The 72,089-nt window shown below is 37.7% G+C and overlaps 1 non-coding gene and 1 pseudogene across 1 annotated transcript; one reads left to right on the forward strand and one right to left on the reverse strand.

Annotated features, from left to right (window-relative positions):
• Positions 1–19,023: 19,023 nt before the first annotated feature.
• LOC148544660 (uncharacterized) lies at positions 19,024–20,972 on the reverse strand (annotated as a pseudogene).
• An 11,088-nt stretch (positions 20,973–32,060) lies between these two features.
• Positions 32,061–32,168, forward strand: LOC148544661 (small nucleolar RNA R71). The gene has a single exon (XR_015901026.1). It is a non-coding gene; the product is annotated as a small nucleolar RNA R71 (small nucleolar RNA).
• The last annotated feature ends 39,921 nt before the right edge of the window (positions 32,169–72,089 follow it).

Genomic DNA, 72,089 nt, shown 5'->3' on the forward strand with positions numbered 1-72,089 from the left:
TTTATATTTTCTATGGGTTATTAACCTACATTTATTTTATTTTTAAGTTTTGCATTGATCTATTTCATGATTGAGTTATTCATTCTTCATTTGGATTAGTAGTATTGAAAGGTTTGCTAATCTCTTTTGAATTCTTTTATTATAATTGAAAATTTTGATATTTGAATTAATGCTTGAAACTTTTTTGCATGACTCTTTGAATTCCACTAGGAATAGTGGTTCAATTAGTGTACGACACATGCATGATTTTCAATCACTCTAATTTTGAATAAGTGATATATAATTCAAATTAGAATAACATTTGAAAATTGTGTTTTTCTTATAAAGATTTAACTGGACATGAGTAGCTTGAGTATGTGACATGTAATTCCACGTAAGGACTACTTTTTACTACAAGAAATATTGTTAAAATTGACAAAAAATCGACTTACCGTAGCTTTTAAAAGTGTCGATTTTTTAAAAATATAATAAAATCAACGGCTTATTAAACCATCAATAAATTTTAAATAAAATTGATAACCTTTTCGTCGATAATATGAATTTGAGATTTATCCATATTCAACAAAAGTGACACCCTGACTGTTGATAATCTTATGTAAAATCGACGAGATGTCTGTCGATATTTGATTTATTAAAGTCGACAAATTAGTCATTGATTTAATTATTAAAGTATCAACAATATTGTCATTTATTTTTTATTTTCTTTTGTCTCTTCCAAAATAAAAAAGTGACAGCATTGTCGTCGATTTTAATAGCCATATTTTTAAATTATCTTTTTTATTTAAAAATAGTAGACAATTAATGCAAATAAAATTTTAAATATAAAAATAAAATTTATACTGAATATTAGATAATGAAACAAATAAATTTTTAATATAGAAATAAAATTTATACTAAATATTAGATAATTAACAATCCTTTAACATAAAGATTCAAGATAAGATAAATAACTAAATACAAAATATTTATCTAAATCCACTGATAATACAAAATATTCAAAACAAAATAAATAACTCTACTCGTACTCGTCTAAATAGTCCTCATCTAAGTCATCAAAATTATTAGAATCATCCTCCATTTGAGAAATCAATTCCTTCTTCACTAGGTAGGGGATACTCAGCCATCATCAACACTTAATACCTGAATTGTGGTTTCTATGCCAAAATTTGGCACTGCCATTCCCATGTTTCTCTCATTTGACATCAAACAGTCTTTGTCAGTACTTGAGCTATTATTATTTTGGCTATCAGGCCTATTTCGATTCTTTGAGGATCCTAGAAAACTCTAATAGACTTTTGAGGAGAATATGTTGTAAACAGACAAAAAGACTAATGATATTGATCAACATAAGATTGTAGATAAGAGTGTTTTAAAATCTCAGATGCCTGTGATACATATAAAATGAATTTATTGAGTTAACAATAATAATGAATCACATTAGTGTCAAAAATTTTCAAAAAAAAAAATAAAAGATAAAAAAATAACTCATGTTGGTGATGAGCGGATATTTTATACGCTTTTTGGGGATAATTTCATATAGTTTTAAGTATGTTTTAGTTAGTTTTTAGTCTATTTCTATTAGTTTTAGAAAAAATTCATATTTCTGGACTTTACTATGAGTTGTGTGTTTTTCTGTAATTTCAGGTATTTTTCTGGCTGAAATTGAAGGAGCTGAGCAAAAATCTGATTCAGGCTGAAAAAGGACTGCTGATGCTGTTGGATTCTGACCTCCCTGCACTCAAAGTGGATTTTCTGGAGCTACAGAACTCGAAATGGCGTGCTTCCAATTACGTTGGAAAGTAGACATCCAGGGCTTTCCAGAAATATATAATAGTCCATACTTTGCACAAGAATAGACGACGTAAACTGGCGTTCAACGCCAGTTCTCTGCCCAATTCTGGCGTCCAGTGCCAGAAAAGGATCAAAAGCTGGAGTTGAACGCCCAAACTGGCATAAAAACTGGCGTTCAACTCCACAAATGGCCTCTGCACGTGAATTGCTTAAGTCTCAGCTCCAGCACACACCAAGTGGGCCCCAGAAGTGGATCTCTGCATCATCCATCATAGTTTATCCAATTTTTGTAAACCTAGGCTACTAGTTTAGTATTTAAACAACTTTTAGAGACTTATTTTGCATCTCATGACATTTCAGATCTAAACTTTGTATTCTCTGACGGCATGAGTCTCTAAACCCCATTGTTGGGGGTGAGGAGCTCTGCTGTGTCTCGATGAATTAATGCAAGTATTTCTGTTTTCCATTCAAACACGCTTGTTCCTATCTAAGATGTTCATTCGCGCTTAACTGTGATGGAGGTGATGAGCTGTGACACTCATCACCTTCCTCAAATCATGAACGTGTGCCTGACAACCACCTCCGTTCTATATACGATTGAATGAGTATCTCTTAGATTCCTTAATCAGAATCTCCGTGGTATAAGCTAGAACTGATGGCAGCATTCATGAGAATCCGGAAAGTCTAAACCTTGTCTGTGGTATTCCGAGTAGGATTCAAGGATTGAATGACTGTGACGAGCTTCAAACTCTTGAAGGTTGGGCGTTAGTGACAGACGCAAAAGGATAGTAAATCCTATTCCAACCGGATCGAGAACCAACCGGTGATTAGCCGTGCTGTGACAGAGCGCGTGAGCGTAGTTTTCATTGGGAGGACGGAAGGTAGCCATTGACAACGGTGATCCACCAACACACAGCTTGCCATAGGAGGACGTGCGTGCGTGAATCAGAAGACAGAGGAAAGCAGAGATTCAGAAGATAAAGCATCTCCAAAACTCCAACATATTCTCCATTACTGCATAACAAGTAACCTTTAATTTATGCTCTCTCAGTTATTCACAATTCAACTGATAAACATAATTGACTTCCTGACTAAGATTTACAAGATAACCATAGATTGCTTCAAACCAACAATCTCCGTGGGATTCGACCCTTACTCACGTAAGGTATTATTTGGACGACCCAGTGCACTTGCTGGTTAGTGGTACGCGTTGTGAAAAGTGTGATTCACAATTTGTGCACCAAGTTTTTGGCGCCGTTGCCGGGGATTGTTCGTGTTTGGACAACTAACGGTTTATTTTGTTGCTTAGATTAGGAAAATTTTTTCTTTTTTTGGTTTAGAGTCTTTTATTATTTATCCCTTGTTAAAACACTTTAAATTTATAGCTCAGTTAATTAGAACGTGGTGTTTACGTTCATGATAATTGGCTATCATATTTTTTAAAACCTTTTTCAAAAATAATTTTTCTATTAAATCCTGTGCCAAACTTTAAGTTTGGTGTTTTCTTGTTGATTTCCCTTTGGTTTTCGAAAATTTTGGTTTGGTTTTCTTAAAATTTTAAGTTTGGTGTTCTTTCTTCATGTTCTTGTGTTCTTGTGAGTCTTCAAAGTGTTCTTGAGTTTTCCTTGTGTCTTGATCTTAAAATTTTTAAGTTTGGTGTTCCTTGGTGTTTTCCCTCCAAAATTTTCAAAAACAAGGAGCATTAGATCTAAAAATTTTAAATCTTGTACTATCTTATTGTTTTTCTCTCTCCTCACTAAATTCAAAAATATCTTTTCAAAATATCTCTTCTAACTTCCTAACTTCTTATCTTTTCAAAATTTGTTTCAACTAACCAACTAACTTTTTGTTTGTTTCTCAACTTTTTCAAAACTACCTAACTAACTCTCTCTCTCTCTAATTTTCGAAAATATCTTCCCTCTTTTTCAAAAATTTCTTTTTTAACTAATTAATTTTTATTTTTTTTTATAAAAAAAAAATTTAATTTCAAAATTCAAATTCTTTTTAGTTATTTTATTTTATTTAAGTATTTACTTCTTATAAAATAAAATAAATAAAAAGATAAATCAGTCCAAGTTATATCCATATATCCATCATGGACATAAGTGGAAATGAACAGTCCAGGAGGACTCTGGGGTCATATTCTAACCCCTCTACTGCTTCATATGGGAGTAGCATATGCATACCCTCCATTGGAGTTAGTAGCTTTGAGTTGAATCCTCAGCTCATTATCATGGTGCAGCAAAGTTGTCAGTATTCCGGTCTTCCACAGGAAGAACCTACAGAGTTTCTGGCACAATTTGTACAAATTGCTGACACAGTACATGATAAGGAAATAGATCAGGATGTCTACAGACTATTATTGTTTCCATTTGCTGTAAAAGATCAAGCTAAGAGGTGGTTAAATAACCAACCTAAGGCCAGCATAAGAACATGGAAACAGCTGACAGAAAAATTCCTGAATCAGTATTTTCCTCCAAAAAGGATGACACAGCTAAGGCTGGACATCCAAGACTTTAAACAAGGAGATAATGAATCTCTTTATGATGCCTGGGAGAGATACAGAGAGATGCTACGAAAATGCCCATCTGAAATGTTTTCAGAGTGGGTTCAGTTAGACATCTTCTACTATGGGCTTGCAGAAGGAGCTCAGATGTCTCTAGATTACTCAGCTGGTGGATCTATCCATATGAGAAAGACAATTGAAGAGGCTCAAGAGCTCATTGATACAGTTGCCAGGAATCAGCATCTGTATCTAAGCAGCAACCCTTCCATGAATGAAGAGGTTAAAACAGTAACTGCTGAATTCAGTACTGTAAAACAAGCTGCTGAATTCAATCAGTAATTGGATTTTCTAACAAAGCAGCTAGCTGAATTCAAGGACAGGCTACAGGAGACAAGGATAGCTAATATACATATAGACGAACAGTTTAAACAAACGAAGCAGCAGCTATCAAAGCAAATAGCAGAAGAATGCCAAGAAGTTCAATTAAGAAGTGGGAAAACATTAAATACCCCACCTCAAGGCATCAAAAATTCAAGAAATGAGCGACCCACCAAAGATTCACCTGAGGACAGTAAGAGCCCAGGGAAAAATAATTCTGGCACTAAAACGCCAGAAAATGGGTGGAAGGCTGGCGCTGAACGCCCAGACCATGCCCAAAACTGGCGTTCAGCGCCAGAAACAAGGCAGGATTGGCGTTCAACGCCAGAAATGGGCAAGAATCTGGCGTTGAACGCCCAAATGGGGCAGAATCCAGCGTTGAACGCCCAAAATTGGTACATTTCTGGCGTTCAGGCGCCAGGAACAGACAGTGAGCTGGCGTCTAACGTCACTCCAGCTTCTGACTCTGGCACTCAATTGCCAGTGAGGGATCAGACACACACAAGTGCTGATAACAACCCCTCTAAAAAGGCTTCTTTAACCACTAAGGTTGAGGAATATAAAGCCAAGATACCTTATCCTCAAAAACTCCGGAAAGAGGAGCAGGATAAGCAATTTGCTCGCTTTGCAGATTATCTAAGGACTCTTGAAATAAAGATTCCATTTGCAGAGGCACTTGAGCAAATACCTTCTTATGCCAAGTTCATGAAAGAGATCTTGAGTCATAAAAAGGAGTGGAGAGAAACAGAAAGAGTTCTCCTCACTGAAGAATGCAGTGCAGTCATTCTGAAAAGCTTTCCTGAAAAGCTTAAAGACCCTGGGAGTTTTCTGATACCATGCATATTAGAAGGTGATTGCACCAAGACAGCTTTATGCGATCTTGGGGCAAGCATCAACCTGATACCTGCATCTACTATCAGGAAGCTTGGCTTAACTGAAGAAGTTAAACCAACCCGGATATGTCTCCAACTTGCTGATGGTTCCACTAAATACCCATCAGGCGTGATTGAGGACATGATTGTCAGAGTTGGGCCATTCGCCTTTCCCACTGACTTTGTTGTGCTGGAAATGGAGGAGCACAAGAGTGCTACTCTCATCCTAGGAAGACCCTTCCTAGCAACTGGACGATCCCTCATTGACGTCCAACAGGGGGAAATAACCCTGAGAGTCAACGATGATGAGTTCAAGTTGAACGCTGTCAAAGCCATGCAGCATCCAGACACATCAACAGACTGCATGAAAGTTGATCTCATTGACTCTTTGGTAGAAGAGATCAACATGGCTGAGAGTCTCGAATCAGAGTTGGAAGACATCTTTAAAGATGTTCAGCCTGATTTGGAGGATTCAGGGGACATGAAAGAGCCTCTGAACTTTCTTTTGAAAGAGGAAAAACCCCCTAAACTCGAGCTCAAGCCACTACCACCATCATTGAAATATGCATTTCTGGGAGAAGGTGACACTTTTCCAGTGATCATAAGCTCTGCTTTAAATTCACAGGAAGAGGAAGCACTTATTCAAGTGCTAAGGACACACAAGACAGCTCTTGGGTGGTCCATAGGTGACCTTAAGGGCATAAGCCCAGCTAGATGCATGCACAAAATCCTATTGGAGGACAATGCCAAACTAGTGGTTCAACCACAGAGGCGGCTAAATCCAACCATGAAGGAAGTGGTGCAGAAAGAGGTCACCAAGTTACTAGAGGCTGAGATTATTTATCCTATTTCTGATAGCCCCTGGGTGAGCCCTGTTCAAGTCGTCCCAAAAAAGGGAGGCATGACAGTGATTCATAATGAAAAAAATGAACTGGTTCCCACAAGAACAGTTACAGGGTGGCGCATGTGTATTGACTACAGAAGGCTCAATACAGCCACCAGAAAGGATCATTTTCCTTTACCATTCATAGACCAGATGCTAGAGAGACTAGCAGGTCATGATTATTACTGTTTTTTGGATGGCTATTCAGGCTATAACCAGATTGCAGTGGATCCCCAGGATCAAGAGAAAACAGCATTCACATGCCCATCTGGAGTGTTTGCTTATAGAAGGATGCCATTTGGGCTATGTAATGCGCCTGCAACTTTCCAGAGATGCATGCTCTCTATTTTCTCTGACATGGTGGAAAATTTTCTGGAAGTCTTCATGGATGACTTCTCAGTATATGGAGACTCATTCAGCTCCTGTCTTGATCACCTGAAACTTGTTCTGAAAAGATGCCAAGAAACCAACCTAGTTTTAAACTGGGAAAAGTGTCACTTCATGGTGACTGAAGGAATCGTTCTTGGGCATAAAATCTCAAACAAGGGAATAGAGGTGAATCAAGCAAAAATAGAGATAATTGAAAAATTACCACCACCTGCCAATGTTAAGGCAATCAGAAGCTTTCTGGGGCATGCAGGATTCTATAGGAGGTTTATAAAGGATTTTTCAAAAATCGCAAAACCTCTAAGCAATCTGCTAGCTGCTGACATGCCATTTGTGTTTGACACAGCATGCCTGCAGGCGTTTGAAACGCTGAAAGCTAAGCTGGTCACAGCACCAGTTATTTCTACACCAGACTGGACATTGCCATTTGAGTTAATGTGTGATGCCAGTGATCATGCCATTGGTGCAGTATTGGGACAGAGGCATGACAAGCTTCTGCATGTCATTTATTATGCCAGTCGCGTTCTAAATGATGCCCAGAAAAATTACACAACCACAGAAAAAGAACTACTTGCAGTGGTTTACGCCATTGACAAGTTCAGATCATACTTAGTAGGATCAAAAGTGATTGTGTATACTGACCATGCTGCTCTTAAATATCTACTCACAAAGCAGGATTCAAAACCCAGGCTCATCAGATGGGTATTGCTTCTGCAAGAGTTTGATATAGAAATAAGAGACAGAAAAGGGACAGAGAACCAAGTGGCTGATCATCTGTCCCGGATAGAGCCAGTGGAAGGGACGTCCCTCCCCTTTCTTGAGATCTCTGAGACGTTCCCTGATGAGCATCTATTTGCCATCCAGGAAGCACCATGGTTTGCCGATATTGCAAACTATAAAGCTGCACGGTTCATACCCAAGGAGTACAATAGAATACAAAAGAAGAAATTAGTCACTGATGCAAAGTACTACTTGTGGGATGAACCCTATCTCTTTAAGAGATGTGCAGACGGAATTATCCGTAGGTGTGTCCCCAGAGAGGAAGCACAGAGGATCCTATGGCATTGCCACGGATCTCAATATGGAGGCCATTTTGGAGGTGAGCGAACAGCCACCAAGGTCCTCCAATGTGGCTTCTATTGGCCCACACTCTATAAAGATTCCCGAGAGTTTGTACGTAATTGTGACAGTTGCCAAAGAGCTGGTAATCTGCCTCATGGTTACGCCATGCCTCAACAAGGAATCTTGGAAATTGAGTTGTTTGACGTATGGGGAATTGACTTCATGGGACCTTTTCCACCATCATATTCAAACACTTATATTTTGGTGGCAGTTGACTATGTATCAAAATGGGTTGAGGCTATTGCCACACCCACCAATGATACTAAAACAGTGCTGAAGTTCCTCCAGAAACATATCTTTAGCAGGTTTGGTATCCCTAGAGTGTTAATCAGTGATGGGGGCACTCACTTCTGCAATAAACAGCTTTACTCTGCCATGGTTCGGTATGGAATTTGCCACAAAGTGGCCACACCATATCATCCACAAACCAATGGGCAAGCTGAAGTCTCTAACAGAGAATTAAAGAGAATCCTGGAACGGACAGTAAATACCCGTAGAAAGGATTGGGCAAGGAGCTTGGATGATGCTCTGTGGGCTTACAGAACAGCATTCAAGACCCCTATAGGGACCTCTCCATACCAACTCGTGTATGGTAAGGCATGCCACTTTCCCGTGGAACTGGAACATAAGGCCTACTGGGCAACCAGATTCCTAAACTTTGATGCCAAATTAGCAGGAGAAAAACGATTGCTCCAGCTAAATGAGCTAGAGGAATTCAGATCCACAGCTTTCGAAAATGCCAAGCTTTATAAAGAAAAATAAAAAAAATGGCATGACAGAAAGCTGTCATCTAGAATCTTTGAACCAGGACAGAAGGTCCTGTTGTTTAACTCTAGACTCAGGCTATTCCCCGGGAAACTGAAATCCCGGTGGAGGGGACCATACGTGATTACAAGTGTGTCACCATATGGTTATGTGGAGCTTCAAGATATTGATTCTGATAAGAAGTTCATTGTCAATGGACAGATAATCAAGCATTATCTTGAAGGAAACATTGAGCAAGAATGCTCAAGGCTGAAGCTAGATTAAAAGCTCAGCAAGGTCCAGCTAAAGACAATAAAGAAGCGCTTGCTGGGAGGCAACCCAGCCATGGGGCATCAATCCTCTAAGCATTTTTGCCCTATTTTTATTTTTATTTGTTTATATAAAGTTCACTGACACTAAGGTACAGAATCATTTGTATAAGTTTACAGGGTTACAGAAGGAATCGGCACACAAAACAGAGTAAAAGAGCTCAATGGCAAGAAAACACCAGTAAAGGGGCATTTTGGGCGTTCAGCGCCCAAAATGGGCATCCACTGGGCGCTGAACGCCAGTAATGGTAGCATCTGGGCGTTCAACGCCAGAAATGGCCACCCACTGGGCGTTGAACGCCAGTAATGGCAGCAACTGGGCGCTGAACGCCCAGGAGATCAGCATTTGGGCGCTGAACGCCCAAAACAAGCAGTGTTTGGGCGTTCAAACGCCAGGAAGACAGGGAGGAGCCAAATCCATTTGTCCCACACGTATTTCCATTTTAATTTCAAATTTTATGCTTCAATGCATGATTTTTACATGAACATGTCAAGAACCCTGGTTTCTAAAATCCCTAATTTCTAAAAATCCATCTTTCCAAATTCAATCCAACTCTTTTCAAAATCTTTTCTGAAAACAAATCTATCTTTTTCACTCAAAAATCTTTTCAACTAATCCATATCTTTTTCAAATATCCATATTATCTTTTTCAAAATTCAGAGTTATCTTTTTCAAAAATCTATCATATCTTTTCAAAATTAAACTCTATCTTCTATCTTATCTTTTTCAACTCAATCTTTTTATCTTATCTCATCCATTTTTTTCGAAAAGCCACCCCCCACCCCTTTAAAATTGGGTTCGGCCTCCCCCCTCCTCCATCAACAAGTGCACCTCGATCTCCTTCTATCCCTCTCCTTTCTTTTCTTTTGGCTTGAGGACAAGCAAACCTCTAAGTTTGGTGTGTTTTTCCGAGATCACTAAGATCATGGCTCCCAAAGGGAAACAATCCACTCCAAGAGGCAAGAAAGAGAGCGTTCCAAAACCACTTTGGAATCAAGGGAAGTTCTTATCTAAAGAACATTCAGACCATTATCTTAAAGTAATGGGTCTGAGATCAGTGATCCCGGAAGTTAGATTCGATCTGAAAGAAGACGAATATCCGGAGATCCAGGAGCAAATTCGAATCAGGAACTGGGAAGTCCTAGCTAATCCTGAAACGAAAATAGGAAGGAACATGGTCCAGGAGTTCTATGCTAATATGTGGCAGACTGACAAGCAAAGACTATCTGGAACTGCCTGCTACGAATTTCGGACCATGGTCAAGGGAAAGATTGTTCATACCACCCCTGACAAGATCAGAGAGATATTAAAGCTACCTCAGCTAAAGGATGATCCAGACTCCTTCAACAGGAGGATGATGAGAGCAGACATTGGCCTGGATAAGATTCTAGAGGACATATGTATCCCTGGAGCCAGGTGGGCCACCAACACAAAGGGCGTCCCAAATCAACTCAAGAGGGAGGATCTCAAACCAGTTGCCAGAGGATGGCTGGACTTCATTGGGCGTTCTCTGTTGCCCACTAGCAACCGTTCTGAAGTCACAGTTAAAAGAGCAGTGATGATTCATTGCATCATGATGGGAAAGGAAGTGGAGGTTCATCAGCTAATTTCAACTGAGCTCTATAAGATTGCTAACAAAAATTCAAAAGAGGCCAGGTTGGCTTATCCAAGCGTGATTTCTCTGCTCTGCAAGGACGCTGGAGTCAAGATGGGAATAACTGAATATATCCTAATTGAAAAGTCAATCACCAAAGCATCAATGGAGAGACAACAAGCACAGGATGATCTTATCAAGAAGAGAGCACAGGAATTCCTCCCAGAGATTCCTCAAGCGGAATATTGGGAATATCTTGAGACGTCTGTCACCAAGATACAGGAAGCTATGGAGCAAATAATAAAACAACAGAAGGAACACAGTCAAATGCTGACCCATATGTTTAAAGAACAAGAGGAGCAGGGACGTGACTTAAGGGAACTAAAGCGCCAAAAGTCTTCTGTAATACCAAGCATCCCAAGGATCAGAGGAACCCCCATACCCCCAGAATAAAGGTTGTTAATTTCCAATTTCTGCCTTAACTCTGTGACAGTGTCCTTATAAAAAAGTTTACCTTAGAAGTCATATAATAGTAATTAGTATCTATTTGATTTTATCTCCAATTAAGCTATAGTTTATTTTTCTCATCATCATTAAACATGAATAAAATAGTAGATATTTTGAATAAGAAGCAATAAAATTTCGAGTTTAATAAAAGAAATTCTAATTGGTTAAATGTGGTGGCAATGCTTTCTGTCTTCTAAATGAATGCTTGAACAGTGCATATGTCTTTTGAATTTGTTGTTTAAGACTGTTAAATATGTTGGCTCTTGAAAGAATGATGAACATGAGACATGTTATTGATAATCTGAAAATCATAAAAATGATTCTTGAAGCAAGAAAAAGCAGCAAAGAACAAAGCTTGCAGAAAAAAAAAAAAAAGCAAGCAGAAAAAGCCAAAAGCTCTTAAAACCAAAAGGCAAGGGCAAATAAAAAGGATCCCAAGGCTTTGAGCATCAGTGGATAGGGGGGCCTAAAGGACTAAAATCCTGGTCTAAGCGGCTAAACCAAGCTGTCCCTAACCATGTGCTTGTGGCGTGCAGGTGTCAAGTGAAAACTTGAGACTGAGCGGTTAAAGTCAAGGTCCAAAGCAAAAGGAAGAGTGTGCTTAAGAACTCTGGACACCGCTAATTGGGGACTTTAGCAAAGCTGAGTCACAATCTGAAAAGGTTCACCCAGTTATGTGTCTGTGGCATTTATGTATCCGGTAGTAATATTGGAAAACAAAGTGCTTAGGGCCACGGCCAAGACTCATAAAGAAGCTGTGTTCAAGAATCATCACACTGAACTAAGAGAATCAATAACACTATCTGAATTCTGAGTTCCTATAGATGCCAATCACTCTGAGCTTCAATGGATAAAGTGAGATGCCAAAACTGTTCAGAAGCAAAAAGCTACTAGTCCCGCTCATCTAATTAGGATCTGAGCTTCAATCAAAAACTCTGAGATATTATTGCTTCTCAACCTATTAGTCTTCTATTTTATTTGTCTAGTTGCTTGAGGACAAGCAACAGTTTAAGTTTGGTGTTGTGATGAGCGGATATTTTATACGCTTTTTGGGGATAATTTCATATAGTTTTAAGTATGTTTTAGTTAGTTTTTAGTCTATTTCTATTAGTTTTTAGGAAAAATTCATATTTCTGGACTTTACTATGAGTTGTGTGTTTTTCTGTAATTTCAGGTATTTTTCTGGCTGAAATTGAAGGAGCTGAGCAAAAATCTGATTCAGGCTGAAAAAGGACTGCTGATGCTGTTGGATTCTGACCTCCCTGCACTCAAAGTGGATTTTCTGGAGCTACAGAACTCGAAATGGCGTGCTTCCAATTGCGTTGGAAAGTAGACATCCAGGGCTTTCCAGAAATATATAATAGTCTATACTTTGCACAAGAATAGACGATGTAAACTGGCGTTCAACGCCAGTCCTCTGCCCAATTCTGGCGTCCAGCGCCAGAAAAGGATCAAAAGCTGGAGTTGAACGCCCAAACTGGCATAAAAACTGGCGTTCAACTCCACAAATGGCCTCTGCACGTGAATTGCTTAAGTCTCAGCTCCAGCACACACCAAGTGGGCCCCAGAAGTGGATCTCTGCATCATCCATCATAGTTTATCCAATTTTTGTAAACCTAGGCTACTAGTTTAGTATTTAAACAACTTTTAGAGACTTATTTTGCATCTCATGACATTTCAGATCTAAACTTTGTATTCTCTGACGGCATGAGTCTCTAAACCCCATTGTTGGGGGTGAGGAGCTCTGCTGTGTCTCGATGAATTAATGCAAGTATTTCTGTTTTCCATTCAAATACGCTTGTTCCTATCTAAGATGTTCATTCGCGCTTAACTGTGATGGAGGTGATGAGCTGTGACACTCATCACCTTCCTCAAATCATGAACGTGTGCCTGACAACCACCTCCGTTCTATATACGATTGAATGAGTATCTCTTAGATTCCTTAATCAGAATCTCCGTGGTATAAGCTAGAACTGATGGCAGCATTCATGAGAATCCGGAAAGTCTAAACCTTGTCTGTGGTATTCCGAGTAGGATTCAAGGATTGAATGACTGTGACGAGCTTCAAACTCTTGAAGGCTGGGCGTTAGTGACAGACGCAAAAGGATAGTAAATCCTATTCCAACCGGATCGAGAACCAACCGGTGATTAGCCGTGCTGTGACAGAGCGCGTGAGCGTAGTTTTCACTGGGAGGACGGAAGGTAGCCATTGACAACGGTGATCCACCAACACACAGCTTGCCATAGGAGGACGTGCGTGCGTGAATCAGAAGACAGAGGAAAGCAGAGATTCAGAAGATAAAGCATCTCCAAAACTCCAACATATTCTCCATTACTGCATAACAAGTAACCTTTAATTTATGCTCTCTCAGTTATTCACAATTCAACTGATAAACATAATTGACTTCCTGACTAAGATTTACAAGATAACCATAGATTGCTTCAAACCAACAATCTCTGTGGGATTCGACCCTTACTCACGTAAGGTATTATTTGGACGACCCAGTGCACTTGCTGGTTAGTGGTACGCGTTGTGAAAAGTGTGATTCACAATTCGTGCACCAGTTGGCTAACTAAAATTTGATTCCTTATATATATATATATACTCTCTTATCATATATTAGCATACATTTTAGCCAATTTTACAACGTTATAAAAGTCTATAACTTGTTTAAACTATTATTTGTGAAAATCATTTTAATTATATATTTTTCAAAACTAGTGAAAAATTCATTATTATTAGAAATGCCAACGTCTTATATTCTAGTCATATATTGACTTAATAAGTGGTTGATAATGGAATTTTAGGGAACGAAAAGCTACATATGTGTTTTATTACTTCTTAAAGCATCAAGCAAGTTCAAAATTTTTATTGTGTATTGTTATCGTAAGATTTTTTAACTTAAATCCTCTAATTATTGTAACAAATAAAATTGCTGAATCAGAGAATCCTAAAAGTAGAAGAATGATGAGAAATCGTAAATTATTTATGATGGAACCTTCAGAAGTTAATGAAAAGTTTACTCATATTTTTCCAACAAAGAATTCCAACATGATAGATGGCGGTAAAGGATATGGAGACATTGATGAGGCGACAACAACCTAATACCAACCTATCAATCATATACATATGTAACCAAATATATAATAATATCGATATGGGGTGTCTTACGACTTATTTATATATGAAGCTACTATCTGGTTATTATGCTATGCATTTCTTTCTTGTTATCTCTGATTTGGTCATTAACCTAAATCAATATTTGATGTTATGAAATAAGTATGATTTTAATATAAAATTATTTGCTTGTTCGATAATAATTTTAATTTAATCTTGAAATTTTAATTTTATTATCTCAGTCAAACATTAAAGCAATAACTGGATTTATAATGATGGAATTATCTAAAGAACAATTATATATATATATATATATGACAAATAAAATTATCATTTTATCCAATACTTAGTCAACACTAAATTTTAAATATTAATTTTTAAATCCTAAATCTTAATAATATAAAATAAAGTTTGGCAAGTTGGTCAGCTGAGCAAGAGAATCCCTAAAACCCCTCCTAACACTCTTTCAAGTAACACCGAACCTAAGAGATGAATGTAAGGCCATCACTGTAGAAGCTGAGGCCGAATCTGAAGGGGATACTCTGGCGTTGAATGTCAGTAAGAAAGTCTTTATTGGGCATTCAATGCCAGTAAGAAAGTCCTTACTGGGCATTCAACGCCCAAAAGAGAATCATTCATGGGGTTGAACTCCAGTAAAGAAGTTCTTACTGGGCGTTCAACGCCCAAAGAGGAACCAACACTGGCGTTGAACGCCAGTAAGAAAGACCTTACTGGGCATTTAACACCCAAAGAACCACCATCACTGACGTTGAACGCCAGTAAGGAGGTCCTTACTGGGCGTTCAACGCCCAAAGAGGCACAACAACTGGCATTGAACGCCAGTAAAGGGATACAAGCTGGGCGTTCAACGACCAAAGAGACATAAGTCCTGGTGTTGAACTCCACAATAAGAGTAGTTAGCGACCCTAAGCCCACTGAGAACTTCCCTATTGAAGAACTGATAGAACCCAAGGTTCATGAGGATCCCATTGAAGTTTCCTTGAATGCTCGGTTGAAGATCATAGAATCTGAAGAGTACTCTTCCTCTTATGAGGAAGAGGAAACTAGGGAGGAGCATGTTGCTCGGTACCTAGGAATTCTGATGAAACTTAATGCCAAGTTATTTGGAACAGGGACTTTGGAGGAAGAACCTCTAGTGCTAACCAAGGAACTCAATGCCTTGGTTCAGTAGAAGTTACCTCAGAAGACGCCGGATCCCGGACGCTTCTTAATTTCTTGCACCATAGGTACCATCACCTTTGATAAGGTTCTATGTGACCCAGATTTAATCATAAACCTCATGCCTATCTCTGTAATGGAGAGGCTGGGAATCTTTGAGGTATAAGCTGCAAGAATCTCGCTAGAGATGGCAGACAAGTCCATGAAAAAAAGCTTATGGACTGGTAGAGGATGTCTTGGTGAAGATGACGTGGCGGAAATTGGCGAGTCAAGAATTGTTATAAGATATGCGTTGCAAGTATAGTTCTCAACCAACCAGAATTACGCTTATCAATTTAGAAGGTTGTCACAAGAATTAAAATTAAAACACTGGGAGTATGAATTCCAGGTCGTCTCCCAACGAGTTGCAGAAAGGTGTGCTATTTTATTAATCAAATGTTTTCAAAATGGTTTGAGTTGAATAAATAGGAAATTAAATTAGAGAAATTAAACAATTTATATAAAAGCCTTGACTGGGAGTAGATTAGTTGGAAGCCCTATTCTTGTTGCAGTACTCTCAAGATTAATTGATAATTGAAGGTTGTTCTGTTTAGTTATCCCTTACTAGGTAAGGGAAAGTCAAACAAGTTGGAATGATATTTCTATTCACAAGTTCCAATCCGCTCGATTGAAAAGGATTAGTGTCAGTGACTAGAGAGCACTCCAACAATAAACCCAATTACAATTTTTCTTTTAAGCATCCCAACTCAATGGTTCCTTTCAATCAACTCCCCATCAAGTTAGGGAACTACTCGCTCATTGTGAATGTAGAACTCATAACATAGGAAAGGGAATTAAAGAAAGACATGATAAATAAAACTCAAAGGAATCAATTAAAAATAAAAGTAATTCTTGTATTAATAAATTCTAAAATAATCCAATAGTAAAATTGAGTAAATTAAAGGACATGGAAGAGTAAAGCCAGGTAAAGAAAATGAACTAGAATGACAAAGTCTTGATGAGGTAATAACTCTTCTCAATATCCCAATGCAAAGAGTAATAGAAAATAAAAATCCTAAGAACTATGAATGTGTAGAGAGAAAACCTAGAGGAGGAGTAAAACTAGATCTAAAAACTAAAATTTGTGTAGAATGAATGTTGTCGTTGGTTTCTGCATGTTCTCTGGCTCTAGTCTGCTTTTTCGGGCCGAAAACTGGGTCAAAACAGGGCCCAAAATCGCCCCCAGCGAATTCTGCAGATTATGCAGATCGCGCATGTCACGCGATCGCGTCATTCATGCGGACGCGTCATTCGGCGTTTCGCTTTGCCACGCGGGCGCGTCGTCCACGCCTCCGCGTCACTTGTGCTATTCCAATTCGCGCGATCGCGTGAGCCATGCGGCCGCGTCACTGCGATTTCCTCTCTTTCGCGCGGTCGCGTGAGCCATGCGGCCGCGTCACTTCTCGCTGGTCATCTCCTTAATTTCTTGTGTTCCTTCCATTTTTGCAAGCTCCCTTTCCAATCTCCAACTCATTCATGCCCTATAAAGCCTGAAACATTTAACACACAGATCACGGCATCGAATGGAATAAAGGAGAATTAAAATACATAATTAAAAGTCTCTTAGGAAGCAAGTTTTTAATCATGTAATAATTTTAGGAAGGAAATATAAATGCATGCTAATCATATGAATAAGTGGGTAAAGATCATGATAAAACCACACAATTAAACACATTATAAACCATAAAATAGTGGTTTATCAACCTCCCCACACTTAAACATTAGCATGTCCTCATGCTTAGTTGAAGGAGATAAAATAAATGAGTAGGAACATGTAAAACTCATGCAATGCAATGCAACTTATATATGTAAATGCAACTATATGATTCTCGTCCACTTGATCAATAGCTAATAAGTTCCTCAAAACAATTACAAATCAAATTCCACTAATTCAATTCTTATACAGTAAGAACAGATAAAAATGCAAGAAGGTAGCTCATGAAAGCAGGGAACATAGAATTTTAAGCATTGAACCCTCACTGATGATGTATGTACGCTCTAATCTCTCTAGTGTATAGGGCAATCACTCTATCCTTCTCTAATCATGCTCTCTAATTTTTGTTCTTCTCCTAATCAATCAACAACGTTTAATATACCAATGCAAATATCATGAGGTCTTTTCAAGGTTGTAATGGGGCCAAGGTAATGGTAAGGATACATATATGGCTAAGTGAGCTTATAAACCGAATCTTTAATTAACCCAAGCTTTAACATAACCTATATATATTCTATATAACGTTAGAATTCATACCTAGCTACCCAGAATTTCCCTTTCACATTCCATACTCATGTATCAACTTTTTATCTTAATTTTATCATACATGTATTGATCTTTGAATTCTTAACTTAACATTGGGGTAATTTTGTCCCCTTATTTATTTATTGAATTTTTTTAACATAAACATAAAAATAAACATAGCTTATCAATACACATAGATTTTTAATTCTTATAGTTTCATATGAGTAGGTATCCAAATTCCCATTATATTATCATGACACATTCCCTTATTATCTTTTCACTACAACAAATTCAGGCTGAGGCAACCCTTTAAAAACGTTGCCTATAATAAGAAAAAGTGTTGCCTTTGATCAAAGGCAACGCTTTCCGACAAAACGCAACGCTTTTTAGGGGGTTGGCTATACGGCCGTTACCTTTGGTCTAAGGCAACGTTTTTGTGTATCAAAGGGAACCCTTTTTATGGCAACTTTCAAAAAACGTTGCCTTTTCTACAAAAAAAGCAACTCTACGAAAGGGTTGCCTTAGAGCACCCAAACACAACGCTTTAGATAAAACTTTATAGCAACACTTATTACGAGTTGTATTTTCTAATACATAAAGCAACACTTGTCCAGATTTTTTTTTAGTTGCCTTTTCATATACCTAAAGCAACACTTGTATAAGTTTTTTCTGGTTGTTTTTTCATATACCTAAAGCAACACTTGTCCAAATTTTGTTAAGTTGCCATTTTCATAGACCTAAAACAACACTTATCTAAGTTTATTTGCAATTGTCTTTTTCTAATACCTAAAGCAACACCTCATTGAGTTTTTCTTAGGTTCTCTTTTTTTATATCAAAAACAATATATTTTTCATCTTTGTTATATTTATATGACATTTAAAGAATATATAGCACACACTAGAAAGGTCTTCCAAGTGTCAATAGGGAGAATAAGCTAATAATATATATTTCATATATATAAAAAGGTCTTCCAATTGTCAATTAACATACTTGTTAAGTTATCAAGTCAACTAAATAATAAACATAAGCAAACAAAATACATGTTTTTCTCATGATGAAATTGAACAAAAAAAGAAACTAGTTTTTCCATTTGAAACCAAAAAGACTTTGTGCTTCACCATTGTGCCAAGAGTCGTCTTTATCTCTTCAGAAAACTTCATCCAATCCTATATAGGAAGACAAAAAATAGGAAAAGAGAAGGTTAGATGACTGAAATTGAAACACAATCCTCCCATACATGTAAAACCCGAATGAGAATGTAGATAAGCAATTGAGTATTTACAAATGGAACAGAAGCTATTATGTGGAGTAACAAAATCAAAATGATCTCACACTATCCTGCTGATGCATATAAGCCTACTTTCTACAATATTAGAAATGGGACAAAAGCATGAATAAATCAATAAATATAATATGCGGCTAGCACAATGCATGAATTTCATTTATAAAAAAATTGAGAGAAAAAAGGGGCTGAACAAAGCACCTGCAACTGGAGTGCCTCTGATCTGGAACCAATGTGCTTCCTGGAAGGACGAGCACTACCAAAATCCATGAGTATGGCAAGAGGCAGTTGTCCTTTTCTATGTGTTATAAGAACATTACCAGGTTTGACATCATTATGAGCATATGGAGTATCTAAACCATGCATATGCTTGAGTCCTGAACAAAGCTGTTGAGTTGATTTGTCAGGGCTAAAAGGATTTCAGAAGAAATCAAACTTTTGTAAGGTTAGAGTACTAAAGAACTCTAGAATATAAAGTGTATATTGAATCAAACTAATATTTTTATTTTTTATATTTTAAAAAAGAAAGGTTGCTTCTTAGATTCTAAACGTAAAAGTAGCATAAAAGTAGTATAGGCCAGAGATGTCCATATTTATCTTTCAATTTGATTCTTAACAGAGAAAATAACCTATTCCAAAGAATTACTAGGTAAATACATATACAAAATTCATGATAATCAGAAAAGGATACAATAGATGCCAAACAAGTAACATATGTTTTTATCCAAAAAAAATAAAAAGTATCATGTGCTGAAAATCTTGAATTGCAATTATGATGCTTGAGATACCTGATCTCTGGTTATAATAAGCCAATTACATGACAGAAGAAAGTTCTTTTAGTTGTTGAAAGATTTGAAGAACATCGGAGGTAGGAAAGGATTCCTTCCTGGCTTGCATTGTCTTGGTATTATCTAGCAGTGTTCCATCCAAATGAAGTGGAAATAACAAGTATGTCTCGTGGTTCCAAGATTTTTGTGGAGTAGGCTGCCAACAAAAGGGCCATGTTCAACATAAATATAAAAGCACAACAACTGTAACAAAGGAAGGAACAATTAAGTTGCAATTCACACATCATTTTCATTCCCATGTAGTGAGATATCAGTTATCAACTTAGAACAATTAAGAAACTACACTAGCAATGCCACATCATACCACACAATTTATACATAATTCCAACCAAGTTTGGAAAACAGATCTTGTAGCAGCAATAGATAGAGGTCCTTGTAAAATAGCACCATTAGTAGTGATATTATGTTTTCAAAGACATAATACCATAAGCAAGAAGCAATTCTTATCGAAATAATCCAATTTTAAAAGGTTGAATAATAGACTAGAATCAACTTTGCCATGATATACAGGATCTCACTTGGTACATATCACTATCCCATTACATTGACAAGCTTTGAGAGTCTCATTTTAATCCCTTCGCAATCACATATCTCAAAAAAAATTTTGTTGAGCATCCACAAGAAAAATCAGATACCCATCCTTTTTCCATTCAAACTGCACATAGGAAAGATGAATTACTTTCAGTTTAAACCGGTTAAAATAAAACACCAAATTCTGACTGTTGAATGCTTTTTTTGTCAAGGCATAGTTCAGGTGCCCGTAGAAGGCATTGGATTCTACAGCCTTCATACATAGTATCTGAAAACTGCTGAATTCCAAACCCAGCAGATAGCATGTTTAAAACTTCAGGACATAAATCCAATTACATAACCAAAGCTAAAGAACAAATATGGAGGTTGAATAAACAGACCATTTTCTTGTTTTGATAAATTTATGTTTTTGATATGATTCAGAGAGGAGCGGGTGTTGATTGGTGCTGTAACTACTTACCTTGACAGAAATAATTGCATGATCAAGAAGCGGGAGCAGATTTCGGTGGTTGAACAGTGATTAAACACGGATCTCCTCCCTGACCAACTCCAGCTGCTCATTGCTCTTGATGAGGACCTATTTTTCATAGCATATGTTCCATCCTCTACATAAAAACACATCAGCAATGTATCAATTTCACTCCGCTGAATCAAATTATGTGTGCCACCTATTCAGAATCTTCTAAAAAGACAAGTATTACAACAATGAAAGCAAAAACCTTAGAAATGATGGTTTTATATTCAGAGGCATTAAGCAATGAAAGAAATCATGTCGAACGTATGCTTATCAAAAATGACGCAAAATCATAATCAAAATGCAAAATAAAAAAGAAAACCCTAAGAAGCAACAATCAGAACCATAAAAAATTCAAAAAAATTGAAATAAAACCCCCAAAATCAGAACTATCAAAGAACCCCAAAAATTCAGATTCAATGCATTCAGAAATTCCATTCCCATAGTAAAATTTAGAATCAATGCATTCAGAAATTCTATTTTCATACTAAAATTCAGAACATTCTCATTCTTCATTCAGAATCAATGCATTCAGAAATTTCATTCCATAGTAAAATTCAGAAGCTTCTTACCAATATGCAGAGGTGGAGGAGGGGGGTTACAGCTGCATGTAGTGTTGTCAGAGCTTTGCGAAGAGGAGGAGGCAAGACAGGGAAAGAAGAGGAAGAAGGAGAATAAGAGGGGTTTCTTGAAGATGACCACGTACGTGGAGCCGAGACAGGAGGAGGAGGAGCCTGGAGCAGCGTGCGTGGAGAAGATGACCGCGCCGATGCCCATGGAGGAGAGCACCGCCGACGCCCGTGGAGGAGAGCAACGCGCCGACGCCCGTGGAAGGGAGCACCGCACCGTCGCCGTTTGGGGTGGACGGCACCGCGATCGGGACCTGCTGTCGTACGTGGAGGAGAGCCGCGATCGTGGAAGGTGTGTCGCCGTTGGGGTTGGTTTCAAATGTTAGGGATTAGGGTAGTGATGAACTGAAGCAAGTGATGAACTGAAGCAAACATATCTTTTCTTTTTTTTTTTTAAGTTATTTAATTGAAAAATAATTGGTGGGAATATGATAGAAAATTTTTCTCTAAAATTTTTAACTATAAATTATTTTAGGCAACTTTTTATAAATGTTATTTATTTAATTTTTTTTTGATAACCCTTATAAAAGGTTATATTTTTATTTAAAAATGTTGTCTTAAATAAATTATATTGTAACATTTTTTAAGTGTTGTTTTAGATGTCAAAGATAATATTTTTTATGGGTTGCCAAAAATTTTGTTATCTTTGCCTTACTCAAAGGCAACTCATAAAAAATGTTGTCTTTTTCTATCTAAGGCAACTTTTGTTAAATGTTACTTCGAATAAGGGTTACCTTAGGCCAAAAATGTTGTAGTGTTTGTTCCCACAATTTTCCATACTTAATTAGCACACACAATTCTATCTTAAGCTAACCAAAGATTCAGTTTGGGATATATAATTGTTTTTCCGCTTAAGGCTAGTAATGTGGTAAAATATGGAACATATGGGATTTAAAGGCTCAAAGTGGCTAACAAAGGTAATTGAAAGGGTAGGCTTAAATTGGATAAGTGAGTTTAAATAAATAATGGCCTCAATCATATGCAAGCGTACAAATATAATAAACATTGGACATATAGGATGAAACAAAATATAGATTACAATCATAGAGAAATAAACACACGAGAATAAAATAATTATGGTTAAATAATGTAACCATGCATAAAGGCTCAAATCTCACAGGTTGTGTGTTCTTTAGCTTAAAAATCATGTTCCAAATACAACTTCAAGCAAATTTAACATAAAAATTTTAATTAAAATTAGTGAAATTTTGTTCCAAAGATAGAGTCTTAGAAGAAACTTATTGTCTTTTCAATCAAGTAGAACATGCATACAACTAACCTATTACTATACAATTTATCCTATTCTACAAAAGAAAAACTAACTAAATATCCTAATTTATTGGTGTTTAGGGAAGAGAAATTATCTCCGGAAGTTAGGTACTGACCGACCTCCCCACACTTAAGGCTTTGCACCGTCCTCGGTGCCATCTGTCAGAAACAAAGGTGGGTTGGTAGTAGTATCTCCACAGTCTGGGCCATCATGGCTTCCTGTGCTGGTAAAGGAATTGGAATCCGGGGTGTCTGAGTCCTTGAATTTTCCCATAATCAGCTCCTTGAGGTATGTGAATCGTCGCTTGTTACGACGTTCTCTCATCTTAGCTTTGTGTTCCTGCCGATCCAACCTTTCGAGTATCTGATGGAGCAGTTGGTTTGTTGTAGGTGCTTGTGGTGTTGAAGAAGGAATATCTTCAACCGGTTCAGTAGGATGGCTTGTGGCGGCTGGTGGAGGTCTGATGTATTTCCCGTTAGGGATATACTGATCATCCCGTGGGAGCATGGCTTTGGTGTCCCCAGCTCTGTAGGAGACTCCGGCTGCTGAGACAAGATCTGAGACCAAGGCGGGAAAAGGTAAGTTGCCCGTAATTTGTACGTGTCCCATGGCATTCCGGATGTGTCTCGGTAGATTCAGAGGTTGGTCTATAAGGATGCACCATAGTAGGACGGCCATGTCCGCAGTGAAGGAAGACTCGTGAGTGCTCGAAAAGACATAATGGGACATGAACTGTGCCCATACGCGAGCCTCCAAGGTAAGTGTTGAAGCCGATATTCCCTTAGGGCGGGTACGATGGTATCCGTAGATCCAACGGCTGCCAGGTAGTGCGATAACTCTGAGAACAGCGTTCCAGCCAAATTGGTACATCTGGCGCTTGAGTGCGGCTTCTTGAAAGGCTTCCAATCCTTCTAGAATAGGGGGAAGACCTAGAGCTTTTTGAATGGCCTCTTCTGTAATGGGGACTTGCTTTTGACGGACAAAGACAGACTACAGGGTTGGTAGGTGGAAGTTGGAGTAGAACTCGATTACCCAAGAAAGATTGACCTGCCTCGGCTGTCTCTGTAGGAAACCCCATTGTCTTTGTGCAATTTGTGGCTCAACAAAGGTAGCAATATGGTTTGGGAGGAGAAGAAGGTATTCGTTGTTGTAAATCCTTTTTGCCAGGATGGGGAACATCTGCTCACAGTAGCGATTGAGAAATCGCGTAGTGTCCTTTGCTGGGAAGGCTTTTTCTTTATCATCAACCTTTATAATCCTCTTAGTTCTTTTTGTTGAGGGTTTAACCGCAGTTGAAGAGGGCTCTGCCACTAATGCTCTTTTTGTTCCTCTTCTTGCTGGTGGTTTGGGAGTAGCTTTCTCTTTTCCTTTCTTGGTGGCCATCCTGAAAGGGAGAAAGAGGAAGTATGTCAAAATGTCAAGGGGTAAAGCAAGGAATATGATGGTATGAGTGGCAATCAATGCACATTAAAGATGAATGAAGTGAACACATGGTCATGACTACATGTGAAAAGTTCATCAAAAGGGAAAAAGCAAGTGCATGTTTGGGTAATTAGATGCAAGATGTTTATTGGCATGCTGGTAAAGGCATGAGTAGCATAGATCAAGCATCACTCGTAACAAACCATCACGTTTGTATTGACAATTATATTCAACGAATAAAATATGAAAGGGGTTTTGTGAAAAACAAGCATTTAATAGTAGAACAGAATAATGTAGAAAAATGCATAAGGCCATTTTGGCTTTTTCACAAACACATAGCATGCATGGTAAAGAAGGTATAGAAAGTATTAAAGTGAACATGCAAGAAACCCTTTAGAAAGGTAGATAATTGCCAAACAATTTTACAACAATTCACAAGCATATAATGAGAAATAATGACTCAAATAAAATTCCAACACCAAGTAAAAAGGAAAAAAGAAAGAAAAAGGAAATATGGATAATGAAAGTAAAAAGAAAAGAAAAGAAGATAACATATAAAAATAAGAAGAATAATAGAAAAGTAAGGGGGGAAGAAGAAAATAAAACCTTGTTAATGGGAGTGAGAGAGAGAGAGAGAGAGAGTAGAAAGTGAGAAAGAAGGAAGAAAGAAGGGATAAAGAAGAAATAAGGAGGGAAAAGAGAAAATAGGATTTAGGGAAAAGAAAGATAAGATAATTGGCAAACCAGGGAAGCTGTGCGGCGCAAGCGACACGGCCATGTGAGGCACGCGATCGCACGACTTGCGCTTATACTAATTGATGCGGTCGCGTCGGTCACGCGGTCGCGTAACCCGTTTCATGCTACTGGCGCGAGGGTAGCCTCGCACTTGCACAACTCTCTGTTCGAAATGTTATTTTTGCCAAATCTGGGGTGACGCGATCGCGTGGGGCAGGCGATCGCGTGAGTGGCCATTAGAAGGAAATGACGCGGTCGCGTCGGTCACGCAGCCGCGTGGGAAGATTTGTGCCATCAGCACCAATCTAGCACCACTCTAGCACAACTTTTGGTCGTACACCCTTTTTACGTCGAGTTCCAGGGCATGCGGCCGCGTGAGTGACGCGGTCGCGTGGGAGGCCAATGTTCCCATTTGACGCGGACGCGTCGGCGACTGGTGCACGAAATTGTGATCTTAGGCAATGGCGCCAAAAACTCTGTACGCACGTCTTAATAAATCGTTTTTCATTCACAACTTCGATACAACTAACCAGCAAGTGCACTGGGTCGTCCAAGTAATAAACCTTACGTGAGTAAGAGTCGATCCCACGAAGATTGTTGGTATGAAGCAAGCTATGGTCATCTTGTAGATCTCAGTCAGGCGGATATCAAATGGTTATGGAGTTTTCGAAAATAATAATAAATAAACAGAGAATAAAGATAGAAATACTTATGTATATCATTGGTGAGAATTTCAGATATGCTTTCGTCCCTCTGAACTTCTGCTTTCCTGCTGTCTTCATCCAATCAATCCTACTCTTTTCCATGGCTGGCTTTATGTAAGGACATCACCATTGTCAATGGCTACTTTTCATCCTCTCTGTGAAAATGGTCTGATGCGCTGTCACTGCATGGCTAATCATCTGGAGGCATCACCGTGGTCAATGGTTGCATCCTATCCTCTTGTGAAAATGGTCCAAATGCTCTGTCACGGCATGGCTAATCATCTGAGGTTCTCGATCATACTGGAATAGGATTCACCCTCCTTTTGCGTCTGTCACTACGCCCAGCACTCGCGAGTTTGAAGTTCGTCACAGTCATTCAATCCCAGAATCCTACTCGGAATACCACAGACAAGGTTTAGACTTTCCGGATTCTCATGAATGCCGCCATCAATCTAGCTTACACCACGAAGATTCTGATTAAGAGATCCAAGAGATAATCATCCAATCTAAGGTGGAACGGAAGTGGTTGTCAGGCACGCGTTCGTGGGGGAATGATGATGATTGTCACGTTCATCACATTCATGTTGAAGTGCGAATGAATATCTTAGAAGCGGAATAAGTTGAATTGAATAGAAAAACAGTAGTACTTTGCATTCATTCATGAGGAACAGCAGAGCTCCACACCTTAATCTATGGAGTGTAGAAACTCTACCGTTAAAAATACATAAGTGAAAGGTTCAGGCATGGCCGAATGGCCAGCCACCATGATCTAAGAACCAGACGTCCCAAGATGAACTAAAAATCATAAGATGTCTAATATAATAGTAAAAAGTCCTATTTATACTAAACTAGTTACTAGGGTTTACAGAGATAAGTAATTGATGCATAAATCCACTTCCGGGGCCCACTTGGTGTGTGCTTGGGCTGAGCTTGAATGTTACACGTGCAGAGGCTCTTTCTGGAGTTGAACGCCAGGTTGTAACGTGTTTCTGGCGTTCAACTCTGGTTCGTGACGTGTTTCTGGCGTTTAACTCCAGACTACAGCGTAGAACTGGCGTTCAACGCCCTTTGGCATCGTCTAAACTCGGCCAAAGTATGGACTATTATATATTTCTGAAAAGCCCTGGATGTTCTCTTTCCAACGCAATTGGAAGCGCGCCATTTTGAGTTCTGTAGCTCCAGAAAATCTACTTTGAGTGCAGGGATGTCAGAATCCAACAGCATCAGCAGTCCTTCTTCAACCTCTGAATCTGATTTTTGCTCAAGTCCCTCAATTTCAGCCAGAAAATACCTGAAATCACAAAAAAACACACAAACTCATAGTAAAGTCCAGAAATGTGAATTTAACATAAAATCTAATAAAAACATCCCTAAAAGTAACTAGATTCTACTAAAAACATACTAAAAATAATGCCAAAAAGCGTATAAATTATCCGCTCATCACAACACCAAACTTAAATTGTTGCTTGTCCCCAAGCAACTGAAAATCAAATAGGATAAAAAGAAGAGAATATACTATAAATTTCAAACTATCAATGAAACATAGCTCCAATCAGATGAGCGGGACTTGTAGCTTTTTGCCTCTTGAATAGTTTTGGCATCTCACTTTATCCATTGAGGTTCAGAATGATTGGCATCTATAGGAACTCAGTGTTCAGATAGTGTTATTGATTCTCCTAGTTCAGTATGTTGATTCTTGAACACAGCTACTTTATGAGTCTTGGCCGTGGCCCTAAGCACTTTGTTTTCCAGTATTACCACTGGATACATAAATGCCACAGACACATAACTGGGTGAACCTTTTTAGATTGTGACTCAGCTTTGCTAAAGTCCCCAATTAGAGGTGTCCAGGGTTCTTAAGCACACTCTTCTTTTGCTTTGGACCTTGACTTTAATCGCTCAGTCTCAAGTTTTCACTTGACACCTTCATGCCACAAGCACATGGTTAGGGACAGCTTGGTTTAGCCGCTTAGGCAAGGATTTTATTCCTTTAGGCCCTCCTATCCACTGATGCTCAAAGCCTTGGGATCCTTTTTATTTACCCTTGCCTTTTGGTTTTAAGGGTTATTGACTTTTTGCTCTTGCCTTTTGGTTTTAAGAGCTTTTGGCTTTTTCTGCTTGCTTTTTCTTTTTCTTTCTATTTTTTTCGCCATTTTTTTTTCTATTTTTTTCTGCAAGCTTTTGTATTCACTACTTTTTCTTGCTTCAAGAATCATTTTTATGATTTTTCAGATTATCAAATAACATGTCTCCTTGTCATCATTCTTTCAAGAGCCAACATATTTAACATTCTTAAACAACTTCAAAAGACATATGCACTGTTCAAGCATTCATTCAGAAAACAAGAAGCATTGTCACCACATCAATATAATTAAACTAAGTTCAAGGATAAATTCGAAACTCATGTACTTCTTGTTCTTTTAAATTAAAACATTTTTCATTTCAGAGAGGTGATGGATTCATAGGACATTCATAACTTTAAGACAAATTTACTAAATACTAATGATCATGTAATAAGACACAAACATGGATAAGCACTTAACATAAAGAAAATGAAAAACAGAGAATGTAAGAACAAGGAATGAATCTACCTTAGTGATGGTGGCGTTTTCTCCTTGAGGAACCAATGATGTCCTTGAGCTCTTCTATGTCTCTTCCTTGTCTTTGTTGCTCCTCCCTCATTGCTTTTTGATCTTCTCTAATTTCATGAAGGATGATGGAGTGCTCTTGATGTTCCACCCTTAATTGTCCCATGTTGGAACTTAATTCTCCTAGGGAGGTGTTGATTTGATCCCAATAGTTTTGTAGAGGAAAATGCATTTGAGGCATCTTTGGGATCTCATGGTGATGAGCTTCATGCATCTCTTGAGCTCCATGAATGGGCTCTCTTGTTTGCTCCATCCTTTTCTTAGTGATAGGCTTCTCTTCCTCAATGGGAATGTCTCCTTCTATGTCAATCCCAGCCGAATTGCATAGATGGCAAATGAGGTGAGGAAAAGCAAACCTTGCCATAGTGGAGGACTTGTCAGCCACCTTGTAGAGTTCTTGAGGTATAATCTCATGAACCTCCACCTCTTCTCCAATCATGATGCTATGGATGATGATGGCCCGGTCTATAGTAACTTCAGACCGGTTGCTAGTGGGAATGATTGAGCGTTGAATGAACTCCAACCATCCTCTAGCTACAGGCTTAAGGTCCAGTCTTCTCAGTTGAACCAGTTTGCCTTTTGAGTCAATCTTCCATTGAGCTCCTTCCACACATATGTCCATGAGGACTTGGTCCAACCTTTGATCAAAGTTGGCTCTCCTTGTGTAGGGGCGTGCGTTCTCTTCCATCATTGGCAAGTTGAACGCCAACCTTACATTTTCTGGACTAAAATCTAAGTAATTCCCCCGAACCATGGTGAGATAATTCTTTGAGTTTGGGTTCTTAATTTGATCATGATTCCTTGTGATCCATGCATTAGCATAGAACTCTTGAACCATTAGAGTTCCGACTTGTTGGATGGGGTTTGTTAGAACTTCCCAACCTCTTCTATGGATCTCATGTCGGATCTCCGAATACTCATTTCTCTTGAGTTTGAAAGGGACCTCGGGGATCACTTTCTTCTTGGCCACAACATCATAGAAGTGGTCTTGATGAGCTTTGGAGATGAATCTTTCCATCTCCCATGACTCGGAGGTGGAAGCTTTTATCTTCCCTTTCCCTTTTCTAGAGAATTCTCCGGTCTTGGGTGCCATCAATGGTAATGGAAAAACAAAAAGCTTATGCTTTTACCACACCAAAGTTAGAATTTTGCTCGCCCTCGAGCAAGAAAAGAAAGAATAGATGAAGAAGAAGAAGAAAATATAGAGGAGAGGAGGGAGAGGTGTATTCGGCCAAGAAGAGAAGAGAGGGTTGTGTGGTGTGAAAATGAGGAAGAATGGAGGGCTATATATAGGGAAGGGAGGGGGTAAGGTTCGGCTATAAAGGTGGGTTTTGGGTGGGAAATTGATTTTGAATTTTGAAGTTAGGTGGAGTTTATGAGGTAGGTTTATGGGGAAGAGTGGATGATGTGAGTGGTGAAGTGGTGATAGGGAAGAGAGATTGAGGTGATTGGTGAAGAGTTTTGGGGAAGAGTGTTTATTGGGAAGAGAGGATGAACATTGAGAAGAGGGAAGAGAGTGAGTGGAGGTAGGTGGGGATCCTGTGGGGTCCACAGATGCTGAGTTGATCCTGTGGGGTCCACAAATCCTGAGGTGTCAAGGATTTGCATCCCTGCACCCATTAGGCCTGTAAAATGCCTTTGCATGCAATTCTGGCGTTTAAACGCCGAATTGATGCTTGTTCTGGGCGTTCAACGCCCAGATGCAGCATATTTCTGGCGTTGAACGCCAGCTAGATGCTTGTTTTTGGCGTTCAGCGCCAGCTCTTCTTCACTGCGCATTTCTGGCGGCTGGACGCCAGGATGCTGCTTGTTTCTGGCGTTCAACGCCAGATCCATGCTCTGTTCTGGCGTTGAACGCCAGCCAGATGCTCCTTACTGGCGTTTAAACGCCAGTAAGATCCTCCTCCAGGGTGTGATTTTTCTTCTGCTATTTTTGATTCCGTTTTCAATTTTATATTTATTTTGTGACTCCACATGATCATGAACCTAATAAAACATGAAATAACAATAAAAATAAAATTAGATAAATAAAAATTGGGTTGCCTCCCAACAAGCGCTTCTTTAATGTCAATAGCTTGACAGTCGGCTCTCATGGAGCCTCACAGATGTTCAGAGCATTGTTGAGGCTTCCCAACACCAAACTTAGAGTTTGGATATGGGAGTTTAACACCAAACTTAGAGTTTGGTTGTGGCCTCCTAACACCAAACTTAGAGTTTGACTGTGGGGGCTCTGGTTGACTCTGTTTTGAGAGAAGCTTATTGTGCCTCTTTTCCATGTTTATAGAAGGATGACCTTGAGTTTTAAACACAAGGGAGTCCTCATTCAATTGAAGGACTAGTTCGCCTCTGTCAACATCAATCACAGCTCTTGCTGTGGCTAGAAAGGGTCTTCCAAGGATGATGGATTCATCCTCATCCTTCCTAGTATCTAGGACTATGAAATCAGCAGGGATGTAAAGGCCTTCAACCTTTACTAACACGTCCTCTACTTGTCCATAAGCCTGTTTTCTTGAATTGTCTGCCATCTCTAATGAGATTTTAGCAGCTTCCACCCAAAGATTCCCAATTTCTCTATTACAGAGAGGGGCATGAGGTTTATCCCTGAACCAAGGTCACACAGAGCCTTTTCAAAGATCATGGTGCCTATGGTACAAGGTATTAGGAACTTTCCAGGATCCTGTTTCTTCTGAGGCAATGTCAGTTGATCCAGATCACTTAGTTCATTGGTGAACAAGGGAGGTTCATCTTCCCAAGTCTCAATACCAAATAATTTGGCATTCAGCTTCATGATTGCACGAAGGTACTTGGTAACTTGCTCCTTAGTAACATCCTCATTCTCTTCAGAAGAGGAATACTCATCAGAGCTCATGAATGGCATAAGGAGGTTTAATGGAATCTCTATGGTCTCTAATTGAGCCTCAGATTCCTTTGGTTCCTCAAAGGGAAACTCCTTATTGATCACTGGACGTCCCAGGAGGTCTTCCTCCTTGGGATTCACGTCCTCCCCTTCTTCCTTGGATTCGGCCAAGATGGTTATATCAATGGCCTTGCACTCTCCTTTTGGATTTTCTTCTGTATTACTTGGGAGAGTACTAGGAGGGATTTCAGTGATCTTTTTACTCAGCTGGCCCACTTGTGCTTCCAAATTTCTAATGGAGGACCTTGTTTCATTCATGAAACTCACAGTAGCCTTAGATAGATCAGAGACTAAGTTTGCTAAATTAGAGGTATTTTGTTCAGAGTTCTCTGTCTGTTGCTGAGTGGATGATGGAAAAGGTTTACTATTGTTAAACCTATTTCTTCCACCATTATTAAAGCCTTGTTGAGGCTTTTGATCCTTCCATTAGAGATTTGGATGATTTCTCCATGAGGGGTTATAGGTGTTTCCATAAGGTTCACCCATATAATTCACCTCTGCTATTGCAGGGTTTTCAGGATCATAAGCTTCTTCTTCAGAAGATGCCTCTTGAGTACTGTTGGATGCAGCTTGCATTCCATTCAGACTCTGAGAAATCATATTGACTTGCTGAGTCAATATTTTATTCTGAGCCAATATGGCATTCAGAGTATCAATTTCAAGAACTCCCTTCTTCTGAGGCGTCCCATTACTCACAGGATTCCTCTCAGAAGTGTACATGAACTGGTTGTTAGCAACCATGTCAATGAGTTCTTGAGATTCTGCAGGCGTTTTCTTTAGGTGAATGGATCCACCTGCAGAAGTATCCAATGACATCTTAGCTAATTCAGACAGACCATCATAGAATATATCCAGGATGGTCCATTCTGAAAGCATGTCAGAAGGACACTTTTTGGTCAGTTGCTTGTATCTCTCCCAAGCTTCATAGAGGGATTCACCTTCTTTTTGTCTGAAGGTTTGAACATCCACTCTAAGCTTACTAAGCTTTTGAGGAGGAAAGAACTTGGCTAAGAAAGCTGTGACCAGCTTATCCCAAGAGTTCAGGCTATCTTTGGGTTGAGAGTCCAACCACACTCTAGCTCTATCTCTTACAGTAAAAGGGAAAAGCATGAGCCTGTAGACTTCAGGATCTACTCCATTAGTCTTAACAGTATCACAGATCTGCAAAAATTCAGTTAAGAACTGAAAAGGATCTTCAGATGGAAGTCCATGAAACTTGCAGTTCTGCTGCATCAGAGAAACTAATTGAGGTTTCAGCTCAAAGTTGTTTGCTCCAATGGTAGGGATGGAGATGCTTCTTCCATGCAAATTGGAATTAGGTGTAGTAAAGTCACCAAGCATTCTCCTTGTATTATTATTATTTTCGGTTGCCATCTCCTCTTCCTGATCGAAAATTTCTGAAAGGTGCTTGCTGGATTGTTGTAATTTAGCTTCTCTTAGTTTCCTCTTCAGAGTCCTTTCAGGTTCTGGATCTGCTTCAACAAGAATGTTCTTGTCCTTGCTCCTGCTCATATGAAAAAGAGGGAACAGAAAAATAATAATAATAGGGATCTTTTTTACCCAGGTATAAAGGTTCCCTTGTGTGAGTAGAAGAAGAAAAGAATGTAATGTAAAGAAGGGAAGAAAAAAACTCGAACACAGAGAGGGAGGTAGTGTTCGAATTTTTGGATGGGAGAGAAGTGTTAGTAGATGAATAAATAAATAGAAGGAGATGAGAGAGAAAGAGGAATTTCGAAAATTATTTTTGAAAAATGGTTAGTGATTTTTGAAAATTAAAATTAAAATTTGAAACAATAAGTTAATTAAAAAGAATTTTTGAAAAAGAGGGAAGATATTTTCGAAAAAGTTAGTTAGTTAGTTGAAACAAATTTGAAAATCAATTTTGAAAAGATAAGAAGATAAGAAGTTAGAAAAGATATTTTAAAATCAAATTTTTGAAAAAGATATGATTTTGAAAAAGATAAGATAAAAAGATATTTTTGAAAAGATATGATTGAAATTAGTTTTGAAAAGGATTTGATTTTTAAAATCACAATTAATGACTTGATTCACAAGAAATCACAAGATATGATTCTAGAACTTAAAGTTTGAATCTTTCTTAACAAGCAAGTAACAAGCTTGAAATTTTTGAATCAAAACATTAATTGATGATGTTATTTTCGAAAATTATGTGATAAAGATAAGAAAAAGATTTTTGAAAAATATTTTTAAAATTTTCGAAAATAACTAAGAAAAATGAAAAAGATTTGATTTTTGAAAAAGATTTTGAAAAAGATAAGATTTTTTTAAATTGAAAATTTGATTTGACTCATAAGAAACAACTAAGTTTTAAAAAGTTTTGAAAAAGTCAACTCAAATTTTCAAAATTTATGAGTGAAAAAAGGGAAAGATATTTTTTTGATTTTTGAATTTTTAATGATGAGAGAGAAAAACATGAAAAAGACTCAATGCATGAAAATTTTGGATCAAAACAATGAATGCATGCAAGAATGCTATGAATGTCAAGATGAACACCAAGAACACTTTGAAGATCAAGATGAACACCAAGAACTTATTTTTGAAAAATTTTTTTATGCAAAGAAAACATGCAAGACACCAAACTTAGAAATCTTTAATGCTTAGACACTAAGAATTCAAGAATGCATATGAAAAACACCATACAACACAAAACAATATAATATGAAGATCAATCAAGAAGGTTTATCAAGAACAACTTGAAGATCATGAAGAACACTATGAATGCATGAATTTTCGAAAAATGCAGAGAATTTTTAGAAAAAATGCAATTGACACCAAACTTGAAATTGACTCAAGACTCAAACAAGAAACACAAAATATTTTTTATTTTTTTATGATTTTGTAATTTTTTTGTATTTTTATTTTATATTTTTCGAAAATTAGTGTGAAAAAGAAAATAAGGATTCCAAAATTTTTAATATGAATTCTAGGAATCTTGCACTCTTATTCTAAAGCTCCAATCTGAGGGTTAGACATGGCTTAATAGCCAGTCAAGCTTTAGGATACAAATCAGGCATGTAACAGCTGATATTCAAATTAACTTGCCTCTATGCTGATGGTTGGAAGCCCCTATCCAAAAGAATTAGACATGAATTTACAGTCAGCCAGGCTTCAACATACTTCATGAAACACTAGAATTCATTCTTAAAAAATTTTAGAATGATTTTCGAAAACAGATGAGAAATTTTTTTGAAAGATTTTTTTTTTGAAAAATTTTTGAAAATAAAACAAAAAGAAAATTACCTAATCTGAGCAACAAGATGAACCGTCAGTTGTCCAAACTCGAACAATCCCCGGCAACGGCGCCAAAAACTTGGTGCACGAAATTGTGATCTCAGGCAACGGCGCCAAAAACTCTGTACGCACGTCTTAATAAATCGTTTTTCATTCACAACTTCGATACAACTAACCAGCAAGTGCACTGGGTCGTCCAAGTAATAAACCTTACGTGAGTAAGGGTCGATCCCACGGAGATTGTTGGTATGAATCAAGCTATGGTCATCTTGTAGATCTCAGTCAGGCGGATATCAAATGGTTATGGAGTTTTTGAAAATAATAATAAATAAACAGAGAATAAAGATAGAAATACTTATGTATATCATTGGTGAGAATTTCAGATAAAGGTATAGAGATGCTTTCGTCCCTCTGAACTTCTGCTTTCCTGCTGTCTTCATCCAATCAATCCTACTCCTTTCCATGGCTGGCTTTATGTAAGGACATTACCATTGTTAATGGCTACTTTTCATCCTCTCTGTGAAAATGGTCTGATGCGCTGTCACTGCATGGCTAATCATCTGGAGGCATCACCGTGGTCAATGGCTGCATCCTATCCTCTTGTGAAAATGGTCCAAATGCTCTGTCACGGCACGGCTAATCATCTGAGGTTCTCGATCATACTGGAATAGGATTCACCCTCCTTTTGCGTCTGTAACTACGCCCAGCACTCGCGAGTTTGAAGTTCGTCACAGTCATTCAATCCCAGAATCCTACTCGGAATACCACAGACAAGGTTTAGACTTTCCGGATTCTCATGAATGCCGCCATCAATCTAGCTTACACCACGAAGATTCTGATTAAGAGATCCAAGAGATAATCATCCAATCTAAGATGGAACGGAAGTGGTTGTCAGGCACGCGTTCGTGGGGGAATGATGATGATTGTCACATTCATCACATTCATGTTGAAGTGCGAATGAATATCTTAGAAGCGGAATAAGTTAAATTGAATAGAAAAACAGTAGTACTTTGCATTAATTCATGAGGAACAGTAGAGCTCCACACCTTAATCTATGGAGTGTAGAAACTCTACCGTTAAAAATACATAAGTGAAAAGTTCAGACATGGCCGAATGGCCAGCCCCCATGATCTAAGAACCAGACGTCCCAAGATGAACTAAAAATCATAAGATGTCTAATACAATAGTAAAAAGCCCTATTTATACTAAACTAGTTACTAGGGTTTACAGAGATAAGTAATTGATGCATAAATCCACTTTCGGGGCCCACTTGGTGTGTGCCTGGGCTGAGCTTGAATGTTACACATGCAGAGGCTCTTTCTGGAGTTGAACGCCAGGTTGTAACGTGTTTCTGGCGTTCAACTCTGGTTCGTGACGTGTTTCTGGCGTTTAACTCCAGACTGCAGCGTAGAACTGGCGTTCAATGCCCTTTTGTGTCATCTAAACTCGGCCAAAGTATAGACTATTATATATTGCTAGAAAGCCCTAGATGTCTACTTTACAACGCAATTTGAAGCGCGCCATTTTGAGTTCTGTAGCTCCAGAAAATCCACTTTGAGTGTAGGGAGGTCAGAATCCAACAGCATCAGCAGTCCTTCTTCAACCTCTGAATCTGATTTTTGCTCAAGTCCCTCAATTTCAGCCAGAAAATACCTGAAATCATAGAAAAACACACAAACTCATAGTAAAGTCCAGAAATTTGAATTTAACATAAAAACTAATAAAAACATCTCTAAAAGTAACTTGATTCTATTAAAAACATACTAAAAACAATGCGAAAAAGCGTATAAATTATCCGCTCATCAGTGACGCAATCGCGTGGGGCGATTTGTGCCACTGGCACGCCTCCAGCCACGCTCTTGCATGACTCTCTGTTCGTTTTATTATTTCCTCCCATCTTCTGCGACGCGGACGCGTCAATGAGGCGATCGCGTCGCGTGAATTTTTTTTTTTAAAAAAAAAAATAAAAGTATGTAAATGCAGATGCACGAAATGTATTAATAAAGAGAAGAGTTATTGAATAGAGAAAACTAAGAGTAAAGAAAAGAACGATCATACCATGGTGGGTTGTCTCCCACCTAGCACTTTGCTTTAACGTCCGTAAGTTGGACGCTCCACTAGCTCAGGCTTCGGCTATGTGGGGATCTTCCAAGAGGAAGATCTCGAGCTCCTTGTTTTTCTTCAGCTTCTCGCCATGGTACAGCTTCAACCGATGGCCATTAACTTTGGTAAGTTCAGAGCTTGAAGGATGGCTTAGGTGATAAACTCCGTATGGTTCAGCCTTCTCTACTCTGTATGGACCTTCCCATCTTGATCTCAACTTGCCTGGCATGAGCCTTAGTCGAGACTTGTAAAGGAGGACTAAGTCCCCAGGTTGGAACTCTTTTCTCTTGATGTGCTGATCATGTACAGCCTTCATCTTCTCCTTGTATAGTCTTGAGTTCTCATAAGCTTCTAGGCGAAGGCTTTCCAGTTCTTGCAGTTGCAACTTCCTTTCAGCTCCAGCTTTTTCAATTCCCATGTTGCACTCCCTTACTGCCCAAAAGGCTTTGTGCTCTATTTCAACAGGGAAATGACAAGCTTCTCCATAAACTAAGCGGAAAGGACTCATCCCAATGGGTGTTTTGTATGCTGTTCTGTATGCCCAGAGTGCATCTTGTAGCCTGGTGCTCCAGTCTCTTCTATGAGGTTTGACTATCTTCTGCAAGATACGCTTTATCTCTCTGTTTGACACCTCGGCTTGCCCATTAGTTTGAGGATGGTAGGCTGTTACAACCTTATGAATTATCCCATGCTTCTTCATTAATCCTGTTAGTCTCCTGTTACAAAAATGGGTGCCTTGATCGCTCACGATTTCTCGTGGTGATCCAAAGCGAAAAATAATGTGGTTTCTCACAAAGGAAACAACAGTGTTAGCATCATCAGTGCAGGTAGGAATTGCTTCCACCCATTTGGAAACGTAATCCACAGCTAACAATATATAAAAATAACCATTAGAATTTGGAAATGGACCCATGAAGTCAATGCCCCAAACATAAAAAATTTCATAGAAAAGCATAATTTGTTGAGGCATCTCATTCCTCTTGGATATATTACCAAATTTTTGGCATGGGAAACAAGATCTACAAAATTCAGCAGCGTCTCTAAAAAGTGTAGGCCACCAGAATCCACAGTCTAAGAATTTTCTAGCTGTTCTTTGAGGGCCAAAATGTCCTCCACTCTCAGATGAGTGACAGGCCTCTAAGATGGACTGGAATTCTGATTGAGGCACACACCGTCTAATTACCTAGTCAGTGCCACATCTCCATAAATATGGGTCATCCCATATATAATATTTAGACTCGCTTTTCAGCTTGTCTCTTTGATGCTTAGAAAAGTTTGGAGGAAAGGTGCGGCTAACTAGATAATTAGCTACAGGTGCATACCAAGGGACTACCTCAGATACTGCTTGCAGGTTATCAAATGGGAAATTATCAGCTATAGGAGTGGGGTCATCTGTAATGTGCTCAAGGCGACTCAAATGGTCTGCCACTAAATTTTGGTTACCACTCCTATCCTTAATTTCTAAATCAAATTCTTGTAATAGTAGTATCCAACGTATAAGCCTCGGTTTGGACTCCTTTTTAGCTAATAGATACTTTAGAGCTACGTGGTCCGAGTACAATACTACCTTCGTACCAAGTAAATAGGCTCTGAATTTATCCAGAGCAAAAACAATAGCAAGAAGCTCTTTCTCAGTAGTAGTGTAATTGGACTGAGCGGTATCTAAAGTTTTAGACGCATAAGCAATAACAAAGGGGTCCTTACCTTCACGCTGAGCCAGTGCTGCTCCTACTGCATGGTTGGAGGCATCGCACATTATTTCAAATGGCTGGCTCCAGTCTGGTCCTCTCACAATTGGAGCTTGAGTCAGGGCGGTCTTCAGCTTATCAAACGCTTGTTTACAATCCTCACTGAACTCAAACTCAATATCTTTCTGCAGTAGCCTAGATAAGGGAAGTGCTACCTTACTGAAGTCCTTAATGAATCTCCTGTAAAAACCTGCATGGCCAAGGAACGAACGAACTTCCCTCACAGAAGAGGGGTAAGGTAAACTGGAAATAACATCCACCTTTGCTGGATCTACAGAAATGCTAGTATTAGACACAATATGTCCTAATACAATACCTTGTTTTACCATAAAGTGACATTTTTCAAAATTTAATACAAGGTTTGTACTGACATATCTATCTAATACTCTAGATAATCCATCTAAGCAAAGGCTAAAGGAATCGCCATATACACTAAAATTATCCATAAAAACTTCCATACAGTCCTCAATAAGATCAGAGAAAAGACTCATCATGCACCTTTGGAAGGTAGCTGGTGCATTGCACAAGCCAAAGGGCATTCTCTTGTAAGCATAAGTCCCAAAAGGACATGTGAAAGTAGTCTTTTCCTGATCTCCAGGAGCTATATGAATCTGGAAATAACCTGTGTAACCATCTAAAAAACAATAATGTGATTTACCTGATAGGCGATCTAGCATTTGATCAATGAATGGAAGAGGATAGTGATCCTTACGAGTGGCCTGGTTGAGGCATCTGTAGTCAATACAGACCCTCCAAGCGTTCTGAACTCTGGTTGCAATGAGATCTCCATGCTCATTTTTTATTGTAGTGACTCCAGACTTCTTGGGCACCACTTGTACTAGGCTTACCCATTCACTGTCTGAAATGGGGTAGATGATATCTGCCTCTAGTAGTCTGGTCATTTCCTTCTTGACAACCTCTAAGATAGTGGGGTTCAGTCTTCTCTGGGGTTGACAGACAGGTCTTGTTCCCTCTTCTAAAAATATCCTATGCTCACAGACTTGAGGGTTGATGCCTACTATGTCTGCAAAACTCCAACCAATTGCCTTCTTGTGCCTCCTCAGCACACTAAGTAACTGCTCTTCCTGTTGAGAAGTGAGTTCCCTTGCAATGATAACTGAAAACTTCTGCTCGTCTTCAAGGTAAGCATATTTGAGGTGTGGAGGAAGGGGTTTTAATTCTAACTTCTGATCATGGTCAGGCTCTGGGTTGTCTGGAGCTGGTAACAATGGTAAAGCACTATCATTGTCCTCTGAGAATGTCCCTACACTTGGACCTTGTCCTATGTACTTCTCTTCAAACTCCTCCTGGTGAACTTCAGCCACGGTTTCATCTATGATGTCACACTAGAGGATAGAATGATCCTCCGGAAGATGCTTCATAACTCCATTCAGATTGAAGATTACTACTCGGCCATCTATTTCAAAAGGGTATGTTCCTGAAAAAGCATCTAATTTGAACTTCGAGGTCTTCAGGAATGGTCTTCCGAGTAGGATTGATGATGGCTTCTCTGAATCATTTTGGGGCATCTCCAGGATATAAAAATCAATGGGAAATGTGAGCCCCTTAATGCCCACTAATACATCTTCAGCAACTCCAGCCACTGTAATAATGCTTTTATCTGCTAACACAAAACGAGCTGCCGACCTTTTTAAGGGAGGGAGCCTCAAAATATCATATATAGACAAAGGCATTATACTCACACATGCTCCTAAATCACACATGCAGTCAGAAATTACCACACCACCAATAGTACAATTCACCATACATGGACCTAGGTCACTACACTTTTCAGGTAAACCTCCCATTAAAGCAGATATGGAACTACCTAAAGGAATAGTTTCTAATTCATTAATTTTGTCTTTATGTATACATAAATCTTTTAGAAACTTGGCATATTTACGTACCTGTTGAATAATATCAAAAAGAGGAACAGTTACCTCAACCTTTTTGAATATTTCTACTATTTTGAGGTCAGGTTCCAGCTGCTTCCTAGGCTTCCTTGCAAGTTGTGGAAATGGAATGGGAGTGGTGTCTTCTGTAGTGTCTGCACCCTGTGGTGCTTCCTCCTGTGGTTGAACTTCTTCTTTTTTAGCCATGTCCTGTATGTCCTCTTCCTCTTCAACATCTTCTATTTCCACTACCTCTTCAGCTGAGGCGTGTTCTGGTGGGTTTGGCTCCTCCTGATTCCTCTCCTGCAGTGTGGTTCCGGACCTTAGGGTGATGGCATTAATGCCACCCTTTGGATTGGGTAATGGTTGAGAGGGAATTCCACTGGAGCTCAAAGGCTGGTTATTTGAGTTATTCATTGATCCAATTTGTGAGACAAGAGCTTGCAAAGTAGAGTTAAGACCATTTAGTGTAGCATAAAGGTTATTTTCCATGGTTTATTGTCTTCGATCAATAGATTGTAGTAAGCCATCATTAGAAGATGAAGAAGGATATGTAATTTGAGAGGTCTACCGTTGGGTATTCTGTGGTCCTTGGGATTGCCTCAGGTGAGGTGCTCTGTAAGGCTGGTTCTAGTTCTGCTGCCTGTTGTTGTTGTTATTCCACCTCTGATTTCCCTGATTGTCTCTGCCTCCTCTATTATTGTTGTCCCTCCAATTCTAGTTAGAATTGTCCTGCCATCCATGGCTGTAATTGCCACCTTGATTGTACCCTTGGTTGGGGCGGTCATAAAAGTTATAAGTGGCTGCCACGGTGTTGTCCTCCTACTGGAGATGCGGACATTCGTCAGTATAATGGCTATAATCATAGAGAGTCTCAGATTCATCAGTATTATTGAAGCGCTCCCAGTATTCATAGAGAGTCTCAGATTCGTCCTGAACAATCATGGAAATATTTTTCCTCAGTTTATCAGTAATTTCAGCTGGAAAGAACTTTTCCAAAAATTCTCTTCTAAGTGTATCCCAGTTGGATACAGTTGCTGCGGGTTGAGTGTAGTACCACTCTCTTGCCTTTCCCTCAAGAGAAAATGGGAAAGCTTTCAACAAAATTGAAGTTTCATTTGCACCATCACGCCTGACAGTAGAACAGGCTGCTTGAAAATCTCTCAGGTGCTTGATAGGCTCATGAACAGGTAAGCCATGAAACTTGGGCATCAAATTGAGCAGTGCGGTCTTTATTTCAAAGTCTGTAGTCACTGCTGGGTGATGCGCTTGAAACGGTTGCATTGTAAAATCAGGGGCTCCAGCCTCCTGGATAGTAACTCTCCTAGGTTCTGCCATGTCACCTACACGTAAATCAACCGAATCAGTAGAACGGGGGCTGGTTTCTTCCTCAAATGACGTTTCAGATCCGCCCTCAGAGAGGACTAACCGACGCCGATCTTGCCTTATTCGTGAAATAGTTCTTTCAATCTCAGGATCGAATACTGGCAAGCTTGGATCAGGAAGTGAACGCGTCATCTAGCGAAAGAAAAAAGCAGCTCATAGTAGCAAGATAAAATAAAATGCAAATAAATAAATTCCAATTAATAACTTTAGCACTCTATTGCAACTCCCCGGCAACGGCACCAAAAATTGACGTGGCGGAAATTGGCGAGTCAAGAATTGTTATAAGATATGCGTTGCAAGTATAGTTCTCAACTAACCAGAATTCCGCTTATCAATTTAGAAGGTTGTCACAAGAATTAAAATTAAAATACTAGGAGTATGAATCCCAGGTCGTCTCCCAACGAGTTGTAGAAAAGGTGTGCTATTTTATTAATTAAATGTTTTCAAAATGGTTTGAGTTGAATAAACAGGAAATTAAATTAGAGAAATTAAACAATTTATATAAAAGCCTTGACTGGGAGTAGATTAGTTGGAAGCCCTATTCTTGTTGCAGTACTCTCAAGATTAATTGATAATTGAAGGTTGTTCTATTTTGTTATCCATTACTAGGTAAGGGAAAGTCAAACAAGTTGGAATGCTGTTTCTATTCACAAGTTCCAATCCGCTCGATTGAAAAGGATTAGTGTCAGTGATTAGAGAGCATTCCAACAATAAACCCAATTACAATTTTTCTTTTAAGCATCCCAACTCAAGGGTTCCTTTCAATCAACTCCCCATCAAGTTAGGGAACTACTCGCTCATTGTGAATGTAGAACTCATAACATAGGAAAGGGAATTAAAGAAAGACATGATAAATAAAACTCAAAGGAATCAATTAAAAATAAAAGTAATTCTTGTATTAATAAATTCTAAAATAATCCAATAGTAAAATTGAGTAAATTAAAGGACATGGAAGAGTAAAGCCAGGTAAAGAAAATGAACTAGAATAACGAAGTCTTGATGAGGTAATAACTCTTCTCAATATCCCAATGCAAAGAGCAATAGAAAATAAAAATCCTAAGAACTATGAATGTGTAGAGAGAAAACCTAGAGGGGGTGTAAAACTAGATCTAAAAACTAAAATTTATGTAGAATGAATGTTGTCGTTGGTTTCTGCATGTTCTCTGGCTCTAGTCTACTTTTCCAGGCTGAAAACTGGGTCAAAACAGGGCCCAAAATCGCCCCCAGCGAATTCTGCAGATTATGCAGATCGCGCACGTCACGCGATCGTGTCATTCATGCGGACGCGTCATTCGGCGTTTTGCTTTGCCACGCGGGCGCGTCATTCACGCCTCTGCGTCACTTGTGCTATTCCAATCCGCACGGTCGCGTGAGCCATGCGGCTGCGTGACTGCGATTTCCTCTCTTTCGCGCGGTCGCGTGAGCCATGCGGCCGCGTCACTTCTCGCTAGTCATCTCCTTAATTTCTTGTGTTCCTTCCATTTTTGCAAGCTCCCTTTCCAATCTCCAACTCATTCATGCCCTATAAAGCCTGAAACATTTAACACACAGATCACGGCATCGAATGGAATAAAGGAGAATTAAAATACATAATTAAAAGTCTCCTAGGAAGCAAGTTTTTAATCATGTAATAATTTTATGAAGGAAATATAAATGTATGCTAATCATATGAATAAGTGGGTAAAGATCATGATAAAACCACACAATTAAACACATTATAAACCATAAAATAGTGGTTTATCAGAAGGTTCAAAACCTTTACATCCCTGTTGATTTCATAATCCTAAATTCTGGGGAGAAAAAGGATGAATCTATCATCCTTGGAAGACCTTTCCTAGCTACAGCCAAGGCCGTGATTGATGTAGTTAGAGGACATCTAGTCCTGCAATTAGATGAGGACTATCTTGTGTTCAAGGTTCATAAACCTCATTCTACTTTAGTTGAAGGAAGCACTATTAACAAACATGAAGTGCTTCAACCACTCCTCTCAGTACAGAGCCAGACACCAATTCTAAGTTCGGTGTGGGGTAACCATCATCAAGCTCTAAGAGGAATGGCAGTAAGAAAGTGCCCGAGTGCTGGAGGGATAAGAAAATCCCCACTGAATGCCTCTTACCTGGCATGAGAGTTATCTTGACTGACAACCAGGTCATTCCACACACAGTGAACAAGATCCTGTCTCTAGAGCATGTGGAGCTCATCCATGAGAGCATAGGCAAGAAGTTCACTATAAGGAGTGAAATTCTGAGCCCCTATTCATCTCCGTAAGGAGCTAACTGTCAAGCTAGTGACGTTAAAGAAGTGCTTGTTGAGAGGCAACCCAACCATAATTAAAGCCATTTCTATATATCAGTTTAATTTTTATATTTGTTTAAGTTTGTGATCTTGTTCAGTAGTTAGAATAGAAATAGAAACAGTCAGAGCCAGAAATAGAACACCCTGGAGCAAGTACCTTGCTGGCGTTGAACACTAGACAAGGGAGTCAGAGTGGGCGTTCAATGCCCATGAAGAGCAGCATTGCTGGCGTTGAACGCCAGCCAGGGAGCATGAAGCTGGCGTTGAACGCCAGCTAGGAGGCAGAGACTGGGCGTTCAACGCCCCAACAGAGGCACAGACCTGGCATTGAACGCCAGGAAGGAGGCCCCCAATGTGTGTTCAACGCCCTAGGAGGAGCGTATGGCTGGCGTTGAACGCCAGCCAGGAGCAGGAGCTGGGCATTCAACGCCTACAAGGGAGCAGGGAATTCAACTTCCCTAGCCTCCCAGGATTAGTGGGTCCCATAGAATCTCCACCTACCCCCACCTTCTTCTCTCTCTTACTTACACTCTTCCCCATAAACCCTTAACCAATCACATCCATATCTCTTCCCAAAATCATCATAACTCCCACCAACCCCCACCCACTTCAAATTCAAAATCTCCCACCCAATTCCACCCCACCATTCGAACCCTATCCCATCCCACCCCTGTAAATAACCCCTTATACTAGCTCTCTAACACACACTTCATACACTAAAGCCCCACTTGGCCGAATCCTTCTCTCCCCCTTTCTCTACCCCTTCTCTTTTTCTTCTACTCTTTTCTTCATATTTTGCTCGAGGACGAGTAAAGCTTTTAAGTTTGGTGTTGGAAAAGCCTTGTTTTTTGCTTTCCATTCACACTTATGGCACCTAAAGTCGGAGAATCCTCTAGAAAGAGAAAAGGAAAAGCAGTTGCTTCTACCTCCGAACTGTGGGAGATGGAGAGATTCATAACCAAAGCTAATCAAGACCACTTCTATGAAGTAGTGGCAAAGAAGAAGGTGATTCCTGATGTCCCCTTTAGGCTAAAAAAGAATGAGTACTCAAAGATCTGACAAGAAATCCGGAGGAGAGGTTAGGAAGTCCTAACCAATCCTATTCCGAAAGTTGGAATCTTGATGGTACAAGAGTTCTATGCCAATGCATGGGTCTTGAAAAACCATGATAAAAGCATGAACCTACATCCCAAAAATTTGCATACCATGGTCCGAGGGCATCTCTTAGATTTGAGCCCGGAAAGTGTAAGGTTGGCGCTCCATTTGCCAATAATGCAAGGAGACCCACACCCTTACACTAGGAGAGTCAATTTTGATCAGAGGTTGGACCAAGTCCTTTCAGATATTTATGTGGAAGGAGCTCAGTGGAAGAGGGATGCTCAAGGCAAGCCTATCCAACTAAGAAGGCTTGACCTCAAGCCAGTAGCTAGAGGATGGTTGGAATTTATCCAACGCTCTATCATTCCTACTAGCAATCGGTCAGAAGTGACCATTGACAGAGCCATCATCATTCATTGCATCATGATTGGAAGTGAGGTGGAGGTACATGAGGTAATACCTCAAGAATTGTACAAGAAAGCTAAAAAGCCTTCCACCTTAGCAAGGGTGGCATTCCCCCACCTTATCTGTCACCTATACAATTCAGCTAGAATTGTCATAAAAGGAGACATCCCCATTGATGAGGACAAGCCCATCACTAAAAGAAGGATGGAGCAAACAAGAGAGCCTACACATGCACCTCCACAAGAGCGTGTGGAGTTGCATCAACAAGAAATTCCTGAGATGCCTCAAGGGATGCATTTTCCTCCCCAAGGCTATTGGGACCAATTGCATACTTCTCTAGGAGAATTGAGCTCCAACATAGATCAACTAAGGATGGGACATCAAGAACACTCCACTATCCTCCATGAAATAAGAGAAGATCAAAGAGTCGTGAAGGAAGAATAACAGAGGCAGGGGTGTGACATAGAAGAGATCAAGTGGTCCATTGGCTTCTCTAGAGGGAGCAGCAGTCGCCGTCACTAAGGTGGATCCGTTCCTTTTATCACCTGTTTGCTTATGTTATTTTTTCTGTTTTCCATGTATTTTATCTTATTGTCTGTTTCTAGTGCATGATCATCTTTATGTCTTAAAGCTATGAAATATTCCATGCATCTATCAGCTTGCTTAAAAGAAAATTTTAATTGAAAAACAAAAGTGAGATACATGAATTTCGAGTTATATATTAAGAATAGTTCAATTATTTGATGTGGTGGCATTATTTTTGCTTTCTGAATGTATGAATGAACAGTGCATATTTGATGTTGGAGTTAAGAATGTTGGCTCTTGAAAGAATGATGATAAAAGTGAAGTATTATTGATGATCTGAGAAATCTAAAAATTGATTCTTGTAGCAAGAAAAAGCAACAAAAAGAAAGAAACGAAAAAAAAGCAGCAGAAAAAGAAAAAAACAGAAAAATCCAATAGCTCTTTAAACCAAAAGGCAAGAGCAAGGATCCAAGGCTTTGAGCATCAATGGTTAGGAGGGCCTAAAAGAAATAAAATCTTGGCCTAAAAAGTTCAAATGAACTCCTCCCCTAACTATATGCTTGTGGTGTGAAGGTGTCAAGTGAAAAGCTTGAGACTGAGCAGTTAAAGTCGTGATCCAAAGCAAAAAGAGTATGCTTAAGAACTCTAGACAACACTGGCTGGGGATTCTAGCATAGATAAATCACATTCCTAAGGGGTTCACCCAGTTAAGTGTCTGTGGCGTTTATGTATCCGGTGGTAATATTGAAAAACAAAGCGCTTAGGGTCACGACCAAGACTCTAAAGAAGCTGTGTTCAAGAATAAAAAAGAACTAAACTAGGAGAATCAATAATATCATCTAGTTCCTAAAGACGCCAATCATTCTGAGATTCAAAGGAAAGTGAGATGCCAAAACTATTCAGAAGCAAAAAGCTACTGGTCTCGCTCATCTAATTGAAAATGAGCTTCATTGAGAACTCTGAGATTTATTGTATTCTTCTTTTCTTTTTAATCCTACTTTGTTTTTGGTTGCTCGGGGACAAGCAACAGTTTAAGTTTGGTGTTCTGATGAGCGGATATTTTATACGCTTTTTGGCATCATTTTCCAATAGTTTTTATTATGTGTTGTTTAAGTTTTATTAAATTTTCATAGGTTTTAGTGAAAAATTCATATTTTTAGATTCTACTTTGAGTTGTTGTGTTTTATGTTGATTTCAGGTATTTTCTGATTGAAATTGAGGTGTTTTGGCAAAGTCTGATTCAGAGACAAAGAAAGGACTGCAGATGCTGTCAGAATCTGACCTCCATGCACTCGAAAGAGCATTTCTAGAGCTACAGGCATCCAAATGGTGCGCTCTTAATGGCTATGGAAAGCTAACATCCAGGGCTTTCCTGAAATATATAACAGTTTATACTTTGTTTTGGAAATAAAGGCCCAAAACTGGCATTCAACGCCAGCCACCACCCCCATTCCTGGCGTCCAACGCCCAAAGGAGAGTAGCTGGCATCCAACGCCCATTCAGGGCTCCAAAGCTAGCATTGGATGCCTAAAAGGGAGCATTATCTCGTGGCTTCACTCAAACTCAGCCCAAACACTCACCAAGTGGGCCCGAAAAGTGGATTTTCACACTACAAGACTAGTTTATCTTATTTCTGTAATTCTTAGTTAGCAGATTAGTATATATAGGAGGAGATCACCCTTGTTTAGGATCTTCTTCTTCCCCCACTTTATTTTCGAACATCATATTGTACAGTATGAGTCACTAACCTCCTAAGTTTAAGGTTAGGAGCTCTGCTGATTCTTATGAATTAATAATATCACTATTCTACTTCAATCTATGTTTGATTCTATTCTAAGATGTATCTTCGTTCTTCATCCTAATGGATTGAGAGTGTAACTTGACCGTCATCCCTATTCACATGGGTTCTTGCGAATCCTTGATGGGATAGTATTGAATCACAAGCTTGATTATACATCTCTTAGACGGCTAATCCACGGCTTCGTTGGGAACTTCTCGAGACATCAGTTCAGCCGAGGTGTGGAGCGATTAGGATCTTTGTGGTATAGGCTAGAACCAAAGGAGCAGCGTTCTCTGATCTGGAAGATCTGACCTTGTCTGTGCCATTTTGAGTAGGATCACCTAGGAAGTGGACTGCTAGAGCTTCACCCCCATTCAGATTGGATGACCGTTGACCCAGCGTTTGATCTGAAGCAGAGGAGATTAATGACTGTTGACTCGGCGTTAATCATTTACAGCCTGCATGGAATGAATCAAACAGAAGTTAGAGTAGATGGTAAGAAAAGTTGATCCAGAAGAAAGAAGCATCTCTGAAGTCTCAACCGTTCTCATACCATTGAATTCCCACCTATCTAGTAACGTTTTATTTATTTATCTTTTTTATGCGTTTTCTCGTGACAACTATATTTTCTATCCACCTGACTAAGATTTGCAAGATAACCATCGCTTGCTCAAACCAACAATGCTCATGGGATCGACCCTCACTCACCTGAGGTATTACTTCGACGACCCGGTAAACTTGCCGGTCTATCTATTTCATGATTGAGTTATTCGTTCTTCATTCTTTAAAGAATTAGTAGTATTGGAAGGTATGATAATCCCATTTTGAATTCTCTTATTACTTTGGAAAAATTAAAATCCGAATTATAGCTTGAAAACTCTTTTACATGACTTTTTGAATTCGACTAAGAATAGTGTTTCAATTAGTGTGTGACATCACATGATTTTCAATCACTCTAATTTTGAATACGTGACATATAATTCGGATTAGAATAATTTTTGAAAATTTGTTTTCTTGTAAGCTTCAATCGGATAGGACTAGTTTAAATACGTGACATATAATTCGACCTAAGGACTACTTTTGAATCTTATTAGAAACCGAATCGGTTTGTCTACTCAACCTCTTCAATTGATCAATTGACCAAGAAATTGGCTATTGGTTAATTGAAGAGAAACTAAGGAACTAAGGAATTAGAAATTAGTTCATCATGAAAAGATCTTTGCACACTTTAAGATAGATAAACAAGATTTGATTTTTCTAGAACTTAAACATGTCCGAATCAACTGACCCTTGCCATCATTGTCTTCTCTCAATCAACATTCAAGTTCACTGTCTCTTAAGCATTCAAACACTCAAGGTTCCAAACAAGACACAATCTTGCCCTCATGAATCCAGGTTTTGTTGATCAAATTAGATTTTCAATCCGATATTTGTTTGCTCAGTCCTTTAATTTTTGTGGGAATAATATTCACTCACTATGGTATTATTTGAGTGATCTGGTATATTTGTCGATATCCGTAAACTTTAATTTTCACTCATCAAATTACATTTAAATTGCATGAATCCTTTTAATAAATAGGGACAATTTCACAGACATTTTGAACTTTAACTCAATATATTGATTACTTTTCTGATCTATTATTATTTCTTATCAAGGGCCATTGTTTGATATTCACATATATATTATGCATAAGAACTTTTCTTTTCCTACAAGAGACAAAAAAGCCAGTAATAATTAAGTTGTGAGATTTTTTATTTACAAGTCATATAAAGATTTTTATTAAGATCGTCAAGATTTGGCTACAATAATAAAATGATGTTCTATATGCATAAATGTTGACCTTTCGAAATGTTCTTTTTATAGATGATGATTCATTTATCTTTGATATATTCGGATAAATTGTATTAATGTATGAACTTTTATATATGTTTGGGAGTCTTTTGCTTGTAGGAATAAAATACTCTCGGAGAATAAAAAGAAACAAATATAATATATACACACTTGGGAAGAATTTATTGTAATTTTAACATACTAACAGTTTTTTTTTTTTATATAAAAAGTAGATAGATTTAAATTCGTGATCTCTTAGATAAATTTAAAAAAAATATTTCATTGGCTTTAATAAACTAACAATTGTACTTATATTTGTAATCATTTTTATGGAACATAAAATTTTTTATTAGGTGATTACTAGGTACTTGGACTAAATTTTTATTAGATGGAACCATGCCGTCTCATGATCCTTCTTTCTCACATGATTGACTGTTGGAGAAAATTAGGTGATAATCTCAGTATTTAGGTTGATGGAAAGAGGAACACTCCAACAAATGCGCGTAGTACCGTTAGAATTATTGCTGGATTATTGTCGAAATATTCTACACAAATTTGTAAAATTTAATTTTTCCAATAGTGACCATCAAATTGTCTATTTTGACATTAGATTTTACACTAAAATAAGGTGCAAAATTCATGTAATTAGCGTAAAATATTATTGCTAGAAAAGATAGTAAAATTACTGAATGAAACACGCTTTTTACTTAAATAGTTGCACATTATTGTCGGATTATTTTGACAGTAAATCTGACGCAAATAAAGACCCTAAATTTATTAATTTTTTTTCACTTTGTAACATCCTTATTATCAGAATGTCCCGCTTTCGACTGCGTTATTCTAATAGAGCGGATGACATTAGATCTGACACTAAAATAAGGTGCAAAATTCATGTAATTAGCGTAAAATATTATTGCTATAAAAAGATAGTAAAATTACTGAATGAAACACGCTTTTTACTTAAATAGTTGCACATTATTGTCGGATTATTTTGACAGTAAATCTGACGCAAATAAAGATCCTAAATTTATTAATTTTTTCTCACTTCTGTAATATCTTTATTATCAGAATGTCCCGCTTCTGACTGTGTTATTCTAATAGAGGGGATATTATGACGACTACTATTATAATAATAATAATAATAATAATAATAATAATAATAATAATAATAATAATAATAATAATAATAATAATAGTCACACACACATAAAAATAGTCTCTCTCACACACACACACACACATGTATGTATACAAGGATCCTTTGAACAAGTAACTTACAAACGTTAATCATCATTACAGTCATGACTCCTATCCCTCTTTACAAAAATATAAATCTCAATAATAAAGCGAGGAAAAAGATATCTATGAAAATACAACCATAAAGCGCAGAGATCACGTCATAAGCTTCCTCATCATAAATCTCAATGTGTATTTGCCAAAATCCGACACATTCGAAGGCTATCCCGAATATTGTCTCTCATGTGTATTCAGGGATATAATGTCCACCACACTTTCAGGATATAGTGCCCGCCACACTTCTACACACTTCTATCAAGGATATAGTACCTGACACACTCTGGGGATATCGGGCCCAACACACTTTTCTCAACTGGATATAGTGCATATGCACGCTCTCAGGATATAGTGTCCTATATACTTTTCATTCATAATCACTTCATAGGTTAACGAACCAAACTTTCATAATCCTCAATTTCAATTTCATTCTTAAGTTGAAAATATTTTCAAAGGACCTGGAAATCATTTCGTTTTGCTGAATCAAATTCAAATACTTCAAGTTCTCTAAAACACCTCAAAACTTTTCTTCAAAGTGTCAAAAACTCCTTTATTCTCAAATACACGTTTACATAACTTTTTTTCATTAACATCCTCAAAATATAAATAAAATCAATTCGTTAAAACTCATTTTCACGTAAACCAAAATTTCCGAACTAACTTCAAAGCCATTTCAAGTTTAAATCTCTTTCAAAAGACTAAAAAATCATCCTGTTTGCAATTCAAAATCTTAACTGAAACAACATAACCATTTATTCTTTAATAATACTTTAAAATTCACTAAAACGCCTCAAAACATACTCTTTTTTTTTGTAAAAATAAAAATCAAATAAAATAGTTCCTTAATCAAATTAACCAAAATAAAACTTCTAACTTCTCATAAATATTTCGGCAACATCTCCTTTAAAACTCGGACTTTCGCCACCCTTCAAGGGTCCCATCCAAACTATTTCTCAAATCCTTCTCAACCATTTCCAAATGTCAAACCATTCTAAATATCAAATCATCTTCAATATCAAATCATTTTCAATATCAAACCATCTCTCAATCCTTTCCAATGGGTTCAAAACCAAATTATTTCTCAATAAAAAAAATCAAATTTCCAAATCAAGCTTTTATTAACTACTACAATGCCAATTCAACAATAAAAAATAGCCACAATCCAACCATCATCATAACAACTTTAACCCAAGCACAAAACCTAACTCCATTAGTTAATTACTTATCACGTTTCAAGTTCACAATCAATACAGTATTATCAGGCAACCACTTCAGCAACAACCAAATAAACATCTTAAATCGATTAATAAACCAACCAAGCAAGTAATTACATTCATCTAATGTAACACAATTCAACCCATAAGACTTACGAAATCACAAAAGTACTTTTTTTGCATTAATATCGACTTGTAATAATTCTTGAAAGTAAACTGAGTTTAAGTAAAAGCCCCGACCTAGAATAGTCAAAACCTGAAAGCTATAAAACATGTTTAAACCCTTTTTCTCCCGGCCCGTAGTAGCGGCAACACTTTCGACCACTCTCGCAGTAGCAAGAGCCATCAAACGCCGCATGCATTCATAGTAACTCCACCCTAAGACATTAACAACGTAAAATCCTCAACAAACTATAACAGAGCACTAATGGTGAAGGTTCCAGAATAAGAAAACTTACTGTATTCAGAGAAGAACCAAAGAATATACTAACAGCGACTTCAGTGGCAACTTACGGAGATGTCACATCATTTTTCGGTGACCAGAGGCACGGTGGCGTAGCCCGTAGCAATGACGGCAGCAAAACAGCGACCCCAACGACACCATGTAACTTGCCAACGACTATGGCAGCGGTAGCAACGTTTCTTCTCTCCCTCGCGAGCTCCTCGGTGGCGGTTCCAACCCACTGCGATGACGATGACGCTTCCCACAGCAAGCCCTAGTAATGGCGGCAACGACGGACCTTGGTGACAATGGTGGCGGCGTTGAGGTCGAATCCATCTTCTTCTCCGTCACACATTTCTCTCTCTCTCTCTCTCTCTCTCTCTCTCTCTCTCTCTCTCTCTCTCTCTCTCTCTCTCTCTCTCTCTCGGTCCCTTCTTTCCTCCTCACGACAGTAGCGGCGATGGCCTAGCAGCAGCGGTGGAGCACAACGGCGGCTTGGCAGCAGCGGCATCTCCTTTGCCAGTGCCGTCTCCCCTCTCCTCTCTTATTCCCCCTCGCAGCGCATCTCTCCTTCCTTTTTCTTTACTTTTCTATCGTTTTCGTTTGTCTGTGTGTGAAGAGGAGTGAATGTGATGTGAGTGAGGGTATGGCGGCTAGGGTGAAGAGAGTATGTTAGGGTTTTGGTTAGGGTAAGTTTAGAAATTAGGGTTTGTATATAAAATTAGGGTAATAGTAAAATTTTGGGATGTTAATAAAAATTAAGGGGTAGAGTATAAGTTTAAAATCAAATTAAATATAAAATAATTATCTTTGAAATACTATTTAATTATCAACTTATCAACTATTTTTAAATAAATACTAATTCAATAAAAATTGGACAAAATCAAATTGAATTTTCTTTATTCATAAAATAAAGCTAGAAATCTATATATTCGAAATTAAGCATATAAAATTTTTATTATTTTTTTATTACTAGAGCTTTAAATTTTGAATTTGAAAATTACCCAATTAATATAAAAATCTCTGAAAACAAAACTTTGAGTAAATATAATAAATCATAACTAATTTATTATTTAATTTTCAAAAAATTCAGTGTCTTACATCCTACACCACTTATAAAAATTCTTATCATCGAAAATTAACATAATACACAAAATATTACATAGCTTTAACACTTTATGGAAAAAGAAAAAGTCCCATATATATATATGGCAGGATATTCATATGGCAAAAAAATTAATAAGGGATAAAGTGTATTGTGGTGAAAGGTTACAAAATAGGTTGGTGTTAAAACAACGTGATTATCATTCATATACTAATTTCGTACCAACTTCAGAGCTTCAACTTTTCAAACTTTAACATAACTCACATTCACAATTCTCAATTGTACTTTATCAAACAACTTATCCAAAGTTCTCAACCTCATCAATCATTTTGTAAACCTACTACTGGTCACAAGTCAACCATCCATAAAACTCTTTCGTGAGAAATCGGAAAAGATACCTTGCACCACGATCAAGCAAGGTCACAAAAAAAACAATGAAATACGCTAGAAAGAAAATCAAAGTGCATATCAGGAAAGAATCTGAACTAAGAAGCATTGATAGAAAACAATGAAGCATACCAAAACAGAACGAGTTCTAGTTGATTCAAAGAAATACAAGTTCATAAATGGAGGTAACTCAACTCAATCGCAAGTTCCCAAAGGTCCAAAAAGTGATAAGATCAAACAAGGATGTATGCCAACAAAGGAATAGAATTGAAAAATACTCAATTCAGTGTTTAAGAAGGAATTTGAAACAAAAAAACTCCAATGTCAAACGTGGAAGGAAAGGCATATCAAGACACTAGGATACAAGCAAATATTAAGATCTGAAATCGAGCTATCCTTGAAGAGAAACTTCTAACATTCCCAAAACCTGCAAGTCGTGTTACTTATACTCATATAATATCTATAATAACCTGTTAGTATTTCCAAATACACAGACCCATAGCATTAGGTTGGCCAAACCAAATACTAGAAAATATGTAAAACCCGATCAAACTGTAAATTAATTAAGAAATAAATTAAATATGGGCGAAAATGGTTAAAAAATGTAACAAGCATAATTTGACAATTTTGGTATGATATTTGGACTCAGTGGATTTTTCTAAGTCGAAAAACATAGTTTTCTGCGTAAAAATGCTAACGAGAAATTTGACCAGCAGTACCGGCTGAGATCTGCCCGGTACTGTAGCTGAGAAAACTAATTTTTAGTAAAAGAGGTTAAAAAGTTAAAAATTATAAATGAGATGGTAAAAATAATTAAAACGCACATTAAAATGCTAATCTTAAAGGTTTTGTCTCAAAAGTGGGCCAAACGGGCTATATATGTGAATCGAGCCCAAGTTGGGCCCAAGTCCAACATATATAAACTTAAGGCTATTCAGCACCAAAACACATTCATTTCCACCAATGTGCTGAAACGAAAAGGGAGAAGTGGGAAGAGAGAAACCTTAACTCCCAAATACTTCAAATCGCTATAACTTTCTCTGTCGAGCTCCAATCAACGAGCCGTTTGCGGTCACGCGTCGCTCTTGACGAGCTCTTTAAGTTTATCTAAGTATTGTGGTAAGAAATTTCGAGACTCATGTTCATTTTTCATTTCTCTCTCAAATTTAAATTTTGGCTTTGGCTTTTAAATAATTTTGTGATTTTGGTTGTTTAGGGATACTCTAGTATGAGCCATTGGTGAGTTCCATCAACCAATTTTCTGGGTTAAGATAAGAAATTCTCTAACCCTTGTGATTTATGAGATTTTGTGAGTCATAAGTTGATGTATGTGTGTAATGTGTGTATTAGAGTATTGGGTGCACTTTTGAAACTTGGAATTTGCTTGTGGAATGGTTGGGTAGAGCTTAGAGTTGAGACTTGTTAAAATTTCACAAGTTGAGAGCTTAATTTTGACTTTCAAGAGGTACAATTTCTTAGTTTCATTTAAATATTGTATAATGTAGTATGAAATCCTAGGCTAGATGCCCTTAGGATTAAGTTTGAATTGTGTGTTTGGTTGGAATTGATATGTATTGGTGACATGTTGAGAAAAGTAATGATTTAAATGAGTATTGTGTGATTTTGCATATTTAGAATGTTGTGGAATTGAGGATTTAGATGATGATAGTATGTGATTAATTATATTTATATATTGAATTGATGAATTAGGCCAGAGGCCGTGAATCTTGAGCTGGAGGCCGAAAACAGGTAAGGAAGGTAAGTGGTGTTTGTATTGTGTGATGTCATGTGAGATTGGATGGATTTCAGATATTGAATATGTGAATAATTGGAATGATTGTTGAATAATGAGAATTGTGGAATTGAGATGTGAAATTGGATGAATTTGGGTTGAATTGTGTAAAAGAAGTAGGATTGAATTTAGGCGACTGTAAATATTAAATTTGGTTGGTTTGTAGTCAATTTGATAAGTGAAAACTGTTAAGACTTGTGAATCTTTAGAAAATTGATAAATGTGTGTTTTTCGTAAAAATAAATTTTTGACCAACTTTGGTAAACCATAACTCGGCGCTCAGAGACAGAAAATATTTAAAATTGAATTTTTATAAAAATTCATTTATCGATCTTTTCAACGGCTCAAAAATGGTTGAAAAATGAATTTTGTACCAAAAGATATGAACGTTTGAAAATTGGGTTCAAAATATGATTTTTACACATAATAGCATTTTACCTTTTCTGCAAGACTCGTGTACACAGAGGTGCCACGCGACGCGGGCACTGGGCTCTATCCAATGGCCTCGCATACACGGTAAGAGGCACACATATGCAGGAGTGTAAAAAATGAAGACTCGTGTACGCGAACGTGGTACGCGACGCAAGTAAACGATGCTGTTTTTGTAACGACCAAGATTCTAGCACGTGATGACCAATGCTAGCCGCCAGGCGTTATTACACGGCTTTTCCTAAAGACTCTAGACCTTATATTAATATATTAATATATATATGCCTGTAGCGCTAGTCGAGATCGCGTGTCAGATATATAGATATAAGAAAATAGATAATGGTTAAATAGATAATATATACATGATGCATAGAAAATACAGAAAACATAGTAACATCATACATATATGCCCGAAGGTTTATTTAGTACATCATAATTCACCTCGGGTTACGTCGTTGCTTTCTCATGAAAATATTTACAGACACCATATTTATACTAACGGGCCTCGACTCACAAGAGACACTCTAGTCTGGGACCCATTCTAACTTGTTTATATAAGTATTTACAAAAGCACCTAGCCCTCTAAAAGTCTATACAAAGCGAGGGCAAAGACAACTACTACTACTGCTACTATTATAACTACTGCTGGTCATCTATCCCTGGTAGCTAAAGAAACACAGAAGTACTACGTGGAAGTTAAAGAAGTCGCTCTAACCCTCCGGTAATGTTACGGCTGCTCGTTAGTCCCAAGGCTGGAAAATCAAAGAAGATCTCACTGATTTGCATCTACGGAATGGGGAAGTAAGGGGTGAGAACCTAAGGTTCCCAATAGGGTACTACACAGGAAAACCTAAGGGGTTCCGCACCTAAGTCTAAGACTTCGCGTAGTTGGGTTGGTGAGTCACACAAATGAGTACAAGCACAAGTATATAGCAGAATAGTAACCAAGCACAGAATACAAGAAGCAGGAATAAAACACAATCATAGGTACAAGTAGGCAATCACAACATAGAGAATGCAGTAACCAAGTATGATGTATTCCTGGTCCTATGCAGGCCATGAGCTCATGCGTCGATTGACTACCCGCAATCCGACGTTACTTAGGAACTAGTCCTAGATATAGTTTTTCGATTGCGTCCGTCCGTGCATACGTGTCAATGTGGTTAAGAATACCACTAGTTAGTGACACATGTAATCGTTGCAAAGCTTGACGCCATGATATACACACAATGGGAAAATAGATTTTTAGAAGTCTGTGGGTAATACCCGCCTCCAAACAACCTCAAACACTTTGGGGTTTACAAATCTTTTTCCGCAGCACATCTTAATAAACTTTATCTCTAAGTGACTTCTCTCTCCCCTTATTTTTTAAATAAAACTTGTGCCCGGTCTTTGTCCTTTAAATCTCAGCCGTTGTCACATTTACTATTTTACCTTAGTACTTTTATATATTTTCAATTTTGTCCTTTTATACATGACCTCTCTTTTACCGTTTTCTTTAGCTTTTTAGTGATGCTTTTACCACTAGTGCACTTCACCATTTTACCCTCATATTTTTCCTGAAAGATCTTCTTATCATTTATTAAGTTAATTAATAATTTTTAATTTTGACTTCATTCCTAAATTTACTAATATGCCCCTAAGTACTCTAGTTTTACCGTTTAACCTGATTTAGCGTCAAAATATTACCGAGTTAATCCTAATATTTTTCTATGACAAAATTATCCATAATAATTTTAATTAATGCCAAATCCACCCTTAGGGACCTAAAAGATCATTTTACCCTTTATTAATTTATTTACTTTTCTAGTTACCACTTTTTATCATTTTACTTCTAATTTTTTTAAAGCTTTTATTTAGGTCTAAAATTTTATTGTAATTATAATTTTGACCCAGTTAATTTATATAATTACTATTTTACCCCTAATGATACTAATTTTAGAATTTTATTTATTTTTCATTTAAATTACACTTTTCACTCTTTTTTTACCCAGAAATGACCATAACACCTTTTTTACTTTTACACATCTTTTTCATAGGACTAAAATCAGTTTTCTAACCCCTTTCTAACCCTTATACATGTGACTTTCATGATCATTTAGTGACTGAATTTTCAGGGGTGCAGTTTTTTATTTTTATCCACTTTAAGTGACTTTTAAGACTTGAAACTTAAACCCCAAGTGCTCCATTAATTTTTGACTGTCTGATACATTTTCTAGAGGCAAATAAGCTTTAAATATTACTCAAATAATAGTTCAAAAACAGAGAAGCATCACTAAATTTCTAGAATTAAGAATCAGGTACAAAATCACCACAAAGTGGCTCATATGAATACTGAAAACAAGCACAAACATACTCTAACTAATCCTAACTCTTACCTTTTATGTAATTCAGTTATTAAACCTTTTACACACTGCAAAACATGTATACAAGGGCAGAAGCACAACTGATGATGCTGCAACTTTGTTTTTGGCCAAAAGTGTCGCAAAAACGTCGAAAGTCAACCACTTTGAGCTCGAATCTCTCTAACTCCTTAGGCGTGCTCCATGGGTGCTTCAAGAGGAGTTATATATATATTGAGGAGAGTAAGAATTTATCATGGCTACTATTTTTAAAAATAGAAAAGGAAAAGAGGAAGAACAAGGGTTTACCTAGGTGAAATTTTGGTATAAATGTAAGAATTAGCAAAAACGGGCAAGAGTTTGCGTTTGTATGGTTTGAGTCCTTGAAGAATACATGAAGAACAATGGAAGAAGAGTTGAAATACGAGCTGAGGAGCAGAGAATAGGTGCAAGAATTGTCTCTCTTTCTCTCTCAAGAATTCGGCCAAAAGAGTGTAAAAATGTGTAAAGTGTTTTGTGAATTTCATGGCCAGTGCTTCGTTAAACAAAAAATAAAAGTCTTACTGAATTTATGATGGTAAAAGTGGCTAAAAGTTTTGGGGTCAAGGGCTGGGCTTCATTGAATAAGGGGCGTGAAAATGAGGAAGCTTGGTTAGCGCTTGCGTATCGAGCTTATCCACAGTTAACCGCAGTTAGTTACTCGAGGTTAAAACACAGCAGAGAAGGGTGAAAGGCTGAGATAGTCTCGGCCTAGAGGTTGAAAAAGAGATACAAGTTAGGCCATGTAAGAATATTTTGGGTCTCTAGGAGTCGTTTGCGGAATACTAGTCAGAAATTCGGTTCAGAGTAAATTTTACCGTGTGGTAAAATAATTAATGGCTACTATTTATTCTTAAAGGAGTAAATCATGAATGGATGGCTAATATAAATTTTGAGGCACATTTAGTTGGGTAAAAATTATTTTGACAACTGATTCCGAGGTTTTCGGTTACTAGAGTTTTTCTCGACGCACGCAAAACCATCATTAAAAGTGAATTCCTGGCTCAAAAAGTCTCTAGTGAGGAAGATAAACCAATGGTAAGCTAATTTTTATTATTTTCTAGTCAAACTTGACTTTGGGGATTAATTACCCTCATAAAGTCAATTTTTACCATATTAATGGCCTTTTTCTTTTTAATTTTTTTCTTTTTCTTTTTTTTCAATTTTTTTCTTTAATTTTTGTTTTTTTACCATTGAGCCAGCCTCACTATTTCTTATTGGGCCGTGATTCAAAATTTTGTGAAAGAAAATTTAAAATAGCCAGAAAAATCTGTTTACTGAAAATCAGGTTCTTACATTCTACCCTCCTTAAAGAAAATTTTGTCCTCAAAATTTTAGTTCTGCACAAGGAATTATAAGGACATCTATGTCTTGTATTATGGTTAATATTCTTAATTGGCATAATACTCACCTTAAGTGAAGTGATCGGGTCTAGTGACACTGGTGAGTAGTCATGGTAAAACTCTGCCCTGGTGATGGGGTCTAGAGGCCCTATCTGAAATTCTCTTGTGGCAGCCCCTTGCTAGATGTCCCTCATTATTGCAGTAATAACATATATTTGTACCAAACCGGCAAGGTCTCCTGCCATGATTTTTCCTACACTTTGGGCATATGAGGCCATCTTGAGTTTGCTGAGGTTGTTCTCCCTGTGCCCATCCTAGGTCATGATTATTGTTACTACCATTGAAACGAATGGGAAGGTTGCCTCCATGTCGGTTCCGGTGCTGTTGCTATCCATTAGATTTGAAATCTCTACCCCGAGGGGCTAGTCTCTGATCGAAACTTTATTGTGCAGCCTCTCAACGATTTGCTCGTGCAACTGCCAACTTCTTTGCACATTCCTCTACCAGTTGACTCTTATTGACTAATTCAGCAAAGTTCCTGATCTCCATTGGACCCACTAAGGCTCACAACTCTTCTCTGAGATCTCTTTCATACTTAATACACTTCCACTTCTTATATTCTGCAAGATTTCTTTAGCACACCTTTGAAAATCGACACAAGTCCTCGAATATCCGGGTGTACTCAGCCGCCGTCATGCTTTCTTGCCTCAACTATAGTAATTCCAACTCTTTGGCAGTGCAAGCGGACGGAGGAAAATACTTCTTGTAGAACTCAGTGTGGAAGTCAGTCCAAGTGATCTCAGCGCCTCCTTGTTTCAACAATTGGCTCACTCCCTGCCACCAATGCTATGCATCCCCCTTCAGCATGTAAGTGGCAAACTCCACTTGTTGTCCTTCAGGAACATGTTGCACCTACAAAGCCCGTTCTATGAAACAAAACCAATCATCTGCCCCAGTCGGGTTGATGGTTCCAGAGAAATTGGGCAGATTAACTTTTAGGAAAGATGCCAAAGTCATTAGCCTATCCCCTTCGGGTACGTTGTTTTCCAATCCATTTCCATTTCCATGACCATTCCCATTATCGTTCCCCTGCTGTCGTTCCATTCTTTCCACCGCTCTGTTGGTTGCAGCGATGGAATCGCGCACAGCTGCAACCATTGCGTTCATAGATTCTAACAAGGTTGTCGGGTCAAATGTCGGCTCAGAACTCGGACTCGATTGACGAGGGCTACACCTGTTTGCAGACATTGAGGTCCTGTTAACACCAAACGATCAACGTTAAGATGATCAGTCTTAACACATCCAATTTAAGTGCTAACATTTCCAAAATGAATGCTCACAGACCATCATGCAAGATGTATCATTAGAGATACCCTAGTAGCATGGATATACACAAGCAGAACATGTGGTGAAGGATGGTCAATCCATCCCCAGGCTCTACCAAGGACGAACTGCTCTGATACCATTTGTAATGATCCAGCTTCTAGCACGTCATGACCAATGCTAGCCACCAGGCGCTATTACACGGCTTTCCCTAGAGACTCCAGACCTTATATTAAATATATACATATGAGCCTGTAATGCTAGTCGAGATCGCGTGTCAGATATATAGATATAACGAAATAGATAACGATTAAATAGATAATATATACATGATGCATTGAAAATACAGAAAACATAGTAATATCATACATATATGCCCAAAGCCTCATTTAGTACATCATAATTCACATCGGGTTACGTTGTTGCTTTTTCATGAAAATATTTAAAGACTCCATATTTCTACTAACAGGCCTCGACTCACAAGTGTCACTCTACTCTGGGACCCATTCTAACTTGTTTATATAAGTATTTACAAAAGCACCTAGCCCTCTAAAAGTCTATACAAAGTGAGGGCAAAGACAACTACTACTACTACTGCTACTATTATAACTAATGCTGGTCATCTATCCCTGGTAGCTGAAGAAACACAGAAGTACTGGCTGGAAGTTAAAGAAGTTGCTCTAACCCTCCGGTAATGTTACTGCTGCTCGCTAGTGCCAAGGTTGGAAACTCAAAGAATATCTCGCCGGTTTGCATCTGCGGAATGGGGAAGTAAAGGGTGAAAACCTAAGGTTCCCAGTAAGGTACAACACAGAAAAACCTAAAGGATTCTGCAGCCTAAGTCTAAGACTTCGCGCAGTTGGGTCGGTAAGTCACACAAACGAGTACAAGCACAAGTATATAGCAGAATAGTAACCAAGCACAGAATACAAGAAGCAGGGATAAAACACAATCACAGGTACAAGTAAGCAATCAAAAACATAGAGAATGCAGCAACCAAGTATGATGCATGCCTGGTCCTATGCAGGCCATGAGCTCATGCGTTGGTTGACTACCCGCAACCCGACGTTACCTAGGAACTAGTCCTAGATATGGTTTCCCGATTGCATCCGTGCGTGCATACGTGTCGATGTGGTTAAGAATACCACCAGTCAGTGACACAGGCAATCATTGCAAAGCTTGACGCCATAATATACGCACAAAGGGAAAACTGATTTTTAGCAGTCAGTGGGTAATACCCGCCTCCAAACAACTTCAAGCACTTTAGGGTTTACAGTTCTTTTTTCGCGGCACATCTTAATAAACTTTATCTCTAAGGGACTTCTCTCTCCCCTTCTTTTTAAATAAAACTTGTGCCCGATCTCTGTCCTTTAAATCTCAGCCTTTGTCACATTTACTATTTTGCCTTAGTACTTTTATATATTTTCAAGTTTGTCCTTTTGTACATGGCTTCTTTTTTACTGTGTTCTTTAAACTTTTATTCACGCTTTCACTACTAGTGTACTTCACCATTTTATCTTCATATTTTTTCTAAAAGACCTTCTTATCATTTATTAAGTTAATTAATAATTTTTAATTTTGACTTTATTCCTAAATTTACTAATATGCCCCTAAGTACTCTAGTTTTACCGTTTAACCTGATTTAGCATCAAAATGTTACCGAGTTAATCATAATATTTTTCTATGACCAATTTATCCATAATACTTTTAATTAATGCCAAATCTACCCTTAGCGACCTAAAAGATCATTTTACCCTTTAGTAATTTATTTACTTATTCTAGTTACCACTTTTTATCATTTTACTTCTAATTTTTTTTCTAAAGCTTTTATTTAGGCCCAAAACTTTATTGTAATTATAATTTTGATCCAATTAATTTATATAATTACTATTTTACCTCTAATGATACTAAGTTCAGAAGTTTATTTATTTTTCATTTAAATTACACCTTTCACTCTCTTTTTACCCAAAAATGACCATAACACCTTTTTTACTTTTACACATTTGTTTCATAGGATTAAAATCAGTTTTTTAATGTCTTTCAAACTCTTATACACGTGAATTTCATGATCATTTAGTGGTTGGATTTTCAGGGGTGCAGTTTTTCATTTTTATCCACTTTTAGTGACTTTTAAGGCTTGAAACTTAAACCCCAAGTGCTCCATTAATTTTTTACTGTCCCATACATTTTCTAGAGGCAAATAAGCTTCAAATATTACTCAAATAACAGTTCAAAAACAGAGAAGCATCACTGAATTTCTAGAATTAAGAATCAAGTACAAAATCACCACAAAGTTGCTCTTATGAACACCGAAAACAAGCACAAATATACTCTAACTAATCCTTACCCATACTTCTTATGTAATTCAGTTATTAAACCTTTCACACACTACAAAATGTGCACACAAGGGCAGAAGCACAGCTGATGATGGTGCAACTTTGTTTTTGGTGTCACAAAAATGTCAAAATTCAACCACTTTGAGCTCGAATCTCTCTAACTCCTTAGGCGTGATCCATGGGTGCTTCAAGAGGAGTTCTCTATATATGGAGGACATTCAGAATTCATCATGGCTACTATTTTTAAAAATAGAAAAGGAAAAGAGGAAAAACAAGGGTTTACCTAGCCAAAATTTCGGTATAAATGCAAGAATTACAAAAACGGGCAAGAGTTTGTATTTGTATGGTTTGAGTCCTTGAAGAACACATGAAGAACAATGGAAGAAGAGTTGAAATAGGGGCTAGGGTATAGAGAATAGATGCAAGAATTTTCTCTCTTTCTTTCTCAAGAATTCGGTCAAAAGAGTGTAAAAATGTGTAAAGTGTTTTGTGAATTTCGTGGCCAGTGCTTCGTTAAATAAAAAATAAAGTCTTGCTGAATTTATGTTGGTAAAAGTGGCTAAAAGTTTCATGGTCAAAGACTGGGCTTCAATGAATAACGGGCGTGAAAAGGAGGAAGCTTGGTCAGCGCTTGCGTGTCGAGCTTATCCACAGGTAACCGCAGTTAGTTAGTCGAGGTTAAAACACAGCAGAGAGGGGTGAAAGGCTGAGATAGTCTCGGCCTAGACGTTGAGAAGGAGATACAAGTTAGTTGGATGCCAAGTAAGAATATTTGGGGTCTCTAGGAGTCGTTTACGGAATACTAGTCAAAAATTCGGTTTAGAGTAAATTTTACCATGTGGTAAAATAATTAATGGCTACTATTTATTCTTAAAGGAGTAAATCATGAATGGATGGCTAATATAAATTTTGAGGCACATTTAGTTGGATAAAAATTATTTTGACAACTGATTCCAAGGTTTTCGATTACTAGAGTTTTTCTCGATGCACGCAAAATCGTCATTAAAAGTGAATTCCTGGCTCAAAAAGTCTCTAGTGAGGAAAATAAACCAATGGTAAGCTAATTTTTATTATTTACTAGTCAAACTTGACTTTGGGGGATTAATTACCCTCATAAAGTCAATTTTGACCATATTAATGGTCTTTTTCTTTTTCTTTTTTTTCTTTTTCTCTCTTTTCTCTTTTTTTATTTAATTTTCTTTTTTTTAACCATTGGGCTAGCCTCACTATTTCTTATTGAGCCGTGGTTCAAAATTTTGCGAAATAAATTTTAAAATAGCCAGAAAAATCTGTTTACTGAAAATCAGGTTCTTACATTCCACCCTCCTTAAAGAAAATTTTGCCCTCAAAATTTCAGTTATGCACAAGGAATTATAAGGAAATCTATGTCTTGTATTATGGTTAATATACTTAATTGGCGTAATACTCACCTTAAACGAAGTGATCGGGTCTAGTGACACTGGTGAGTAGTCATGGTAAAACTCTGCCCTGGTGATGGGGTCTAGAGGCCCTATCTAAAATCCTTTTGCGGAAGTCCCTTGCCAGATGTCCCTCATTATTGCAATAATAACATATATTTGTACCAAACGGGCAAGGCCTCATGCCATGATTTTTCCCACACTTCGGACATATGAGGCCATCCTGAGTTTGCTGAGGCTGTTCTCCCTGTACCCATCCTAGGTCAAACTTGACTTTGGGGGATTAATTACCCTCATAAAGTCAATTTTGACCATATTAATAGCCTTTTTCTTTTTAATTTTTTTCTTTTTCTTTTTTTTTCTCTTTTTTTTTCTTTAATTTTCATTTTTTTACGATTGGGCCAGCCTCACTATTTTTTATTGGGCCATGGTTCAAAATTTTGTGAAATAAATTTTAAAATAGCTAGAAAAATTTGTTTACTGAAAATCAGGTTCTTACAGTTTTAACCACTCGCGTACGTGGCCAAAGCTCGCATAAGCGACACCCTTAGTTTTCAAAGCATGTATACACAAGCCACCTTCATGCATACGCGAAACCTTTAGATTTTGGAAAAAGTGTGTTTTTATGTATTTTAACCAATTTTTTTGGTCTTCCAAAGCTTTATAAATTTCAATATGAGTCTAGAGCCAGTGAAATTAAGGATGGAAGTGTTCAGAATAAAGCCAACTGACTTGAATTAGTAAAATTGAGAGAAATGAGCAAGATGTTAAGTGAGAATGATGATGATTTTAAGGTTAATAATGAGAATGATGATGATTATGAGAATGATAATGATTATCATATTGTTATTTGAGCTTGGCTCTAAATTTAATACACCTGCCTAGGTAGATGTAGTGGCATTGATCTACTTTCTCCGGGTTTGATTTGAGTCTCCTGGGGTAGATGCTGTGGTTAGCCCCCACTTGCTCCCAATCGAGATTGATTTGAGGTTTGAAAAATTATCTGAGTTTCAAATTTCCTTGGGTAGATACAGTGGGTCAGCTCCACTTACTCCAGATTGATATCTGAGATTCTGTTGACCCTGCGTCGTAAGTGTGGTCGGATACTTATACATTTCTGGATGAGCTCTCCCCCATGGATATATGTATATTGAATGATTATGATTTTGAACTTGGGGATGCATGCTCGCAGGGACTGTCCAATGGTTAGCTACCAGGACATGTCGGGTTGGTTATGTAACCGACAGATGATATCATCGGCCATAGGACACACATTTATCATTTGCATATGTTTGACTTGTTGGGGTACTTGTTTTGGATTGCCTAATTGTATATGATATGTTATATGACTACATGCTACTTGCATTAATTGTTCCTACCTATGTATTACTTGTCTTTTTTTTGTGCTTGTACAACTAAGAGGTCATTCACGCTGATATCGGTTGACACTGAGCCATCCTTGTTGAAATGAAATGATGAGATGATTGATTTACAATGATGAATGTTGAATGAGATGGTTTGAGCTCCCTGGGTAGACATAGTGAAGTGATTTCACTTGCTCCAGGTGGAGATAAGAGGTATTGACATAAGATCACAAAGTTAAATTAGCTGGTGCTGTTTCTGATTTTGATTATGTTTTGTTGAAGAATTGGGAAAGGTTAAGAATTATTGACTTAGATTTAGAATCCTCTTATGTTAGTTGCCTAATTTTGGATTAGAGATAACATAGGATGGATCATGATGAGATAAGAAGTTTAAGATTGCTTAGTGAGTTCGTGTTGTCTTATGTAGTATTTCTTTGGCACTTTTATTGTACTGGAAACCCATGGGTTGGGGTTCTCATTCTGTATATATCTCTTATTTTTCAGATGTAGGTCTAGGTACTCAGCAGTGAGCTGGGATTCATCTGAGGGATAGCGAAGATTTTTGTCTCCTCTGATTTACATTTTGTTTAGATTTTCTCCGCTTTTATTTCAAAAACTTATGAAATGTATTTAATCTTTTTGAAAACTTTTCTATAGAGGTCTTTGTATATCTTTTGGGAGAGATTAGGAGATATTGTTGTCAACTGCTTTTATTCTGTACTCTAGCCGGCCTAAACTTTGCAGGTTGCGACTAGTGACTATTTACTTATGTTATATATCTATGTTCTGTCTTTATCTCATTCTCCTTTATGGCTTTATCTTTATATCGCTTTCTATTCATGCTCTATCTTCTATTTTGTCGATACGTGAGTGTTACGACTTCGCGATTTTATTTTACTTTTTTCAGGCTTTTCGTTAATACTTTCTTTCAAAATTTTATATATGTATGTATTATAATCCACCTTGAGAGTCGTACCACCTTATTATTGATGACTTATGATTCGAGCATAAGAATTTGAATATTAGAGTGTTACAAAATGTGCAAGGTAGTATAACAGAGTTAATGAGTAGACAATCATGTGCATAAAGCTCTTACTCTTGTCATCAGCATAAGACCTACTACATGACAGACGCTCAGAGTATGTAATTGAAGCATAGTCAGTCCATTCTTCATACTCTATAGAAAAGACTACTCTGATACCATAATGTAACACCCTTACTATCAGAATGTCACGCTTTCGGCTGCGCCACTCTGATAGCGAGGATATTACGACATCTTCTATATACTTAATAATAAAATAGAAGCCTTTAACTCAAAACCTTAAAGCTATTTTCTTTGAAAAATCGAAAGTTCCTTTATTTTTAGAACATACATATATAAACAAATTCAATCATATATATATATATATATATATATAAACATACGAGACTTCTCATACAAGTAACTTATAAATATTATAAACATACATATCATTACAACTCCTATTCTTTTTTATAGAAATATAATAACAAAGGCGATGGAAAACCTATAACTAATATATAAATATACAACACAACCAAAGGCACAGAAGAAACTCCATATTAATCCTAGTCCGTCCTAAAAAGAGAAGTCTGTAGGGGGTGAGAACCTAACCACACGGTCTCACCAGAGAAGTTCAGAATTGTTATAAGAGGATATGAATAAAGAAATGAAAGAATTTCAAATGAAAATGATTATCGCTCATCCTATGAAAATTTTTTGAAAATAAATAATTATCCAAAATCCAATTTCATATTTTAATTTATAAAAAGACTCAATCAAATATAATATCCAAAAAATTTCACCACATACCAATGAACTATTCTAACTAGACTTACCCATAATTCAACCAATCAAGGCCTCCGGCCCAAAATAAAATCAAAATCACGGACTATGGCCCAGCATATAATCAAATTACGGCCTCTGGCCCAAAATATAATCAAATCACGGCCTCCGGCCCAACATATAACCAAATCATGACCTCCGGCCAATCGTATAATCAAATCACACTCAAACCACAATAATCCAAACCAACCAGTCACAATCACGTGTCGGTTATCTTGCCAGAACTCGACACATCGGTAGCTAACCCAAATATCATCTCTCATGTGTATTCAGGAATATAGTGTCTGACACACTCTCAGGATATAGTGACCGCTACACTCTCGGGATATAGTGCCTGCCACACCGCTAGGATATAGTACCCACCATACTCTCGGGATATAGTACTTGCCCCTCTCAGGATATAGTGTCCACTACACTTCTACACACCAAGAGAATATATTATTAGAGATATAGTATCCAATACACTCTCAAGATATCGTGCCTGGCGCACCTTTCTCAACTGGGATATAGTTCCCATGCACGTTCTCGGGATATAGTGTTCGGCACACTTTTCAAACATAATCACTTCGTAGGCTAATGAATCAAACTTTCATAATCCTCAATTTCAATTTCATTCTTAAGTTGAAAGCATTTTCAAAGGACCTAGAAATAATTCCATTTCGCTAAATCAAATTCAAATACTTCAACTTCTCTAAAATGTCTCAAAAAAATTTTTCAAAGTGTCAAAAACTCCTTTATTCTCAAATACACATTTACATTACTTTATTTTTAATTAAAATCCTTAAAACATATTTCATTAATTTAAATCAATTCATTAAAACTCATTTTTATGTTAACCAAAAACCCTTCACACTAAGTTCAAAACCATTTAAAGTTTAAACCTCTTTCAAAAGACTCAAAAATAATCCTTTTTGCAATTCAAAATCTTAACTAAAACAACATAACCATTTATTCTTTAATAATACTTTAAAATTCGCTAAAATACCTCAAAACATACTGTTTTGGGAGCTACCTGAAACCGGACTGATTGAGCTTGAATGTGTGGTTCAAACATTGAAAAGAGGTGGTCTCCGACTGGTTCGTGTCTGTGAGCCGCCTTCTGAGTTATTTGTATGCTTGAATAGGTGGGGGGTGGCACCTGCAAGATACTCCGATGCCTAAGTCAGCAAGGGATTGAGCAGGTTTAGAATATTGGAACTTAAGTATACCTAAGACCGTCAGTGTACTTATAGGTGATGAGCCAATAACCACCGTTGGAGTAGTTCCACTATTGATGGTGGATAATCGTTCCTTTTATCTTAGGGTTGTTGATATCTCTCTTCTAGAAGTGGGAGAAAGATTTACGGGGGCAGTTATTCACTTAGATAAGTGTTAAGTGCCTGCTTATGTCGAACTCGGCCTCTTGAATGAGGTCGGACGAGCGGTAGAGGCCAATCTGCTGAATTGGGCCTTTTAACTCGATTTGGGCCTGACTTTGTTATTTGGGCCAGGGCATGAACAGTTCCTCTACTCGAATTTGATCTCTTTACTGTGAGTCGGGTTTGAGTATTGGTCGAACTCGGGGATACTTAGGTCGAGGTTCTCCTTTTAAGTCGGAAAACCGACGTGATTTCGAATTATCAACCGTCGCGTCTTTTGCCTCTTCGCATTTACATGTGGAGAGCGGTTACATTGGTAACGGTGCCCCCTTTTAATGAGTGGGCTAATTTTACAATTATGTCCTTGGCCTCTTATAAGTACTCTTCAATGTTCCTTTTTCTCCTTTTTTGTCTTTGGTGCGGAATTTATAACCCACTAACTTACCGGCAAGTGCACCGGGTCGTACCAAGTAATACCTTACGTGAGTAAGGGTCGATCCCACGAGGATTGATGGATTAAGCAACAATAGCGTTTGATAGGATTAGTTAGACAAATAAAAAATAGTGTTGAGAGTTCAAAGACATTAAATAATAGCAAAAATATTAAAGATAGACAGATAAATAAGTTGGGAATAAAATATGGAGAAAACAGTTAAGGCTTCAGAGTTATCTATTTTCTGGATTGACTTTTCTTATTAACTAATTTTAATCATGTAAGATTTAATTAATGGCAAACTATTTGTGACTAGACCCTAATTCTTTAGACCTTCCTAGTCTCCTCTAAAATTCATCAACTGCCAATTCCTTGGTCAATCAATTCCAATTAGAGGGTAATGATCAAATTCTAGTTTATATGCCACAAGAATCCTAATTATCCAAAAATAAAGGGATTATATGTCACGTATCCCGTTAAATACAAACAATTAGAAATTCAGGATAATATGTTTTCAAGCTATTGTTCAAGTAAAGAGCTTTTCCAAGTTATACAAGAACTTAATTAGAACATGGGTCATACTTCCGTTCCACCCAAATTCATAAAATGAAGAACGAAAACAATTATTGAAATATAAATCAAAACATGAATTAAAATAGAAAAATAATATTATCAATCCATACAATAGACAGAGCTCCTAACCTTAACAATGGAGGATTAGTTACTCATGGAATATGGAATGTAAATTTGTATGGAATAATATTGTGGAATGTTCTGCTAAAACCACCCTGTTGGGATCCCTTTTATAACTAATCCTAATAATTTAAAAATCAAATTTCTAAAATTAAAATAATATCTTTTCCTAAAATAAGATTTGAATTTAAATTCGAATTAATTAACAAGTCTTCAGCTGATGGGTGGGGACTACTTGATTTGTCCATTCTACAGCTTCTAATCTGTGTTTTCTGGGCTAAGAATTGAGTTAAAATAGTCCAGAAATTGCCCTCAGCGTTTTCTGTCAATTCTACAGATCGTTCATGTGACGTGTCCGCATCGTCCACGCATTCGCGTCATTTGTGCAGATTCCAGTCCACGCGTTCGCGTCAGGCACGCGATCACGTCATTGCGATTTCCTTCTTTCTACGCGGTCGCGTGAGCCATGTGTCCGCGTCGGTATTCGCTGGTCATCTCCTTGGTTTCTTCTCTTTCTCTGCAAAAACTTCATCAAATCCATCTGAATGCTACCTAAAATGAATAAAATTGCACAAAACTCAAAATAGCATCCATAGTGGCTAAAATATAATTAATTCTTAATTAAACTCAACAAGTTAGATGCAAATTCACTAGGAAAAGATAGGAAAGATGCTCACGCATCACAACACCAAACTTAAATTGTTGCTTGTCCTCAAGCAACCAAAAACTAATATAAGCTTAGGATGTGAATTTGCATGAGAATGAGAGTTCGATTAAGCTCATGTCTCTTCTTATAGTGGGGTTTACAACTGCAATCCTGAATAGTTTTGGCATCTCACTTTATCCTTTGAAGTTCAGAATGATTGGCATCCATAGGAACTCAGAATTCAGATAGTGTTATTGATTCTCCTAGTTCAGTTTGTTGATTCTTGAACACAGCTACTTTATGAGTCTTGGCTGTGACCCTAAGCATTTTGTTTTCCAGTATTACCACCGGATACATAAATGCCACAGACACATAACTAGGTGAACCTTTTCAGATTGTGACTCAGCTTTGCTAGAGTCCCCAATCAGAGGTGCCCAGAGTTCTTAAGCACACTCTTTTTCCTTTGGATCACGACTTTAACCGCTTAGTCTCAAGCTTTTCACTTGACACCTTCACGCCACAAGCACATGGTTAGGGACAGCTTGATTTAGCCGCTTAGGCCAGGAATTTATTCCTTTAGGCCCTCCTATCCATTAATGCTCAAAGCCTTGGATCCTTTTTACCCTTTGCCTTTTAGTTTAAAGGGTTATTGGCTTTTTCTGCTTGCTTTTTCTTTTTTTTTTTCTTTCCCTTTTTTTTGCAAGCTTTATGTTTTTCACTGCTTTTTCTTGCTTCAAGAATCAATTTTATGATTTTTTTCAGA

The sequence above is a fragment of the Arachis ipaensis genome, chromosome B9 (assembly GCF_059453495.1).
Source record: "Arachis ipaensis isolate K30076 ecotype BB chromosome B9, ASM5945349v1, whole genome shotgun sequence".
Classification (NCBI taxonomy): domain Eukaryota; kingdom Viridiplantae; phylum Streptophyta; class Magnoliopsida; order Fabales; family Fabaceae; genus Arachis; species Arachis ipaensis.